At 53.8% G+C, this 70,276-nt stretch overlaps 2 protein-coding genes across 3 annotated transcripts in view; one reads left to right on the top strand and one right to left on the bottom strand.

Annotated features, from left to right (window-relative positions):
* Positions 1–1,758, top strand: part of TBATA (thymus, brain and testes associated) — an 11,471-nt gene extending 9,713 nt beyond the window's left edge. For both annotated transcript variants that reach the window (XM_040976084.1, XM_040976085.1), the window contains exons 8-9: positions 972–1,024; positions 1,673–1,758. In XM_040976084.1, the coding sequence (XP_040832018.1) occupies positions 972–1,024; positions 1,673–1,758 (139 nt within the window). The remainder of the gene's footprint in view (positions 1–971; positions 1,025–1,672) is intronic.
* Positions 1,759–12,128: 10,370 nt separating this feature from the next.
* Positions 12,129–67,515, bottom strand: ADAMTS14 (ADAM metallopeptidase with thrombospondin type 1 motif 14). Its single transcript, XM_040976046.1, has 22 exons — positions 67,434–67,515; positions 65,488–65,903; positions 46,358–46,517; positions 43,160–43,350; positions 33,982–34,065; positions 33,330–33,477; positions 31,821–31,926; positions 30,281–30,424; positions 29,258–29,390; positions 28,132–28,245; positions 27,132–27,280; positions 25,523–25,698; positions 23,322–23,455; positions 22,973–23,096; positions 22,014–22,094; positions 20,693–20,862; positions 19,317–19,485; positions 18,734–18,866; positions 17,316–17,523; positions 14,699–14,828; positions 14,105–14,215; positions 12,129–12,577 (listed from the first exon to the last, which is right to left on the bottom strand). The coding sequence occupies exons 1-22, from the start codon at positions 67,513–67,515 to the stop codon at positions 12,129–12,131; spliced, it is 3,612 nt and encodes a 1,203-aa protein (XP_040831980.1).
* Between the last annotated feature and the right edge of the window lie 2,761 nt (positions 67,516–70,276).

Genomic DNA, 70,276 nt, shown 5'->3' with positions numbered 1-70,276 from the left:
GCTTAGTTTTGCCAAAAGCACAGGCTCTCCCTCTGACCTTGCACTTGTCTGTCTGTCACTCTGAGTGACCAGAGGAAGAATGGCATGGAGAGAAAGGCAGCATCATTGTGACCCCAGCTAAGCCTCTGTTTTACCTTGCCTCAAATCCCCCTCTAAGAGACTTTGATGGGGAAAATGGCCTCTGAGAAGGGGGAGATGTAAAAGGGATAGAGGAGGGCTAAGGGTGATGGCCTAGCGGCTAAATCCTCTCCTTGCACTTGCTGGGATCCCATATGGGTGCCAGTTCATGTCCCAGTTGCTCCACTTCCCACCCAGCTCTCTGCTTTGACCTGGGAAAACAATCGAGGATGGTCCAAAGCCTTGGGACTGTGCACTCACGTGGGAGACCCAGAAGAAGCTCCTGGCTGCTGGCTTAGGATTGGCTCAGCTCCAGCCATTGCAGCTATTTAGGGAATGAACCAGCAGAGGGAAGATCTTCCTCCCTGTATCTCCTTCTCTCTGGAAATCTGACTTTCAGATAAAAATAAATCCTTTTTTTTTTAAAAAAAAAAAAAGGCATCGGGGAAATACAGAACCCAAATTCAACAGAGGGGAGCATTGCCCATGGCTGTGTAAGAGGTGGGCATGTTCTCCCCCTGTCTGCCAGAAGCCAGTGGGGTAAGCAAGAGGCTGTGGCTTTGGCCATTCTCTACAGCTGCGGGAACAGCTTAAGGACCTTACTTCCTGGGGAGAAGGGTGGGCGACAGCCAATGCAGTCCATAGGCTAGATCCTGTCAGGGTGACACAGGGAGGCCCCTAGCGTTCAACCATAGACAACAGCATGCTGGCTGTCCAGGGAGTAGGATGCAGGGAGCTCTTGCTTATGGACAGCACCTGCACCACCATCCCCATTCCCCTGCCACACACACACCCCCGGTGGCAGTGGCTTTCCAGCTTGACATTTCAGGCCTCCACTTTCTCTTTGGTTTTAGTCAGTCTTTAAAGAAGATGAAGACGCCACCTCTACCAAAAAGCGAAAAGCCAGGTAAGACTCCGCACAGGGGCTCACCCTTTGGGCTCCCTGAGGACTGTTGTAACTGGATTCCTTGGCCACTTGGCAATGGGCCCCTGCCCAAGGAGCCTACTCATTCCACTGAGTCTCACCCAACAAGGAGGGCTCCTGGACCCGGGGAGGGCCCACTAGCAAAGCTCCACCTGCTTGTGGGTGGACAGCAAACCGGCCAAGAGATGCATGGTAAGAGATGCCATGAGACAGGTGTGGTTTCAGGCAGAAAGTGTCTGGGGGTTAGAAGCAGGGCTGAGTACCCCCTCTGGTTGCTCTGTAAGCATGGACTGGAGGGCAGGGGCACAAAGGGGTGAGGGAGACCAGAGAGGGGCCGACTGCAATCTTCCTAGTGACTTAGGTTGAAGGCAGAGGCAGGGTGGGAGGGGAGGGAAGAGGACAGATGTCCCTGATGGAGCCTTGATTGGGTTCTGAGTACCCTGCCTTGGTTGGGGTGGGAGGATGATGAGGCTCTGAGGATGGAATCAACTTGTCCCAGGTCTCCAGAAGAGCTGAGAACAGAAACCCAGCTTGAGCCTCTGGTCCATTCTCACACATGGTGTGGGGGTCCCGCGGGAAGGAGTCTGCTTCCTGCTGCTCCTGTCCTGACTGCTCTCTCTCCTTCCCCAGAGTACATTGGGAAAGCCCAAGTCCTGCGGATGCACTCAAGCATGGGACCGGAAGAAAAGGTGGCAGAAGCAAAGGCAGGGAGCTGAGAAACACGGGGCAGAACAAGGCCCCGTGGCCTGCCTGGCACCAAGGCAGCTCCCAGGTTTGGGAGAACTTCACCCCCTACCACTTTAACAGCAGCTCCTAATTGCCTTAGCACAGTCTACCCAATAAAAGCTGGCCTTCCCCTGGGGAGGACGGCTTCACTCTCCCAGCAGTCAAAGCTCCCTGCTTGTGTGCAACTGCGCTGAACCACACCCCTCTCCCCAGGGGCTGCACTGCAGGGCTGTGGGTAGTGGGGGTGGCCTGAGAGAGGGACCCTGTGCCTCCTGCAGCTGTGTCAAAGCTAAGGGGAGGTTAGGACAGATGTCGGAGCAGGAACACACAGGGCAGGTGCCTTAGCGTGAGCATGTAAACCAGGTTTGACCACATGCCAGGGAAGGAGACAGTGACTTGGGCAAGTGATGTATTTAATACTCTGCATAAGCAATACCATGATGGGGTCTCCAAAAAACCCTAAAGGTGGAGGAGCATCAGCATCAGCCTCTCTATTTTGTGGATGAGAAAACTGGGGTTCAAGCAAAAGAACCTATTCCCTGAGAGGAGCAGGTGTCCCCCACTCAAAGACGTTGTCCTGTTTCTGGAGTAGGGAAGAGGCAGTGAGGATCTACTGTGACTCAGTGCACTGACCAAGAGGACTTAGTTGCACAAACCATGGTTCTGGCCTGTACTTGTAGCACATCCATTCAAATGGGTTTGGCATCCTAGGGTTTTCCCAAACAGCCCGTTCTCAAGAAACCTCCTTATAGATCAGGGGGTGGCAGACATGTGCTGTGGCTCCAGCCCCCAGCTTTATGTTTACCCTCACACTACCTTGTTTTAGAGGCCACAGCCTCTCTTTTGCCAAGGTTGGCTCCCCAGGTGCAGTACACAACACAGCTCCTTTCCTCACCAGCTCTCTGGCTGAGCTCTCCCCAAGCCAGCAATTTGCCCCCAGACAGCCCATGCTTGGTTATTTTTCCAGGTTCCAAGTTGTAGTAAGATGAACACAATGTAAACAGCATCACCATCAAGTGCACAGCTCACAACACAAATGATCACCACCACCTGCCTCCAGGCCTGCCCGTCTCACAAACCTGCATCCCCACTCCCTGCCTGACTCCAGCCAGGCTGCTGTGGCAAAGGCTTTAGGGTGGGGGGACTGACAACAGGACACGTGCAGCACTCCCCACCTGCAGACTCGGAAGGCCAAGATGCATGCACCAGCAGACTGGGGCTGTTGTGTGAGCCTGTTCTAGTATGCTGCTTGCTGTGTGTCCTCTGATGGGAGATGAAACAAACAGTCCCCCCCCCACAAACCCTATAATCACTAATTTCATTCATCAAGAGGATACCCTGCTAAACTAAAACCTCCCCTAGACCTCACCTCAGTGCCATCCCTGGGGGCCAGCTGGCTACATGGGAATTGTGCAAGATTCATGCATCCCCCATTTTCATCCCAGGGCAATTGCCCTTTTTAAGTTCTGTCTCTAGGGATTCCACCTCTCCAGGGACATCCTACTGGTGGGATCATGCAGTATCTGGCCTTTTCTGGCCAGTTTATTTCACTTTGCTTAATTTCAAGATTCATCCATGCTGTAGCATGTATCAGAATTTCCTCCCATGCTTTTTCCCTCCTTAACTCAGCAGTTCACCTTGCTTAGCATCAGATTCTTTGGTCCCAGCCTGACCTATTCAACCTCATCAGGGGCTGAGTCGAGCATAGGTCTGCTCAAGAAGCACAGGCCTTGTCAAAACCCACACAGGAAAAAAATTCCAGAGGACAGCTGCTTCTAAAATAAACCATACTGGCTGGCATGAAAATCCTGGCTCACAGAAAGTTTTCCTAACTCCCTTTTAACTTTCCAGAATACAATGCTGTGAGATGGGTTATTATCAGGGCCACGTCTCTTAATTCTCATATTCTGCAGAGTGCACCTCTTTCTAAGGTGCTGGTCTGTTCTGTTTCATGGTTGCTCCCTGCAAGATGTGTACATAACCCTAGTGCCCACATCAGAATGCCTGGGTTCAATTCCCAGAGCAGCTCCTAACTCCAGCTTCCTGCTATTGCAGACCCCAGGAGGCAATGGAGATGGCTCAGGTAAATGGGATCCTGCCATCCACATGGGAGACCTAGATTGCACTTCTGGCTCCCTCCTTCAACCTTTTGACAACTGTAGGCATTTGCAAAGTGAACCAGTGCATGGAAGAGCTCTGTGTGTGTGTGTGTGTGTGTACTTCTCAAACATACATTTTTTGGAAGACTCTCTGAGCCTGCTTCCAAAATAAACCTTATGCATACCTTTTAAGAGCAAACACTTTTCTCAGCAGCCCTGTAGTCTGCAGGGCAAAAGGGTAGCAGGTGGACAGAGGCGAGCTGTGTGCATGTAAGAACTGGCAGGAGTATGACTGCTAGGATGTAAATGCGCCACACTGCAAACCCTCAGTTTGCTGAGCTGCAGAGATGTAGGATGGATATAACCATCTTCAGTGCTCATGGAAACCCTGCAGGTAGGTATAGCACCCCCATTTTACAGGTGGAAAACCCGGGACTGAGAACTTAAGCCACAAGTAGCAGATTCGAGCTCGGGATGAGGGATCCCCTTGGTCAGCACCCTCTCCTCTTGTGAGCCACAGAGCACACCTGAGCCCTGCCTATCTCCAGAACAGAGGATCAACTCTCCTTCTCTGCATAGCCAGCCACCCTCTCTCCTCTCTGGTGCCTCCCCATACCTCTTGGCACTGTGATTGGCCCTTCACTCCTCTTCAGACAGGCCTGTGTTTCCTGTGTTCTAGGGAAGACTGTTAGTCCACAGGCACACACAAGCTGGGCCACAGGAGAGGTCTAGCCCTCCCTCAAGGCATGATCAGGACAGTCACTGGCCTTCCTGTGAATGGAAGGGGGTCATACCTGCCTTCCCCATTAGTACCCTTGACCCTGGGGTCTCTGTGCCCTGGGAGCCCATGCTAGCTCAAGGCCAGGCTGCTCACTGATTTGCAGTCACACACAGGCCTCTATGACCTGCTTTGCAGTGTGCCAGCCTCCAGCAGGACAACTTTTCCTGCCATGCCCCTGCCTGGTCACTCCTACATTTTCTCTGGCTCCCAGCCTGGGAAGGCTTTCCTCCCCTCCCCTTGCTCTCCAACCTGCAGCGTGAAGTTTCCTGTCTATCTTTTGCCCCAGGGCTCCAGGTCTTTCTGGAGGTTTGGTCTCATTAGCCATGGTGGTAGCCACTGAGGGTGACTGCCCAGGGTGTCCACCCCTTCTTCCAAGGTGGCATGAAATGCAGCCCTATTCAACCAGAACCCCTATCCCTTGGCACAGGTCAGATTCAAGGATGGCCAAGCATGTGACCCAAGCTGGGCTCATCACACTGTCCTCAGGAACTTTCTGGATAGGGAAGTAATTTGGAATTTCAGAGGTCATTGTTGGCCGTCACCCCTTTGCAGGTACACGGCCCTGAATTCAACACCCCCTCATGTCCCTGATCCCCTTAGCCTTATCAATATGTGAGACAGTAAGATATCTTCTTATCTAATAGTGGATTTCTGGCATTTCTAAAACAAAATATTTATTTGCAAGACAGGGTGAAAGAATGCGAGAGAACTTCCTTCCACTGGTTCACTCTCCAAATGGCTGCAACAGCCAGGGTTGGGCCAGCCAAAGCTGGGAACCTGCAACTCATCTGGGTATCTCACGTGGGTGGCAGGGACCCAAGCACTTGACCCATTTTCCACTGCCCTCCCAGGCACAATTAGCAGGTGTCACAAGCAACAGCTTAACCTGCTGTGTCACAAAACCAGGTTTGTTTTGTTTTTGTTTTATGTAAAACTTTCACCTGAAGTGCAGTAGTCCAGCAGCATTCGGCACATTCCTAGCATTGCATGATCATTGCCACCCCCTGTCTACAGACACGAAACTGCACCAGTGCACAAGGGCTCCCATGCAGGAGTTGGTGGAATACCTGAAGCCTTCTAGAGAAAAGAGGTTTATTTAGTTCTCAGTCCTGGAGGCTCAAGAACCCACATCCAGTGAAGCCCTTTCTGCTGCTGGCAAATCCTAAAGTTGAACAGAATATCACCTGGCAGGATGCAGGCATATGCTGTGTGTCTTCTGGCCTCTCTCCCTTTTTGTATGAAAGCACCTGGCTTCAATAGGGAGGGACTCTATCCTTATGATCCTACTTACCTGCCGACAGCCTCACCTTAGATCAAGTCCCTGCCTGTCAACCGCAATCCTTGAACCCTGGACCCCACATCGAAGCCACAGCGCCCGGCTTCCATCCCTCTCACTGTGCAAAACACAATGACTGCCTCCCTGGTGGTTCCAGAGCCCCCATCCCTCCCCAGCACTCATCCTAAAGGCCTGTCTCCACTGAGCCTCCAGGCCAACTCCTTGCAGGAAGTCTGGGGCAAGGTCACAGCTCCTTGGCCCCCATGTAATCAGCACAGCGTTGATAGCTCCATTCCCAGTTTCTCCAGTCTTCTCAGCCCTCTGCGGAGTCACCCTGAGCCCCCGGTCCGCTGCACACTAGGCCTTCTCCTGCTGCCTTCTCCCACATCTGCAATAACCCAGCTCCAATGCTACCTCCTGCACCACCACTTCCATAGCAGCATCTCTATTCCTTGGCAAGTTTCCTATAGTAGCCCACTTCTCATCAATCCAGTGACAGATCCGAAGCTGGGTAGCTTTACTAAAAAGGGGGCTTATGTAGCGTCCAGCTTCAGAGTTCAGGAGCCCACAGGGAGAGCTGACCTTGCTGACGGAGTCCTGAGACAGCACAGGACATGACAGGACAAGAATGGGAGCACACAGGTGCTCGTCTCTTCTGGTCTGCCACTTCTCATGATGCCCCAAGGACTCCATTAGGGAGGGCTCTCCTGGTAACCACCACCCAAAGGACCACCTCTAGCAGGAGGAAGTCTCCTGTCCCCTAACTCTGCACAATATATCACACTTCCATGCAGACTTCGGTTGGGGGCACGCTCACAACCCAGCAGGACCACAGCACTCCCTGCTGGTAACTACTGCTTTCCTCCGCCTGCACAGCTCTGACTCCTCAGGACCCCACGGACTCTCGAGATATTCTTTTGGAGACTGGATTATTTGATTTGCGACACTGCTCTCCGGGTTCCCGTATTGCAGGATGTGCTGGAATCCCCTTCTTTAAGCTGGTTACAATTGTATCAGGTGGCTATACTGTTCATCTGGTCACTCTGCTGGACATTGGGGTAGTTTCTGCGACTAATGCTGGAATGCACAAAGGTAGCTGTTTTTTTTTTTTTATGTCCCAGCATTACGTTATTATAGTAAATAATCCACAGCCTCCAAGGTAAAGTGAGGTTATGGACATAGTCAACAGGGGCTCCGGAGTCCTGGGTCTCAGTTGCTGTAACGGTTCCTGGGGGGCCAGTGCTGTTGCACAGAAGGCTAATCTTCAGCCTGTGCTGCCAGCGTCCCATATAGGCACCAGTCTGTGTCCTGGCTGCTCCACTTCCCATCCAGCTCCCTGCTGGGAAAGCAGTGGAGATCGATGCAAGTCCATAGAGTCAGCACCCATGTGGGAAACCCAAAAGAAGCTCCTGGTGGCTTCAGATCAGCTTAGCTCTGGCCGTTGCTGCCAAGTGGGGGAGTGAACTGACAGATGGAAGATCTTTCTGTCTCTCCCTTTCTCTGTAACTCTGTCTTTCCAATACAAATAAAATAAACCTTAAAAAAAAAAAGTCCTGTGTCTTAAGCCATCTCCTGTGGCTGTAACGAGGCGCCTGCGGCTGGGCCCTTCATTTGAAGAATAGAGGCTCCGGCAGCTCCAGGTTTCGGGGCTGAAGAGGCACAAAGCAACATCCCTGCCTGCTCAGCATCCAGTGAGAGCCTCAGGGCTGGAGCGTGTGTGTGAGGGGACGTGGACATGGCAAGACGCGAAGTAGGAGGCAGAGAGGAGCCAGGGTCCCGGTTTAAAAGAGCCTCTTCTCACAAGGACTCCCCCTTCCCAGGCGGTGGACCGACCCTCCTCCCACTCGGCCCTGCCTCACCAGGGTTCCGGAGCTCACAGCCAGCACCTGGGGCACAAAGCCTCCAGCATGAAGCCCTTTGAATGACAAGCCCTTGGTGCCTCAGTTTGAGCCATCCCCTTAAACCAGTGTGAGTTTGGCTGCAATCATTTATCGCCTGTGCTACTCCAAACACGCCTCTAAATTTATCTTTTTGTCTGACAGGTAAATTTGCTTTTGTCCCACAGTGATCATATCCATGATATTATAGTTTTGGTCTGTTACTTATAAAACTTTCATGTACACATAAATATATAAGATGGGTTGCAATTTAAGAGGTTTTTCCATATATCAATTTCCCTTATTGGACCATGAGGCCATACTTAACACGCCTTGGGAAATATTGATTAGAACTGATTGCAATTTGAAAATGAGAACACTGAACTTCATTTACATATCAAATATATGTAAATTGCTCATACATTTGCACCCAGCAGTTCCTTCCAATTTTTACATGTTTGAAGCTCAGAGGAATCTTAAAGGTAGGTCCCACTGTAGAATAATAATTTGACAGACAAGCAACTGCAAGGAAAAGTCACTTGATTCAGATCATGCAAGTAAACAGACTGATTTAGAATTCAAACCCTGGCAGTTGACTTTTTATTTTTTATTATTTTTTTAAGATTTACTTTTACTGGAAAGTCAGATATACAGAAAGAAGGAGAGATAGAGAGGAAGATCTTCTGTCCATTGATTCACTCCCCAAGAGGCCGCAACGGCTGGAACTAAGCCAATCTAAAGCCAGCAGCCCAGATCCTCTTCCTTCTGGGTCTCCCACCCGGGTGCAGGGGCCAAGGCTTTGGGCTGTCCTTGACTGCTTTCCCAGGCTACAAGCAGGGAGCTGGATGGGAAGCAGGGCTGCGGGATTAGAGCCGGCGCCCATATGGGATGCCAGTGCATTCAAGACAAGGACTTTAACCATTATGCTAGGCTACCGTGCCAGGCCCAGCAGTTGACTTTTGAAACATTTACTTGACTGTCATAGTTACAGAGAGAGAGAGAAGCAAAGAGGGAAGGAGATTTTCCATCTGCAGGTTCACTTTCCAGGGCCCCTGGGACTGCTACCCTGGGTCTCCCAGCCAGCCCAGTGTTTTCTAAGGTGCGTCCAGTGGACACCTGCCGGGACAAGCTCATGAGCAAGTATAGCCGCTCCTCGGATCACACTTAGCTTTAAACAATTCTACATTTCAGTTGTGTTCTCAGTTTTTATGATGGTTGCCTCCACCCACATGAGTCCTGTCTTTCCTGAGGGGAGGCAATCCTTCAGCAACACAATTCACCTGCTTGCCTTGCCACCTCAGCTCTGAGGCGCAATGGAGCCCGACTTTGCAGACTGTGGGGCCTCTGCCTGTTACAACACAGTGCTGTTTTCTTGTAGTGCCCCACATTCTGAGCATGGCTTGGGCTGCCAAGACCCAAAGCAACAGTTGGGCAGCAGAAGGAGACCCACAGGGACACTGGAGAAGAAGGGAGAGGATCCCACAGCCTGAGGTCTGGGGGCTTCGTGACATAGCCACACAGCTCACCTGTTTCCCCCCACAGGACTGGGTCTCCTATGCCTCACCCCAGGAATAACCCAGGGGCCAATGTCCCTTCTGGGCGGTCACAGGGACCACGGTGTTATCACAGTTGGTGAGGCACATCAATACTTGCTCATTGTTCAGGTGAGCAGATGGACCCTGGGACTCTCGGAATTCAGGGCTCCCTGGTGGTGTGTCAGCAGTTGGGGAGCAGGGACGCATAGGGGACCCCCCTCGAGGCTGGCTTCCCTGTCCCTCGCCTCAGCTCCAAGCCCTGCAGGCCTGCCTCCAGACATTACCCTGATGCTCGATGCACTGACTGAGCACTTTCCAACATCAGAACATGCAGCCAATGATTATCAGCCACAATGCAGAGCACCATGGGAAGATAGGAAGAGCCTGTCAGCTTCCTGGGGGAATCCAGGCTCAGTGAAGAAAGGTGTGGTAATGGATTGGCAGTGTCTGTCAGAGCACAAAATGGGGGGTGTGGGCATGTATTTTCCATGTGTGATCCCTCCCCCATGCAATGCACAGCTGGGATGCTGGAGTTCCTGGCAGGGGTTTCAGGGAGTGGGGGGCATTCTGCTCCATGACTCTCCACAGCCACAACTGGACTGAGCAAAGTGGAAACACTCTCCTAGGCCCAGAATCCTGCTCCTTGCAGGTCGTGTTCATTCAGGACCCTGGTTTATAATCCCACCCTACTTTGCCGGGATGGGAGGTGGCAGGGCTAACATCGCCCTAGGGCACTCCCCTTGAGTTGTCACTGGGTCACCGTGTGTACTCCTAGGTCCCAACAGCAGTTGCTTGCTGAGGGCTGCTGTCTCCAGGGGATTGTGCATGGCACTGCGCTGGTATGTGAGGTCCTGGGAGACAGCAGGAATGGGAAGAGAAGGGACAAGCCCTCTGGCAGCTTGAGGAGCATCTGTGCACTCATCCTGGGTCCCCCACTGTCAGGGAAGGGCTGAGATGTACACACAGGGTGAAGGTGGTGATGGGCAGGGGACGTCTGACAGGAACAAGGCAAGCAGCAGCAATCAGCAGGGTTAAAATTGCACGGCGTGGGTTTCATGTCGGTCTGCTCACCCCGCTCCCAGCCTCTCCTCCCTGGCATCTAGACATTGCTTGATGTCTCCCAGAGAGGGATCCTACCCTGCCTTCCCGTGAAAGCCCCCCGGCTAAACAGTTCTCACCACCGAGTCCTCTTCTCTTCCTAGCACCTCCTTCCCATGGCCCTAGTCTTGGTGGGGACTGGCCCCCAACCCCCACAAGCCCCTGGGCAGTGCAGCCCGTACGGGGACCCTCGGCCACAGCTGAGTCTGCCCTGCAGCCCTGACTCTGCTACCCAGGGCATCCCCTCAGAGCCAGTAGAGCCAGGCCAGGGAGGTAGAGGGTTAAGGCTGCATGCGATTCCAGCCCCTGCTTGCCTCCTGTCCCCAATCATTTTGTGACAATGCAGCCCAGGCCCCAAGAAACTTAGAGAGAAAGGAAAATGCAACACAACTTGTTGGGGTTCAAAACACAACACCAAGAGCAATGTTAATAAATACACATTGACAGGTCTGGATGTCCAAGGCACAAGTGCATGTGGGTCAGGCTGGCTCCCGCAGGGCTGAGGACACACTCCAGCATCCAGGGGCAGGGCAAGGGAGGAGACAGCACCTGAGGAGCCCCTAGCACCTTTGGGCTCCAAGGGGACTGCAGGCCAGGGGCCTACCGCTCCTTGGGCTCCGAGGCCCCTCCAGCACCCAGTAAGGAGTTGGGTGATCCCTCCATGCCCTGGGGGGGGCACCCTGGGATCTAGGTCACTTCCTGAGATCCCATAAATCTGTAGCTGTTACCTTTCCCTGGCAGGTAGGTAGGTGAGCCCCGCTGAGGCCCTAAGCACCAGGGGTCAGTAGGTCCTCCCTACTTTGGCCATAGAGCAGAGACTGGCATTGACCTTGAGCCCTCAGCCCTGGAGTACCACATGCCTGTGGCCTAGCTCAGGCTAGGTTGGGAGGAGGCCCTGACTCCAGCAAGAGTGGGGATTGGCAGGGAGCATGTCCCAAGAGGCCCTGCTTGAACCCACCATATCCTCAGTGCCCAGTCATACCCATTCACCTGCCAGACCTGTCCCTTTTGTTCCCTAGAGTAAGGAGCAAGTGGCTATCCTGGACCAGCCAGGGGCCCAGCACCAGTATGGAGCCCCCATTAGCACCCTTGGGGGGCAGGGTGTCCTGAACCTCTTCCTGTGGAACATCCCCTGACAGGCCTGCCTGCAAGTTGGAGTCACCAGAAGGATGTCAAGGAGCACCTACAGGGAGAACACAGCCACCAGGGCTGCCTTGTCCACCAAGAGCTGAGCCTGAGAGGAGCTTGCCTCTTACGCCACCCTGGTCTGGCAGCAAGGATGGCATTGGCCCCTAGCCTCAGCCTGTCCTGTGTGCAGGCCCTCCCCAACTCAGAGACCCCTACTTTACCTTCTTAGGGCCTCCACAGGGGTCCCTGCAAGCTCCAGAGAAGTGGTCAGCTTCAGCCATGACCTGGCCCAGCTCTGCAGAGGTCCAGCTGCTGGCCCTGCAAGGCCCCGCCCCCACCAGGCCACTTGTGAGGTATCTTGGGTTTGAACTTTCCCTGATCTTTCTCTCCCTCCCACCCCCGTCACCAGCAACCAGCATCATGGCCCCGCAGGACAAGAAAGTGGCAAATAACTTAGAAAGGAAAGTCTGTGCTTGCCCCACCCCACTGCATGTGCCCTGAGCCAGGGGTGTGAGGGGGGGTGGCACAGCATGTAAACATGACTGGCAGGCTGGGCGAGGCTGGGCTCAGGTCACCAAAGAGGTAGGAGGAAGGCTACCTTGTGTCGGCTCCTCCCCTGGCTGCCCGGTATCCTCAGAGGCTGGCAAAGGTGTCGGGGTCCAGCCCCAAGGCTGTCCCTGCATGGTGGTATGACTCAGTTTCTGGGGGACAGGGTGATGTTGGCTCACTGCAGAGCTCGTGTGCGGAGGTCCTGGGAGTTCTGCGGGTGGATCAAACTGATGGCTAGCTGCTCCCGCTGGGCCCCAAGTAGACACCACTGCAGCATCTGGGAAGGGGCTCCCAGGAGTGGAGAAGGAGGGCAGTGAGGCCAGGCTGGGGTCCGGGCTGGTGTCTTGGGCCGAGTCTTCTGTAGAACAGGTCTCACAGCACAAGCGGCGGTAGCCGGGGACGGAACAGTAGCGCTTGAGCACTTGCATCTGGCAGAAGATGGACCTGTCCCCCACGCAGGGCTCCGCTGCATGTAGCACAAGAACCATTAGTAGCCACACTTCCCTCTGACCTACCTTCCAGCATTCTCCCTGCAGCCCACGCCCACCTGTGCAGCAGCTTCACTCAGAGACTCGCTGCAAAACACATCTTGTACCTTCTTGGGCCTCAGAAGCAAAAGTACTGGCCTTGGGGCCCAAAACAGTATTTTAATAAAACCCGTTGGGTGATCCCAACAGGAAGTACCAAGGCCAGTGGTGGACCCTGGAACCCTCAGGGAGCTTTACAAACAGCCGATGCAGCCTCTGCCCTGAGAGACTAGGCCACCTATGGTCTCACCAGCACATGGAACGGTTGCAGTTTTGCAATTCAGCCTAAAGACTGGATGCAAGCAGGATCCTTCATCTCTCCCTGAGGGCCCTGAAGGCCTTGACCCAGCCCACAGAGCTGTTGCCACCCATGTGACAGCCGGTGGAATACCTGCCACCCGGTCAGCCCTGTGTGATCTGCAATCAGGCTCAAGGACTTACTGTACTAACTTGCATTACTTAAATAGCACCTACCAGTGCTTATGGGCTGAGTCCAGGCTGCTCTTTGCAGACTGAAAGTAAAGGCTAAAAGGCAGAGCCTTGCTTTCTATTCAGTTTTGAAAGAGAGGAAGGGAGAAAGGGAGTGAGGGAAAAGGGGCAGGTATATGTGGTTGCAGGTTTAGAACAGATCAGAGGAAAACAGAAGGCCAGTAGCCACCAGATGGCGCTAGAATTCTGTGTCCAGAATCTTTGCCTTGTAGCAGGTAAAGAACACATTGGGCTTGAGGCCCAGCACAGCCTCAGAGACTCAGACAGGCCAGAAGGGCCTTGGAACCTTTTACAGATGAAGTCACTAAGCTCCAAGAGGCTGGAATGATTACATTAGGGCCCCACAGCCCACGGGTCCTCTAACCAGAGGTCAGGATCTCTGATCTGTCCACTGCTCATCTTGCCAGACCCCAAGAGGGTGAGCAAGGGAAGGAAAGGCAGGACCTAGGGAAGGGACACAGAACACAGAGCACACACCCTGAGGTGCTCAGGAGGTCTCTGTCCAGGGCTGGACCAATGGAAGGCTGGGAGTGGGGGCTGACAGACATCTGCTCCCAAGGCACAGAGCCTGCAGCCTCTCAGCCACCTGGGGCCGCCTGGGCAGCCTGTGTCTGAGAATCTCGGGACCAGCTCTGCCTTACAATCCAGAACCATAGGGTCAGCAGAAACCACACTGTATGTTCCTGACAGCACACTTGCAGCAGCACCTGGGGCATCACTGTCACCACTCAGGGCGCTGTTTCTACAACAAACAAGAAATGCCTTCTTGTTGATTCAGGTCAGATGCAGCTACCCACTTGGGAAACACGCCATCAGCACCGTGGAGGCGCAGATATGGGGTCACAGATCAGAACAGCACGGTCCTTCCTTCTCATCCAGGGACTCCGAGGCTCAGCCGGGTCTGTCCTGCAGCATGGCCCTTGCCCAGGACCCCAGGGCTTGGGGCAGAGGTGGAGAGAGGCACAGTCTGCACTTACTTGCTGATATCTCATCCATGGGGAGTTGGGAACCCGTATGCGACATCCACTGTCCTTCTGCAGCCAGGGGCTCCTGGAGGTCAGCCCTCACCATGGAGTCCTGGAGAGTTCCTAAGAGTAGCCAGAAAATCAGCTGTAGCGCAGCCCAGCGCTCTGCCCCTGCAGGGTTCTGAACCCACAGATATAACCACCCATGCATCAGGAACGTTGGGGAAGAACCACGCCTGTGCTGAACTAATGCAGCCTGGTCTTTGTTCTCATTCCCACTGCAATGCTAAACAACTGCTCACACAGCACATACATTGGTCAGGAGTTACAGGGGACTGCAGATGACTTAGAGTTCCCCAGGAAAACACTGCATACAGCTTGTATGCAGACACAAGACTATGCTAAGATATGAGGGGCTGGCATGCCCACAGATTCAGGCAGCCACACAGGCAGCAAGCAGTCCTGGCACCAACCCCTGAGGACACCTGAGGGCTGCCTGGGTCTGACATTTCCAAGGGGGCAAGATGCAAGGCTGGGCTAAGTCTTGTGGGGTAGACCAGAAGAGCTGGGCGTGGCCTCCCGTCCCACCTGTCCATTGGGGCTCACCTTCGCAGGGGGGCAGGCTGCAGACTTGGACGGTGTCCGGCTTATCTGCCTCGCACTGTCCGACACTGTTGGCGCTGGCACGGCACACCACCTGCCGCTGTTGGATACCTTTCCCACAGGTGACGGAGCACTGCCAGGGTAGGGGGTAGGGTAAGGTTACGGTGGCCATGAGGGAGAGACAGAGTTCAGGCCAGTGAGCTCCCAGGCCAGCCCATGCAAAGGCAGAGCCTACACCAAGAATAAAACCACATCTCTACTGGCCCAGAGGGACACACAGGGACAGTCCTTAAGTAGCCCCAGCAGGACCCCATTCCAGGGCCAAGAGCTACCGCTTCTGCTCAGACTCCCTGGTTCGTAGTGGCTTCAGAAAGCAACCTCCTGAACCCCTCTGCAGCTGCCATGCCTGCATCCACAGTGTCTGTTCCATGCCTGTCTTCTTGGAGACGCCATGGTTCCCACGGGCCTAGTGCACCTGGTCTGAGGCACCACACAGCAAACCCGAACCAGGCCCTCTCCTTAACGACATCTCAACAGGTGCACAAGGCTGCCTCACTGCACACTAATTTTGGAGACCAGACAGCTGGACACGGGGCTTCTAGCTGGGACATTTAAGGGCCCCATATCAGCCTGCAGAGCAGGTTCCCTAGGGCCTTCTTCCCTGAGAAGGGAATGGAGTGGACTCTGCCACACACAGCCTGTCCCCTGGCCTGTGGCACACCTTATTCTAAGAAGGCTCCAGAGTGGAGACTGAAGGTCGCCCCACATGCCCAGTAGGTACTGTTAACTGCCTGTGTCAGAAGAACCTGGGACAGACAACATCCTGGGCACAGCAGCACGGCATCAGGCAGCCTGGTCTACCACGATCAGTCTTGACAGTGGAGACTGGCATTGGATGGCTCCGTTGCTCTCATGGGGGATACCCTTTCCATCCACCCCTTCATCTCACAGCGAAACGCTATTCCATTGGAAGTGCCCTTTTCGCACCTTGTGCTGTTTGCACCCCCAAGTCCTAGATGGTGTCTGCTGACAAGCATGGCTCAAGTGACTCCAGCTTCAAGCTAGCGGCAGGACACACACACCATGGCAGCCTCCAATCCCCAAGAGACAAACACCTCAGCTATTTCCTAATGGCTGCTAGAACAACTGGCAGCATCGTGCTTCCCTCCCTGAACAAATAAGGTTTTAAAAACTGGGATAAGTTCTCCCTCACCACATTGATTGTAACCACACATGCACGTTAGACTCAATGGGAAATGCAGGCCCATGTCCTCAGCCATCTCCACTGCCCTCATCTCTACAGCTTTCTCTTCATCTCAAAGAACTCCATACCCATCGGAGATGCCGCTCCCCAGGACTCCCTCTGGCCACCATTAATTTATTTTTTATTCCTGAATGCGACTCTTCCAGGGGCCTCATGTGCATGGAATCCTACACAAGGGGTAACACCATGGTATAGATTAATCCTCCACTTGCAGTACCAGCATCCCAAATGGACGCCAGTTCAAGTCCTGACTGTTCTACTTCCCATCAAACTCCCTGCTTATGACCTGAAAAAACAGTGGAGGGTGGATCCAACACTTTGGACCCTACACCCATGTGGGAGACCACAAAGAAGCTCCTGGCTCCCAGCTTTGGACCAGCTCAGCTCTGGCCATTGTGGCCATTTGGGGAGTGAATCAGTAGACAGAACATCTCTCTCTTTCTGTCTCTCTCCCTCTTTAATTCTTTCACATAAAAATTAACAAAATTTGGGGGAGGGGAAGGAATCCTACATGATCAGTCTGACTTATTCCACATCAGGTGAGTGGAACGACTTCCCCGGAGCCACCACCGGGGCCTGCCCTGCAAACACCTGCAAGTCCCAGCAACCTCAGCACCGGCTCCCCTTCTCCGTCATGGCCTCCTGGAAATGAACCTCCCACACAGCTGCCAAAGGATTTCCTAAACCCTGCAAAACCCTTCCATTGCTCTACAGACGGATTCAAACTCCTCACACAGCCCAGCCCCCCCGACCCCCTGCCTTGCAGTCTTGTAGCCCCTATCCATCCAGTCCCACTGGAGCTTCCTTTAGGTGTCTGGAATGTTTTAATCCTGCTGCTGCCTCCAACTCTTCCTTTGCTTTATTGCTCAATTGGAACATCACAACCTCTGAGAGGTCCTCCATGATCACATGCCCCTGACTGTTCCCTACCATCAGGAACTACCCCTGCAACTGGTTCACTTGTCTGCTAGTCTCTCTCGCTGGTCTGTGGGCTCCATAAGGATAGGAATCAGGTCTCTCTGTGCTCAAGGCCTGGCATGAACTAGCACTCAGCAAGCACTTCTTGAATGCAAGAAAGTGCATGAGCTTCCCCCTCTAGGAATGAGACAGTAGCACACCCCTCCTAGAGCTGTGTAAAGCTTCAGAGACAAAGCACAGAGCCACAGCCCAGCTGTCCGTGGAAGCACTTTGACTAGGTCTTGAGAAAAAGCAGAGTAGATGTGGGGAGAGAGATTAAGCCAGAAAGTCTGTGCCTGCAAGGAACATCACAGAACCTTGCAGATTCTACTCCCACCTCCCCTCTACAGTCTCACCTGCTCCCCGACCCCTCCTACTTTCAGAGAACAACTAACTCACCTGCGACCAGGCTCCTGTCCGCCACTGTGCTGGGCAGGGCACCCGCAGGCAGGGCCGCCGGGCCTCAGGCCGATCGCCAGAGCAGGCCTTGGCCAGCATGACCTCGTAGGTACCATTGGAGATCTCCAGCAGGCACTGCACCTTCCGAGCCTGCAGTCCCTGCTTCCCACAACTCCGGCTGCAGGCGCTCCACTCTCCTGTCACCCACCTGAAGGCACACAGCAGGGGAGCCAGGATGGAGGAGACACTTCCTCCCAGAGTCACTTCCCACCCCCCAGAACAGTTGCAGGCAACAGAGTGGGTAGTGGGTAGTCTTGGCCTTCAAGAGGGGCTTGAGGAGTCATGCTCTCACTCCCTGCCAGCCCTCATCTGAATGCAGGTGCAGGGTATGTGTGACCACCAGCAGGTTGCAGCCTCACTGCCTCAGCCATCAGGCCTGCGCAACAGGCTGCTCGTTGGAAGGGTCACAGGGCACAACTATTCACATAGGAGTCAGGACAGACACCCCCTCTCCCTGCCCACCCCCCAGCTTCCTGGGGGCATTTTCTAATTAAGCCGAATTTCCAACAGAATCAGCCTCTTTGTTTAAAAAACCCAAGTCACAAGCTTGGGTGACAGTGACCTGCCAGGACCTCAGGCAGAGCTACTAAGCCTGCATGCTCTGTGATCTGTGGGCGCCAAGCAGGCTGAGTGACAGCAAAGGAATGAGTGTAAGTTAAGCCGGAAAGGCTGTGGCATCGCTGCTGTCCTGGGCAGCACAGGGGCTGGGCACAGTGAGACCACAGCCAAGGCTGCTGTTGACCTAGCTGCCGCCCTAGCCCCTGACCTCATCTGACCCTAGGGCCCCACCAGCTGGAAGGAGCAGGAGCAGCTGTCCCTTAGGGGTCCCTGTCACACAGTAAGGATCCCAAGGGAAGCAGGAGGTTGGGCCAGTCACCATCAGCCCTGCCTGGGGTGCTGGGGATACTGGAAGGAGCTTCAGGAGGCCTTAGGGCTGGGTGACTGTGAATGCTCCACAAGTCACAGCTCTCTCCTCCCCTCGGAGTAATGCCAAGAACACAAATTAGTGTTCAAAAACACCATGTCTTTAGGCAAGGGAGGCCCACTCCATGGCTCTTAGACCAAGGCTAGAGCTGGCAGGTGGGCTGAGTCCCTGGACCCTGATGGTTGAGCAGAAGACCCAGAGTGAGGAAACATGGAATGTACTTCCCCTAGAGTACCTCCACCCCTTATATCACTCAGTGCTGAGTCCCCAGACTGGCCCTTGGTCTCCCAGGGAGGCCTGGAGGAGCAGATGAATGGAAGCTGCTTCCTTCTTCCAGGAGTGGGAGTAACTACTCCAGAGCTCCCCCACCCCGGAGAACAGGTGGGCAGGAAGGGCGGGCGCCGGCTGTGGGAGGCCCGGCAGGAGCACTCACGTGGGCTGCACACAGGGCTGCTGGTTGCAGCGTCGGCGGATGGGCTTGGGCTTCTTCCTGTGTTCACACAAGTGCTGCTGCACCATCTGGTGGTCCCGTCGGCGGCGACAGCCATACTTGGTGAACTGGATACCTGCAGCGTGAGGCAGGCTGCTGTGGGTCTGGGGTGGCCAGCACTACTGCCCTGCTCAGGGCCTTGGGGGATAACACCCAGGGGAGGGCTTTGAGAGCCAATCCCACTTCCATCTGCACCTTTGCACAGCCATCATCAAAGCACCTTCCTTTATCCGCCCCAGGTGCACCTGTCCTGGTTTCTCCCGCATTCAGTGTTCTTAGAGGAAGCAGCCTGGCCGGGACACTGCTCTAGCAGTCTCCCCTAGCCCCAAGCCACATCTCAAAGGCCCTGCTCAGAGTCGTCTTCCACTTCCCCAAATTCTCCATGAGAAGGCGGAGGCATGAATAGGACCACATCAAATGGGGACATCAGCCCCCTCCTATCGCTTCTGGCTCCTCTCCTTTTCACAGACCCTGGGGTGCTGCCCACCTCCCCCCTGGGGTGCTGGATGGTCAGGGGAGATGGTACCTCCTCCACAGGTCTTGGTGCAGGGGGACCAGCTCTTGAGTGCCCACTCGTAGGTGTCTGTCTCCTCCAGAAGCACATTGTTGCTCCCGATCTGGGGCAGCAGGTCCTCATGGATGACGTACTTGTAGGTCAGGCTGCTGCGGGGGCCACCCTCCACCAGGGGGAGCGCCTGAGAGGAGATGGGAAAGAGATGGGCATGTAGTCAGCAGAACAGGTAGCAGCCAGGATGCTCTGGGGCAGTGGAGGTGAGCATGTGAATTCAGCTTAAGCCCCCAAGGGGTGCCACACATGCATCTGAACAGACGGCAGCCTGTGCGTGGTAAAGCCTCAGCTCTGACCATGCGCCTCCATGCACTCACACTGCCCAGCCTCTAAAAGGTGGTCAGCAGGCAGGGACTGGATATAAGGTCCTCCTCACCAGATACGTGGTTTGCAATAGTTCCTCCCACTCTGCAAGTGGACTGCTCAGTTCCTTGATAATGACCTTGGATGCACAGGCATTGGCACTTTTGTTGGAGCCCATTTTTTTTCCTTTTCCTTTTGCTCATGCTTTTGGCGTTCTCTCTCTGAGTCCCAGGTCATACAAACTTATGCCCTCTGCTTTGTTTCTTCTAAGACATCTATGGTTTTAGCTTTGAGATTTAGATCTTCGCTCTATTATGAAATTGGTGCTGGGGGTGGTATACACCTTTATGCTCCTGCCTTTACTTCTATCCCAGCACCTTTGTTCATCTCCCAATTAAATCAGCAGGCCATGGACAGAAGGGTGGCCAATGAGCAAGTGAGTGGAAAACCCGTACAAGATTAAATAAATATGTTGTCACCAGTAGGCCAGAGAGCTTTGTCTTACAGATCCTGCCACACTGATGAATGTAACACCAGGAACACAGCAGGACTCCCTGCCACCAGCCAGAGCCAAGGGCTAGTGGATGGGGCACCTCATAATCTGGACTACTGCGAGCTGACAATCCCTGCTCCCTGGCCCACAGAGATGGGTCTCCCCCCGGGCCACTGCCCTGGGCCCCTCAGGGAGGCAGCACTCCATGGGTCAGCTGTAATAAAGAGCCCTGGACTTGCTGCTGATCATGCATGGTGCAGCTTGATGCTGGCTGGCGACAGGGGTGGCAGGGTGGCAGGCCACCATCTCCCACCCCATAGGGAGGTGCACAAATTTCTTGGGGGGCAGCAAGCAGACTGCCTTTCCTCCCCCACCAGCTTCGAAGCACACATGGGGAGCTAAACCCTGGTCTTAGCTGCTGCAGACCTGCGGAGAGCATATTGCACTAGGCCTGTGTTGGCTCAGCACAGAGACAGTTGAGGGATTCAGGGAAGGGAACAGGAGGACAGCTGGAGGCACCACATGCAGCAGGACTCACCAGGACAGCGATGGCTTCAGGCAGGGGCCCGCTGGTCTTGAGGCTTTCCTTGGCATCTTGCACTGAGTGTTCCCATTCCAGGCCCAGTGCGGTGAAAGTCCGATTTGGGTTTGGGGTCGTTTTGTCCTTGGGGTTGAGGATGAAGTTTCCTGTCACCTGGTTCTTTATCGCTGGCCAAGAGAGGCAGGGGAGAGATCATGAGATTCCTACTTGTCTCCACAGGCGGTCAGTGAATGTACCGCTTAAGGCCTTCACAGTGAGCCCCTTGGGGTTCCCTGTCTATCTCCAGGGTCCTGTTTAGGCAGACTGCTAACACGCCGCCCTACCACCATCAAGCGCGCACACACACACACACACACACACACACACACACACACACACACACACCACTCCCTGACTCCACAGCCCTTCCCTTCCTCTGACCACAGCTATTGCTCAGCACAATCCCACCCACCCCCACTCCAAGAAGCTTTAGGGACACAACAGGCTAGCAGGGCCTCTGTGACATATCAAGGTGACATTGTAGCTCACCTGCCACCAGCTGTGAGGATTTGAACACAGACGCTTGTGGGAGAACCTAGCCACAACCTGATGTATAAGGAGCTACCTGCTCTCCACTGCCAGCCAGCATCCTGCTCCCACCCATACCCATAGCTTGGTAATTAAGGCTTCACAGGTCATAGGGCAGTGCCATGGGTTTTCAGCATCTCCCACCATCACTAGAAGACGCTCATTACCCCCAAAGGAAAGCCAGCCATTACTCGTTGGAAGTCCTGCCTACCTCCTCCCGCAGCCCTTCTCCCTCCATGGAGCTAGTTTCTCCTCTCTGCCCAAACTGGCCTTTGCCATGCATTTTCACTGTTTGGACTGCCCACTTAGTGTCATCAGAGATAAAACACACAAAACCAGCTCCCACATGACTGTTCTTCATTCAAATTTGTGACTGGCTTGGAGACCAACTTTGCGATCTGCCCACCCTTCTCAGTTGTGTAACTGCTATCTATCAAGGGTAGCTAACTCATGATAACTCTATCCATATATCACCGTAATGCAAAAATGGCCCTCCTCTGCCTGCACCTGTACTCCTCTGCACCAGGACCACCCTTTCTCCCACCAAGAAGTCGTCTGTTTTCTATCCCTTGAGTCTGGACAGGGCCATGTGACTTGAGCCAATAGGACCTTAGCAGACATATTGCAAGACACCTTAGAATCCTGGTCCTCTGCTCAAGAATCAAACTTGTGAGTTTCTCTTGCCCTCTCCTCCCCAAGTCCGGGGGCAGAGCTGGGGCCTGGCCACACCTCCTCACCTCCTAGCACTCACCAATGCATTGTGGGGGGGCCTTCTCCAGCCCTTCAATCAGGATGTGCCTGGCGCCCGCCGGGATCTGCACTAGCTTGAGAGCTGCCGTGGCAAGGAAGACCCAAAAGAGCAGTGAGTGCCATAGGCTGTGGTCCCACCTCCCCTACCCTGGAACCCAGAAAACCCCATCTGATCCCCACACTCTCCAGACCTCTGTGTACACGTCTGCGACTGGGGAGGCAGCCTTCCCGACTAGGGTCCCAATCGAAGGAGCCCCTACAGCTTCAAGGGCCCCCGAAATCCCCAACGGCCACTGCGGGTGTGGGAGCTATACTGTGGCTGGCTTTCTAGACCTCACCCTTTCTCTCCTTTGCTCTTCTGACTGTCTCTCCCCCTCCTTCCATGTCCTTCAGCCACCAGAGGCATTTAGCTGGGCTGGTCCATGAGGACCCCACATGGCTGTCCTGAGCCAGGGCCTGGAAACAAACCTTACTCAGGGTCACCAAGCCTCCCCCATCTCAATGAAAGGCAAGGCCAAGCTGTCATGCCCCCCCAAAGAGACACAGTTCATACTAAAGTGTGAAGGGCTGATATCTGTTCTGTCCCAAAGTAAGTCTGGTCAGACTAGAGAAGGGGAGGCTTTCAAAATAGAGCTGCTGCAGACTTAAAGAGAAAAATGGTGAGAAAGCAGAGAGGGACAGTCCAGCCTTGGCCACAACTTCCGGCCTGTCTGACCCTTGACTCCCAACCACGACCCCAAGACACAAAAAATGACTGAGTTCTTGGCATCACACACTGCCTGGCAGAAAAATGCTTCTCAAGCAGCTGCAAGGCCTCACACTGGACAGCAGTGTGCCCGGAAGCTGGGGTGGCCCTCATGTAGCTTCCAGCTCAGCAGCTCCAGGGGCTTTGGAGGGCATCTCCTGGCTCCCAACCTGCACCAGGCTGCACATACCAGCCCCTGTGCCGTCTCCACTCACCTGCCTGCTTGGAGGCCTTGCCCAGTGTTCCCTTCACAGTCTTGCAATGGGAGTTGTCACCACCACAGACTCCACACTTATCATCTGTTTTCATGGACCCCACCTCCTTGTCACAGCCGACAGGCTAAGGTGAAGAAGAGAGTTCACCAGGAGAAGGCTCCTTTCAATTCACCAGCCCTCCAGCCCCCAGGCCAGTAGCCCCTGGCTGCAGACCCCAGGCACACATCCCTGGGCTAGTGTAGATGCAATGTAGATCCCCCTGTGTGCAGGGAATGGGTGGAGGGGTGTGGGTGAGGTGATGTTGATCTTTCCAAGGAGAAGGAGGGCCTGCAGTGGGGGAGACACTCACCACACACTCGCCGCGGGCACAGACACTGTACGGGTCCCGGTAGCTGCAGCGAGTGCCATCATGTACCACCTGGTTCATGAACACCACGTCCCCCGTGTCCTCTGACTGGCAGATCAGCTCACACTTCTGGTCATCTGTGGGGAGACAGGCTGTGCTGAGCCCCCAGCTAGCTCAAAGTGGGCTGGCTCTGGAGTGACACTGGCACCAGGGCCAGCTGGGATCTCTGGAGGCAGTCTAGGTGTGGGGCTTAACATTCTTGCTGAGCAAGGGCAGGCCTTTGGGACAGCAGTAAAGTGCAAGCCCTCCTTATTCCATGTCTGAATCCTAGCTCTACTTCCAATCCAGGCTTCCTGCCGGTGTAGATAGCTGACTGCGGTGCAAGTTCTTGGGTCCCTGCTACCCACACAGGAGATCCAGACTGGGTTCTGTGCTCCTGGCTTTGACCTGACCTAGCCCTGGCTATTGTGGCATGAACCAACAGACACAAAATTGGTCGATCCCCTTCTTCTCTTTGCTTTTCAAATAAGTCATCAATAAAAATTTTTTGAAAAAAACAAAATTTCTGCTGTCCAGTTACAGATCAGCCCTGGGACCTTGGGCAAATTTATGTGGCCACTTGGAGCCTCAGTTCCCCACTTTTACCATACAAAATTGGGAAAATGGCACTTCCATTATTAAAACCAAGTAATGAAATACTAACAATAGTAAGCTGACACTTTGTGAATGCTTACCACACCAGGTATTTCTGAAACCTTTACAAACTTTGCTATACAGGTTTAAATACATTGCATGCATGAATTCATTTCACCATCTTAATATCCCAAGGAGGTAGGCTCTTTTAGCATAAGAGAGGATAAAACAGAGGACCAGAGAGGTTAGGGAACTTTCTCAGGGCCACACAGCCACATGGTGAGAGGCTCGGGCATGATGCTAACCCAAGCAAGGGCTGAAGTCCATGCTAACCTCCATAACACTTTCCCCAGCAGGTGCATGTGAACACCAGAGGCTGCATGACAGCTGAGCAAAATAGTCCAGCGGTTTGTATATGCATTTGTTTAGGGGAGGGGAAGACATCCTTGCTGGCTCTAACAGCAAAATGTTCCCTATCTGGGCTGTGGATGTCCTAAAAAGGAGACTCCAGACAACGCATAAACTTTGCTGTACTGCTTAGAAAAAGTGAGGTTGGGGGCTTGGCTAATTTCCTGGAATTTATCTCAAAGTCCTTGGAAAAACCTCAAGTCCAGCTGCCCATGGCTGTGCTACGGCTGCTGGTTGGGCTTCTGAATGGAACTGAAAGTACACCCCACCCACACTCGACTCCTAAGGAACCTGCTTGGCTCCCAGGACAATCTGGCAACGTCTTGCCTCCAGCACCCACCCAAGTGCCTCCAGAAGTTACATGCACAGGAGCCACATTGCCCATGGTACATGGGCCTAACCCTCTAGAATACAGTGACATCAGGACTGGGGCCCCAGGGACCTCGGCAGCCATGTTGGAGGCATGGTGAGGAAGTACTTAGCTGCCAGGAGTGGGAGGAAAGGACAACCCTAGCACCAGCAGGCTTCAGGTCCCTTCCAGTGTAAAAAATGCAGGTATTTCAGACACAAGCTGGGGAGTCAGGTCCTGTGAGCATCCCAGGCTTGGCGGAAGAAATGGGAGGAGCTGCTGCCTTTGAGGTCTGCCCCTGAGCTGGGCGGGAGGCAAGAAGACTACACCCATACGTCAAAGGACCCAAGAGGGCTGCAGGCAGCTGGGCTTTGGGCTTTTCCCAGGACTTTCAGATTAATTCCAGGAAGTGGATGAAATCCCCAGCCTTGCATTTTCTAAGAAGCCTGGCCAGTATTTATATGTGGTCTGGAACCTCCTTTTTAGGACATCAGTGTTTTCCCAGGACAGATGTCTGAAAGGCACTCAACTCCAACAGCTAGCATGCCTGCCAGCCTCCATTGCACCTATGGGGGAAGGACTTTGCCCCAAGATACTTTCCTTGCACCGGCCAGAAAACTGTTCTGTAAGTGGACATATCACAGGAGACCTTGATGGGGCAGTGATCTCAGGGATCAGCAAGCCAGCTGATGGTAATGCCCCTTGTTGCACCTCTACTGTCCCTGTGGGTTCCCTGTCAGGTTTAAGACTGAGAGCACACAGCGTTGGCAGACATCCAGAAACATGAAAGGGGTGGGTAGTGAGGTCCACTCACCGTCTTCAGGCTCATAGGGGATCCAGCTGTGCTTGGTGTTCTTGTGGATGTAGTAGGAGTTGCGTTTGGCACACTGCTGGGCCCGGAAGTCTTCGTAGGGCCCTGGACACTCCTCACTGTTGCAGATCTGGTACTCGAACATGGGCCCTGGGCATGAGTGGCCTTCATGGGCTGGACTGGGAAGGCACAGAGAGAGCCAGTGACCTTGCTGGGTGAGAAAGCCAGTGAGGGCCAGGTTTTCCACACAACCACCACAAGCAGCTCAGCATCACAGGGGGCTCGCTAACTCTTAAGCTACAGAGTGACCCACAGTGTGTCAGGGGATGGAGAGCTGCTAAGCTCAGAGCCCCATGGGTCCTGCTTCCTCTCTGACTGCTACAACCTCCAGGCACAGGTGCCATTGCAAGAAACAGACAGACAGACCAACCTGGGGCTCACTAATCCCCCACAGCTGGCTGGAAACCTAACCACACTCATCTTGGCACATTCCCGCATTTCCTACACAGGGCTGGCATGTAGCACGTGGTCCACAAATAACCCCAACACTCATAGTCAACCCCTGCCACTAATGTCATCATCACCCATTTAGTACAAGAAACTTGGATTTGAAATCCAAAGTGCTGACTTCCAAGCTCTGATCATGCAACTTCAGCCAAGCCCCTGCTTTAATTTCCCCTGGAAAAAGGGATCACATTATACACTTCCTATTGTGCCTGTGAAAAACACAAAAAGATAGTTTAAAGCAATCTTCATTCCCTTTCCTTGAAGCCAAGAGGATTGGGTGCATAAGGGCCAGCACCTTGTTCATAGATGAGCAACCACATAGGCTTTTTTAGGCACCCAAGGGTTCGCTTACCTAGCCAGGGACAATGCCAAATGTGTTGAATCAGTGCTGAAAGCACACACTGTACTGACTTCAGCCTCATAAATCAAGGGCTACAACTGCAAAGCCTAGTATGTGGTAGCTTCGCTCCAGGGTATAACTCTTGGCTGTGACTATGTGGTGGTTTATCAAGGTGAGCACCAATGGGCCTTGCATCACTCTGGCTCTTGTACCCCCAACAGCTGGAAGTCACAGGGTCACCAGTCCCTTTGGGCTCCCATGTGTAAAAGTCAATACAGACCGCTTCAGCGGGGAGGGGGCTTCTCACCCTGGAGGTGAGAGAGAAGCTTAGGAGTGACCACCCCCAAAGATGCTGATCAGCACGGTCCTGCAGCCTGCCTTTCTGCAGCACCCCTCAGACTGCCTGCTGTCGGCAGACTTGGGTGAGACCCTCTTCCCCAGAGGGTCCCAGGGCCAGCTGACTCACATAGCAGCCTCAGCCAGTTCCTATCTCTTCGGAGGCCATCCTTAGCAGGCTGCACCAACTTGGGAGATAGCGTGGGGAATTCTGGGGCTCAGAAGTTCCAGAACCATGGAGTAGAGGAGGGGGGTAAAAGGGAAGACAAGGGATGCCTCCCCTGGAATGCCCCTGGGGAATTCAGGATCCACATTCCTTTAGAATTCATCTCCTTGTCTGGGGGAAAATGCAGCACCCTGCCTCCACTGTGTCCTCAGCTCTCAGCACAAGGGTCCTCTGCCCTGCCCACCACAGCCAGGCACACTCACGGGGGGTTGTCACAGCTCCGGCTGCGGGATCGCACCCCGCCCCCGCACGACCGCGAGCAGGACCCGAAGCTGGTCCAGGAACTCCAGCCTCCATCCTCACTGTACATCAGCTCCTGTGTCTTCCAGACACAGTAACCTTTGAAGCACCACTGTGAGGAAGGAAAAGGCATGAGATCACCCCAAGCCATGGCAGCAGGGGCCACTGCAGCAGAGCCTGCCACAGAGGCTGCTGCAGCAGGTACACTGTGCAGGCAGAGAGCACCACAGGGGAGCCTGGAAAAGGGGATGGTATCAGCCTGAGCCTGGAATGATACCTCTACCAAGAGCACACTGCCCCATTGGGGTGGGAGGGCAGTGCCTTGGAGCTGGGCTCACAGCAGAAGATACAATCATCTCCCTCATTTTCTGGAGTCTCCCCAGCACTGCCCCTGACTCTGACCTGACTCTAGCTCCAGACTAGCACAGGTCAGGGGTGAGGTGGGATGGAGGATGCTTGGTCAGGACTCAGCAGGATCAGAAAAGTTCCACCAATGACTCAAGGTCACCAAACAGTGACCAAGCATGACACAGAAGCAGCTGTGACACCTGCCAGAAGGAGGTCAGACACCCACACGTGCCTGAGGAGCAAACACACCAGGAAAGAGATAAAAGGGCAGTTTGGGGTTTGGGAAGAAAATATCTGTGAAACAGCATGGCATGGGCAGGGAGGGAGGAAGACCCTAGTATCTGCCCTTCATCTCCTCTCCCTGTGAGACCCCATCAAGGCTCTTAAGCTGTTTGAGCTTGAGCCCCTCCATTCATCTGTAAAGTGTGTGTGGACATCATGCTAACAGGCTGCCAGCCTTCAAGGCCAAGTGGAGAGAGTTGCCAGGAAGACTCCATGCATGTCCACTAGAACCCTGGCTGCCCTCCCCAGTGCCTCCCACCCCTCATCTTTATATTCACCTATGGTGGGAAGGAGGTAGGGGTCCCCAGAACTGCACCCCAGAAACTACAGTACCTTTCCTGGGGCACACTGGGTGCCATCCAGTGGGGGCCCCTTCTTGGTCTTGCAGAAGTGTGGGTTGTCGGGGTGGGAACACCACAGCTGCTTGCAGGGATCCAAGAGCATAAACTGTGTGGTGAGGGGACAGAATCACTAGGCGGGACTGGCTCAGTTCTACCCATCTGTCCATGGGGCCAAGGGGCAAGGAAGGGGGTGCTGTGTTTCAGGAGCCGGGGTGCAGAAGGCAAGCAGAAGCTCACACAGCCTCAGGCTCAACACCACCCAAACCACCAGAGACCTCTGGGGTCCTGCTGCCTCCCCAGAGAAGAAAGCCCACACACAGGACATATCTCTCATCCCCAACCTCTCCCTGGCTCTCCTTCCCTGCCCTCCAGAACCCACTTTGTCATTGGACTGGGATCAGGATTTGAGGTTCCACAGAGGACTGGGCCCCATGCACATGGGAGCACTGCAGGGCCCCCAACAAGGCTGAGGCTCCCACCTCCTTGTGACCTGGACATGTTAGTGGCAGTGTTCCCCAGGCTGTCCAAGAATGCCTTAGTGGGACTTTGTTGGAGCAGGCACTCCAATGAGGCCTGAACCCCACCTACAGGAGCCTCTCATGGTTCCCAGCAGGATAGGGTGGGGTGGAGGTGAAGCACGGAGCACCAGACACTTGCCCCTGCCCTGAGAAATCCTTTCCCTGCGCCTCCAGCAGATACCAGGTTCTCTCCTGGGCAGCTGGAGCTGACACTGAAGGGCTATATTCACTCAGGTATGGAATTGAACCCCTTGAGAGAGGCCATGTTTTACATGATACCATAGGTGAGGAGCTAGACTAGAATATTCTGCCAAAGTACCATGCCTGATCTGACTCCAGGACTGAGTCATGGATAAGCTCCCAGGTGGCCAGCCCAGCCACAATCCCCTTACCACCTTCCCCAGGGCAAAATCACTCTCAGGCCATTGTACATACCTGTCCCCACCCAGAAGGACTTCGCAGCACCCTGCTCACCCTGCACGCCCACACCATGGCTAGCTCCAAGTCTGCAAGTCCATCCCCAATCCCACTTGCTGGCAGGTATCCTGCAACTGAACAGCCTGGCGGGCATGGCCAGATCAAGGCTAGTGGCATACTCACCTGGATGCACTTTCGGTAGCCAGTGCCAAAGTCGAGGCGGCACTGCTCATCCATTGAGTAGTTAATTCCAGGCAGCACCGGGGGTTCAGGCCAGTTGGGCTTGAAGGGGTTGTCAAGGAGGCAGGTGTAATAGCTGGCCAGCACAGACCAAGAAAATGAGGCTGAGGGCAGGAAGTCCCAAGGTTTCCCTGCCCAGGAGCTGGACCTCCAAATGAGGACAGAAAGCTAACAAGAATCTGACCCCCCTAACCCTATCCTTGGAGCTGTCTTCCTAACCTCACTTCTACCAGTGACTGTGTGTCAGGAAGGGCCCTACACACAGGAGAGGATAAGGGGAACAGCCAGGACTGGGCATAAGTACTCAGCTGACAGCTGGCTGAGATCTCCATTGTACCTATGATAGAGGGTGAACCTGAGGCCAAGAGTTGACTTGTGGACAGCATGAACACAGGAAAGTCCACTCACCAGGCAGAACACTGGGCAGGCACCTTGGCCAGCTGCTGCAAAGGTTAGTGACTCCCTCTGCCTCCACCCAAGGCCACCCCAGCCCCCACTCTCGGACCTTGAGTGCCAGACTGAAACACTTATCCTAGATGTAACCCAACATCCCTGGAGATCTAGGAGATGACTGGCCAAGCCAGGAATTGAATGTGTATGGCTGGAGCCAGGGCTGGGTGCAGAGAAGGGAAGTGAGCACCCTCCCTGGGCACCCCTTCCCAGCAGGCTTGGGGGAGGAGAGTGGAGACAGGGACACTCCAGTCCCAGGCCTGAGGCTCATAACCTTCAGCAAACGTGAATAGCACCCACAATGCTTGATGAAGGCACATTCCCAGGCCCTACTCTGGCAGATTCTAAGTCAGTACCTTAGGTGGGACTGGGACATCTGTGCTTTTACCAAGACTTTTATGCCAGTGATCACCTGCATACACTTTGAAACATGAGACCCACTCCCCTGGTGGTGCTTGGGGACAAAGGGGAAGAAGCATCAAGCAGCTGGGTGGGGGAGGCGGGAGGGTGACATACGAGAGGTAACGCCTGAGCTCCAGCCTGCTGCAGTGGGACCAGTGGAAGCGGTGGAAGGAGGACTGCACCAGTGGCGCCATGACACTGCCCAGGCTGACGTCATCGGCACAGGTGTTCATCTGCCCATCATGCTGCAAGCCCAGCCTGGAAGGTGGCAGGTAGGGTAAAGGGGACAGAGGGAGCCTTGAGTCACATAGCCCATGCTGGGAGACCCTGCCCTGACCAGAAATCCAGATCATGCCTCCCCGGCCTTGGTGTTTCCACTATGTGGTGGGGAGGACTCCCTCCTCTCTGCCAGGCTGTCAGGTGGAAGCAGCCCCTTGGAGATCACATTCATGCCAACCCTTAAGGTTTTGTCCCACTGTTCTCTGTTCTGGGATGCCTGCCTCCTCCTCAAACTCCATTTGTGTCCTCACAGCTCCCCAGGCCAGCCCAAGCCTCACTTGTACTACAAGACGCCAAACCCAGCTTTTGCCTGGGCTCACCACAGTGGAGCCACTTGCCCTGTGCATTAACACGCACACCACTGTCTCCCATGATACCCATGGCCTTTGAGAGCAGGAGACAGGTCTCACTCAAAACTCAGTTTAATTCAATCTCATACTGAGCCAGCCCCAGAAGCTGCTCCAAGATCCCGTGGGACTATCACTGAGCTATGCAAGGGGTGGGCTCCTGCCAGGATGGTTAGCATGCAACAGCCAGCTCTGCACCATTGGCCTTGAATGCCAAAGCCCAGTGTTTCATGTTCTTAAATACCAGACAGACACAGGAGCCATGGGCTTGGTCTTATCTCTGCCTTCGTGGGTTCCCCTGGGGTTGGTCTCCATGATGCAGATGGGGAAAAACAAGACCCCAAGAGAGGAGGCACCACCTGGCAAGGGGCAGAGCTGGGAGAGAATGGGCTGATAGTGCCCCTTAGCCCCACAGCCCCTGTGGACAGACAAGGCCAGACAACACGGCCATGGCCTGTCCCTGGACAGTGGCTCATGAGTTTCTGTCCAGCACGTGGCTTAAGGGCTCCTCTACCCACTCCCTCACTACAGCCCCAGCCTTAGAACAGGGCCAGGCACCTGGTGGGTGCTCAGCAAATGTGACTGAATGGGCAAGCGTGCTCTAAAGCCAAGTCCAAGTGCCAGGAGATGACATACCAGCTGCTGTCTGAGCCCCAAGTGCACCTGTTTACAATGGGCTCTAGCCAGCTCTTCAGTGAGCACCAAGCACCAGCACAGGTTGGATTGGGTCTCACAAAGGCCTTGAGCTATGGATAAGATGAAGACAACCCAGCGGGCAGGCTCTGTCCCATGACAGGGCCAGTGTCACTGCCCTGTTAATGTGCTGCTCCCCACAGCTCTGGGACTGGGAGGCAGTACCCAATGCAAAGTCTCCCTTCAGGTGCAGTTCTGGGATGCTGTGCAACCAGAACACCAGGACCATAGCCTGGTCCTGGGTATGGCTTCCCACATGCAGACTTTGCCAGAGCTCACAGCACAGCCCACAGCACAGAACTGTCAGCCTTACCCACCCACTTGGTGCCACTTACACATGGCCAGTCTCGTGGGCCACCACAAAGGTGGAGGAGAAACCATCCTCAAGGTCAAGGGTACAGCTTCTTAGGGGATGGCACATGCCAGCAGTAGGTGCATACCCTGCCAGGGAGAATGAAAGAGAGCAGGTGAGGTGGTCTTGGCTTGCTCAGTGCTGGGGAAAAAGGCCCACCAAGCTCCACCCACAGCCCAGCACACCTGGGCCCAGCAGGTTCACAGGTAAGGCTTGGCAGCCTCCCTCCCGGCTCATGGCTTTCCCAGCCTCCCCCTAGACAAGGCAGCAGGATTTCCAGACAAGACCCGAGTCTGTGCACCCTTGATCTCAGGCTGCCTCCTGCAGTCTTGCCCTTCGTCTGTCAGTCAGCAAACTCATCAGCAGTGCTTTCCATGTGTTTGGGATAGCAGAGGGAGTCAGGGGTGGCACCATTTCAGAAATCATGGGGAAGATAGCAAGACTTAGACCCAAGCCCCTGACCCACAACCCTGACATGCCCCACCCATAGTAATGGCAAGAGATCTGATCAAACAACCAGACCTGGTGATAAGCTGAGGTGGGGTGGGCCTGAAGGGCCAGAGTTCAGGGAGCAGGTGGGGGTCCAGGGGAGATCTGGAGGTTATAGTTGAGAGGGCCCAGGAAGTGCTTTGTGGGAAGCAGCAGAGCTGGGTGGGAGAACAGGGCTCATGGGCCAGGTACACAGGTGAAGCACAGGTGAGCCACATGGGAGTAGGCGGGGTGGCTGGGCTGGCACGCAGAGGCAAGGACAGCAGCCTCTCTGCACACAGCACTATGAGGTATAAGGCCTGGATGCTGGGGAACCTGGTACAGGCAAGGAGTGCCCAAGCTGGACAAGACCTCAGAGGCAAGGCTGACAATGGACAGGGCTAAACAGCTACTAGCATTGCTGAAATAGTCTTTATTCTACAGCAGGTGGAGATGTCCTGGAGGTTTGAGGATTTGTTCTAAATGTGATGAAATTACACATAGGAGCATGTGCATGTGTGTTGTATCTGGGATGCCTAGACACAAAGGTGCATGTTATTGTGTGCATGTGCCTGTTCAGATACAAGGGTGCATTTGTGTGTGCAATGCCTGGGCACTTGAGTATGGATGCGAGCATTGTCTGTGTGTACAAAAACCACACCTGGGACTTGAATGTCTCGGCCCTCTGGATAGCCAGGGCTGGCTGACTCATTTCCAGCATGAATGCAAAAACAAATAGCAAGCTTCCAAACAGGCAGGGGTTGGGGCAGTTAAATACAGGTTCCAGGGTTTGCCCACACACTGCCCCCTGCAGGCTCAATGGAGACAACAGACATGCACTGGGGTCCCTTTCCATGTGTCCCACAACACTGTTCATTTGTCCATTCATATCCTGTCTTGCGCCATCTTCCTGGGGAAAGCCCATCCATTTCCAGACCCAGCCCTAGACTTCTGCCTCTATCTTAACAGGCTACACACACATGCACACACACCCAGCCCGAAGTAAGCACAGTACCTTGCATACCTGCAGGTCCAAACTTCTGCCGAGTGAGGAAGATCACGTGGTCGTGGTGCTCAGGATGGTTGGGGTCCTGGCGCTGCTGAGACTGAGCCCAGCGACATACCTGGTCCAGGCTACGGGCAGGATTCCCAAGCTCGATCAGGCTCAGGGACTAGGGCAGGGCCACAAGAACAGGGACAGCACAACAACTGGGTCAGAGTCCAGGATGCAGTACACATGGAAGTGAGGGCCAAGGCCAGAGGACCATGCCAGTGTCCCTACTCCTTCATGCCAGGTCATGCATCACAGGCAGCTTCAAGGACAGCAGCCCCTCTGCACACAGCACTACGAGGTATGAGGCCTGGGTGCTGGGGAACCTGGTACCTGTTACTTCCCCATCTTGGAGAGTAATAAGTGAGTGAGCTGAGATGGCAGAGCCCCAGAGCCAGCAGGCTCAAGCACAAGAGCACATGTTTCAGCACTGCCCCTCCTGAAGCCCCAGTCACTCATCTGTCCTTCAAGGACATGGGGCTGTCAGCTTCTCCTGCTCACGCCCTCCAAATATCCAAGTCACAGCAACCAGGAGGGATGCCATGGCCTCAGGGTCACAATTCTGCAGACATTGTGGCCTGCACGCTGGTCCCTCCACCCCAGGCAAGAAGAGTGGGGGACACACCTGGTAGTAGCCAACCATGATCAGGCGAACAATGACAAGGTTCAGATGGGTGCCCAGGGAGTCGTCGTGGTAGATCTCATCCACCTGCAAGAGGAGCAGAGTGCACAGACTGAGAGCCTGCTACACACAGGCAGGTGCTATGCTAAGCACCCACCACATGGTTTCCTTCTTAGACAGGAAGTCATATCCCAGCTGCGCGGAAGGTGAGACAAGCTTTGGAGAGGCCCAAGACTCCCCTGAGGACACACAGCTAACAAGCAACAGAGCTGGGGTTCAGTCAGATCCTGGGTGGTAGCTCATGCCCAGCCTCAGCTCTTCCCTGAAGCTGCGGTACAGAGGAGTCCATTTTTAGGGTCACTAGTCTAAGGCTCACCTTTGCACATTTCCCACGAGCATCCTTCAAAAATGTCACCTGGTTTAGGGAAGCCTGCTTGTCCTAACACCCGTGTGCCTTTCCACACATCACTGCACTATTGTCAGTCCAGGTCCAGGGAGGCAGCGCGGGTCTCCTCTCCGGGGCAAAGAGCTCAGTAGGTGTGGACCAGTAGCTTCTGCATGGCTAGGGAGCCAGTAGGAAATGCCCCTTTCCCTGGGGCCAGGAGCTTATGCATGGAGCCTCACACTGTTCAAAGAGACCTCAAGCTGCTCCAGGCCTCTGCACGTCCACTTGGAGGCCAGAGAGCTGCTCTCCGCCTGGGAGGTCCCAGGCTCCTGCACTGTCCCATGGTGCACTCCAGCTTGTTTCCCTCTGCCCACCCACTCCAGCTTGTTTTAAATAACTTTCCCCACACCCTAAGTATCAAATATGTCACTGTAAAACAAAATTGAAAAATACCCCAAAAAGGAACAAAATTAGTCCCTTACACTAGGCATCAGATTTATAATTCCCACAACTATCACACTCCCTGGTGTGTGTGTGTGTGTGTGTGTGTCCCATTCTACAAAACCACGTTCCTACTGGAGACACACTGTTCTGATTCTGCCCATTCTGTGGGACACAATTCTGTGTGATGTTCAAGATTTATCAGAAAGAGAGAGTTATTAGGGGACGGGGATAGATAGAAAGATCTGGTTTGGGCCCAGCATGGTAGCCTAGTGGCTAAAGTCCTTGCCTTGACTGCACCAGGATCCCATATGGGCGCTGGTTCTAATCCTGGCAGCCCTGCTTCCCATCCAGCTCCCTGCTTGTGGCCTGGGAAAGCAGGCAAGGATGGCCTAAAGCCTTGGGACCCTTCACCTGTGTGGGAGACCCAGAAGAAGTTCCTGGCTCCTGGTTTTGGATTGGCTCAGCTCCAGCTGTCATGGCCACTTGGGGAGTTAGTCAGTAGACAGAAGATCTTTCTGTATTTCCTTCTCTCTGTAAATCTGACTTTCCAACAAAAAATAAATAAATCTTGAAAGAAAAAAGGAAAAAGAAAAAAGATGTGGTTTACTCAAAATGACCACACAACAGCCAGGGTTGGGCTATGAACCTGGAACTCCACCAGGAATTCCCACAAGTGGCAAGTAACTGGGCCATCCTGTGACATTTACAGCAGGGAGTGCATCAGCTCCATAAGCAGTGAGCTGAACGGGAAGGGAAGCAGAGCAGCCAGGACTCAAACCAGTGCTCATATGGGATGCCAGTGCTACAGGCAGTGGCTTAACCCTGCTGTGTCACATCTCTGTGTATTTAAGTGTCCCATCTAGCACCCACATATGAGATGCTGTCACTCGTGTACCTGGTGCCCTAGTTGTACCTTGAGACACTCAGGAAAAAGTAATTTGCTCAAGAAGGGAAATGCAACCTGCTCTGGGAGCCCTTGCTAGGACTCAACCATGGATAAGCAGCTGTGGGGAATCCTGGGTTCAAACCCCAGCTCTGCTTCTTATAAGCACAGAGGGTGGCTTGGGGCATAGCAGGGAACCCCTTGGACCCTCTGACAGCAAGCCTGGCACTGGTGTGTGCAAATGGCCAGGAGCTGCGAGCTAGCCCCACAGAGCACAGGGTCCTCAGGTACTGTCAGTGGCCAGTCAGCACAGCAAGCAGAGTGGAACCTGCCTGGCCCCTGGCCACCACCGTGCAGGGAGCTGGCAGGGAGCCTCATGCAGGGGCCTGTTCTCCCCATGCCTTCCAGTTACCATTTCTTTTCTACTTCTAAGCAAAGCAACTGACCAGCAACCCACAAAGGGACTGCTGACAACCCAACAGGAAGCAGCAGAGCTCCACAGCATACATGTGTGAGTGTTCCACGGGGAGCGAGGGTCGACAGGGTACTGAAGATCTGCTCTCATGCTCACATAGCCCTCTGGGGCCAGCCAAGCACTGAGCTAGGCTGTGGGGACACAGTCTCATGGTCAGCGGAAGCCCAGCCCCAGCCCACCCGTCTCAGGGCCCAGGGCTGGAAGCGGCCCCAGTACATGAACATGTAGGCTGTGCAGCAGCCAGTGGCAGACTTTCAGGCACCCGTGGCAGCATCCAGCTGTGAAGATCATAGCCCAGCTCCCTGCTGTGGGAAAGCAGTTCCCCACCCCACACCCCTGCATACACAAAAGGAATGATGAAAAGGCTAAGAGGGTAGGGTTTCCTTCCCGCCTTCCTCCTGCCATCTCCAGTGGGAGCCAAGACATTATGGGAGCAGAGCACTCCAGTGTGCAGCAACCCTGTCCTTCTAACCCACACACTCCAGACTAGTCCCGGAAGGGACTGATGACAAGGGGCGGGGCCTGTCAGCCACACACAAACTCCCTAGTGGGACTCCCACTGCAGCATCTTTGGCACTTGCTGATGCATCTGTGATAGCATGGCTCTTAAACTGCTGGCCTCCTCAGTTCACCAGTGCCACAACATGCCTTTCTTCCATGCAGGGGTGTGGTCAGTGTGGACCTCTCTGACGTGCTCTGTGAGCAAACCAAGGCAAGACATGTTCTACACAGGCAGGTTGTCTGTGCATCACACACCCACCAAGGAGCCGGCAGTCATCACAAGCCAGAAGGCAGGAAGGCCCTAGGCATTGTTTGGGGCATTAAGTGCTTCTGCAGGACCTCTGGGTAACTTCCTCAGGAGAACACTGTCCTCCACGTGTCCATCTCACAGAGTGGACCATATATATAGTAACTCCAAAACATCCGACCCCACTATTCATCCCAGGTCCCCATCCATCCACCCCACCACCAGCAGGCCCAATCCAATAATTAAGTTACCCCAGCAGCTGCCACTTGCAGCTAGGCATACAGTAGGACTGTGGCTCTGAGCAGTAGGGAGAATCAGAGGTCAACTTTGCCATGCCAGAAGGAAGCTGGGTGGGGCCCCCAGAGGCCCTTGTACTCCCAACACTGAGCAAACAGAGAGGACCAACTCCCCAGAAAGGACCACTGAGCAGGGGGAAGTAGCCTGGTGACTAAGGGCATCAGGGGTGCTAGCTCCACAGCACAGACTCCACCTGCCATGGCCTAGGGGATACAGAAAAGGGAGACTTGGGGGAGGGTAAGAGGGACCTGGAGCTGTCACTCCTGAAGGGATGGCATGATCCCTGGGTGAGGCCCTACAGGAGGAGGAGAAGCACAGAGGACAGTGGCAGAGAAGAAGCAGGCAGGAACCAAACGAAGCCATCAAGAAAACCCCATGCTCATTGGCAATCAAGGGAACAGGATGGATGGCTATTCCTCCTAAATTTCACACTGAAATTCCAACCTTGAAGTGATGACATGGGATGGTAGTGTCCTGGGGGGGCTGTGAGGTCAGAAGAGGGGAGACTTGATTCATAAGGTTCATGTCTTTACACAAGTGGCCTTCCGCGGAGGGCCCAGCAGCAGGGGCTACTTGGCAACCAGACACCCACGGGGCCCTCCATCACAGACTTGCAGCATGCAAAACTCTAGGCAACAAAGTTGTTTGTGAGCAGTCCGGTGCATATTGTTTTCTTGCAGTGATTCAACTGGACTGCAGCAATGGTGTCCCATGGCACAAAGTATTTCTTCCCAGCCAGGACTCACATGGATCCAGCAGTGAAAAACTCAAAGCCTCTGCCGAGTTCTCTGCATCCAAAGTCACCTCTGGCCTCCTCTTCCACCTCCTGTACTGGCCTCAAGTCAACCCCCCACGGAGTACACCTGCTCCCTTCCTGGCCACAGAAGGTGACAGTCTCCCAGCGATATCTCCCTAAGCGTGCTTCATTCAGAGAGATCTAACAGACTGCATGACAGGGCCTGACCGCAGTGTTTGTAGAAGACACTGAATGAATGCCATCAAGCACCCGGACAAAAAACCACCAACAACCTAGAATCCCACACTCAGCAAAACTGGTTTCACTTATTTATTTGAAAGGCAGAGTTACAGAGAGATTTTCCATCTGTTAGTTTACTCCCCAAGTGACTGCAAAAGCCAGGCATGAACCAGGCCAAAGCCAGAAGCTCCATTTGGGTCTCCCACATGAGTTTAGGGGTCCAAGGATTGGGAGGGTCATCCTCTGATACTCTCCTGTCATCAGCAGGGAGCTGAGCCAGAAGTGAAGCAGCTGGGACTCAAACCAGAACCCGTATGGGATGCTAGCACTGCAGGAAGCAACTTAAAATACTGAGCCACAATGCTGGTTCCAGCAGCCCTGTTTAAGAATCATGATGAAATGAAGACAGTATCAGTGACTGGTGGGCTCAGCAAGTTAAACCACCACTTGTGATGCCAGTATTCCATATCAGAATGCCAGTTTGAGTTCCAGTTGCTCTGTTTCCAATCCAGCATCTGCTAATGTGCCTGGAAGGTTGCAAAAAAAAATGGCTCAAGAATTTGAGCCCTTAACACTCCACAGGAGACCAGGATGGCTCCTGTCTGAGACCTGGCCCGACCCCAACTGTTGAGACCATATGGGGAGTGAACCAGCAGATGAAAAACCAATCTCTCTCAATCTCTCCCCATCACTCTGCATTTCAAATGATTAAATTTTCTTAAAAAGAAATGAAGGCAGCACCAGATAAACAAAAACTGACAGAGTCACACAGATCTCCCTCAGCACTGTGTGAAGGAAAAGGACTCAGAAACAAGCCCGACAAGTCAGATAGATACCTGGAAGGTTAGAGTGGAGTTCAGCAACGAGGGACAGTCTGGTCTACTTCACACTCCACAGGATATTATGAATGAAGAACCATTCCGCTCTCTTCCCCCTCCATTCAAAACCAACAGCAGTGGGGCTGGTGCTGCCATTCCAAGTCCCCTGGTTCAGCCTCATGGGCCTCAGCACTCTCACCTGCACCAGTCCCACCAGCTTAGCCCCTAGGGAGAAACTCAGCGGCTGTGACTCCAGCCAGAGCTGTCTTTACACCTTGTATGGGCCAAGGAGGTAACTGGACAGCCGGAACTGGAGTAGTGGCATGGAGCCACAGCCAGAAGTGTGGCTCTGAGGTGCTGAGGCTCTGGAGAGACCCTCCTGGAACATATACAGGTACTCTCTGCCTGGCTACAGCCTGGCTCCGTCAGCCTCACCACCCCCTCCTCTCAGCTACCTTCCAAGTGCTAGCAGTGAGGTCACAGCCTGCTCAAGGCTGCTCAGAAACTGCTTCCCATGATGGGACACAGGGCAGGACAGCCACTATCCTGTGGGGGCAAACAGAACAGTGAATGTCTGGTTTTCTTTCTGTGTCTAATCCTGCCTTTCTGTTAAATCAATATATCTTAAAAATAAGAAAAAGACTAAAAGTACTCTTCTAATAAACATAAATGTGGGAATGTAGGAATTTGTGTGTGTATACTTTACTTGGCATAGTACACACACGTTTCACACATGAGTGCCCAGACAGGAGCCTGTGTAATGTATGCCTATGAGCATATGTGGGGACATAAAAATGACCAAGATCTTGCTGCCTGAGACCCTTGCTTTCTCTGGCACTCAGGAGACTGACACACAGAAGTCGGGGCTATGATTGGTTCTCCCCACCCCAACGTGCCACACTCACTCACTGATGTCATCCCCAGGATCCTGGAGTCCAAGCAAGATCACTCTCAGAGCAGTGGAAGGAAGTGGCTGAGCCTATTTCCCAGTTGGCTTGGGTCCCTGGCCCCAAGTTCATGATCACAACTCTGATGCCAGCTACAAGTGAGAAGTTTTCTGTGCCTTTAACCAGCCCATCTCTTGAAGGTGTGGCTGCCTCCAGGACTCCCTGGAGTCTTTAGGCCAGCCTGGGCCTGGGACTAGACCTGGGCCTGGCATCTGGCTTCTCCTGGCATCTGGTTGCTCAGCCCACCTCGCAGCCAGGCTGTTTGAGACAGAATGGCTCCAGAGCGCACAGGCCTGGACTCACCCAGTCCAACGGAGTCTCTTCCATGAGGCCACAATGCTCAGCATTGATATCTGCAAAATGTAGCAGCTCTTCTGTCACGAGCTGGCCTGGCTGTGCAGAAACAGAGGCAGGGAGTGGCCTGGGCAGACCCCTGCTGCTGACTGCTATGTCAGCTCAGCCCCCTGAGTCCAGCTCCTATGATGGGGGTGCACGCTCACCAATCATGGAGATGGGAGGTGTGGGTGATGGCCAGGTACACAAAGCAGGGCCTGGCACCCAACACAGGCTGGCTCAGCGGTATGTTGGTTTTAGAAAGCTTGCTTTCCTTCTCTGGAGGTTGCTAAGATTACCAAGAAACAAGTTTTGGGGAATCTCACCACCAGCAGGTGGAGTGAGATGCCGGATTCAGAAGTGCTTTATGTATTGGAGCCCTGCATGCAGGATCCCTCATTATAACCACATCTCTCATGCCAGGGACTGCAGTCTCCAAACTTTTGTGATCAGCCCTGTTCTCTGCCCAGTGGGTTTCCTCTGAGAATATAGCTCCCTGGGTACTGCATGATGTGTCACAGCATCCTTGACCTCTGTCTGCCAGATGTGTCACAGGACCCCACCTCCTCCAGCTGCCACAACCCACAGATGTCTCTAGGTACAGCCAATGTTGCCAGGTAAGAATCACTGCCTGGGGCTGGCATTGTGGCACAGTGAGCGGAGCATATAGCATCCCACATCAGAGTACTGGTTTGAGTCCTAGCTACTCCACTTTTGACCTAGCTCCCTGCTAGTGTGCCTGGGAAAGTCTCTGGCACCCAAACGCTTATGACTCTGTGCCCAGATGGGGGTCCTGCCTTCTACCTAGCCCAGCCATTGTAGCCATTTGAGCAGATGAGCCAGCAGATGGGAGATCTCTGTTTCTGTGTTGTTCTGCCTCTCAAATAAATAAATCTTTGGGCCTGGCACTGTGGCATAGCGGCTAAAGTCCTCGCCTTGAACGCACCAGGATCCCATATGGGCACCGGTTCTAATCCCGGCAGCTCCACTTCCCATCCAGTTCCCTGCTTGTGGCCTGGGAAAGCAGTTGAGGACGGCCCAACGCCTTGGGACCCTGCACCCGCATGGGAGACATGAAGGAAATTCCTGGAGGAAGTTTCTGGCTCCTAGCTTCAAATTGGCACAGCACTGGCCGTTGCGGCCACTTTGGGAGTGAATCATTGGACGGAAGATCTTCCTCTCTGTTTCTCCTCCTTTCTGTATATCTGACTTTGTAATAAAAATAAATAAATCTTAAAAACATGAAATCTTGGGTCCCTGACACCTATGTGGGAGATACGGATTGGTATCCCAGGTCCCCGCTTATCTTGGCTCAGCCCTAGCTGTTGGAGGTATTTGGGAAGTGAGCCAGAAGATGAGCAAGCTTGCTCATTCTCTTTTTCTCTCTCTGTTTTATAAATTTAAAAAAAAAGGAAATTTTAAAAAGAAGAAAAAAGAGATGTTTTACAAAGCCCTACACAATGCAGGCAGAGGCCCTTGCCAAGGTCACCCAGTTGGCTAGGTAAGGGGCTACCCTCCCAGCAGCCACCTCACCTAAGGTACAAATGCAGTCATGCTATGACCCAGATAACACAGACAACACCAGCTGTGTGCCACCCTACAGTTTCTTTCAGGGACATGAGAATGGCCATGGGATAGTTCCCAAAAGTATATTACCACTCACTTCATTTGCAGTCCCCAGAACCTCGCGTAGTCAGTATCATCAATGCTGTTTTAGAAGTGTGGCAGTATCTCAACTGAACTTGAACTATCTCAACTGAACTTGAACTATGGTTATGCAACAAGGTGGAGGAATCCACCATGGGGGGAGGGGTATGGGAGGGGTGGGGGGAATCCCCAGCGCCTATAAAACTGTACCACATAACACAATGTAAACAACAATAAAATTTAAAAAAAAAAAAAAAGAAGTGTGGCAGTGGAAACACAAGAGGATCGGGCACCGGCCCCAAGGTCTTGGAGGGGGAGGAATGGGTGGGGGCTCTGCAGTCTTTGCATGTGCTTCAGAGGTTCAAACTCTTTTCCATGGACGGAAGAAAAGCTGGCACTGTCCCTCTCTGGGCCACATAATGCAGCCTGCCAACTTCTCTGTCCTCTCCGAACAGATCCGAGAAGCCTAGCCTAAGGCCACTGAAGGCCTGTGTGGAACCAGAACCTCCAGCCTCTGAGACAGGTGTCATATCAGCTCGTCAGGGGTTATCAGGTTCACTCTGGCCTCTTTCGTGGCGTAGCTGAACGTTGCTGATGATCCGTTCACCCGGCCACCAGGAGAGACTCAGAGCTCAGAGGGACCTGCCATGCTGCCTCCCACTTTTTTTGATTTTGACACTTAGAAATTCAGCATCTTCACAGGGACTTAACGTTTGTAACTTCTCTGCAAGGTTTTCAACCTGAAAGGCCTGGGTTCCTGCAGGGAGACACAGTACTGCTGGCCAGGCAAGCACTTTCTACTTCTGCTTGAACATCTGCCCCAGTCACATTCTTCTTACCAATCTGGCCTCTGGGAACAGTCAAGGCCCAGGCCAGGGCTCTGGAAAGCCCCACAGAGACAGCCAGCCTGCAGGCGCTCTGCCAGGCCAGTCCAAGAGGCCTGGGAACCAGCATTTAGCTCTGAATGCTGAGTCTTGGGAAAAAGATCCCAGGCCACCCCTGAGCCAGACTCTGAGTGTATCCACAGCCAGCAGCCACCATGCACAGGCCCTGGGCCTGATGGCCAACAGCCAGCCAAGCCCAGGCATGCACATGCCACCAGGGATTAATAGCAGGCCAGTTAACTGGGGCTCATGTCCCCAGAGTCCAGCTGCCAAGAAATAAGTTTTGCCAGCTCTCGGTCCTCTGTGGTTCACAACAGGCCCCAGAGTCAGGCCTGGGCACTTACGATGTTCATGTAGGTGAGGATGTAGTTCTGCACATGTTCCCTGCCATGGAAGCGCACCACTGAGTCATCCACTGCCAGCAGCACCTCCATGTTGTAGCTGCCGGGGCTGGCATGTCGCCGTTTCCGCTCCGCCTGGTGCAGCTGCTCTTTCACCTGGCCCAGCACGTTGGGAAGGTTGCCTGGGCCAAAGGCTGGAACAAAACGGGAAGAGAGTGAGGTGGTGATAGCCTTGTGAGAGGCTATCACTATGCCACACCCCACCCCACCCCACCCCACATGCATATCCCATCGTGCCTGTGCAGGCCAGGCCAGGCCAGGCCAGTGCAGGACCTGGGGCGAGGCCGCAAGCAGCACAGGAGTGAGAAGCAGCCCTGAGCAGGGAGCCTGGGTTCCCATCTTCCTGTGTGTCCCAGCCTCGACTTCCCCTCCTACAAAGTGGGGATGAAGACTCCTCCATCTCTTACCCCACAGGGACGTGTTAGGATTAGATGTGGCAGTGGCAGAAGCATCCTCATAAAGGAAGAAAACCGGGGCCCCCATGGAGCATTTTAGAGACCCGTGTGGGAGACTCCAGGCCTCTCGACACTTCCCTGTCACTACTTGCCTTCCAGTCTTCACCGTTTCAGCCTGGCTCTTGCAGGGAAAGTGAAACATTTACTTGCTTTGCTGGCATGTTCTGATTGGCGTTATATACATAATCTGAGCATCATCAAACCTTTTCTGTAGGCACCAGGTAGTCACAGACTAGGTTTTGCAAGTCACATGGTCTGGGTCACTGTTTTAATTGTGCCATTGAAAGACCCAAACAGCCTCAGATGTAAACTCACATGTGGACAAACTTGGTGTCTATGACCCAATAAAACAGCATTTGCAGAAACAGGTGGCAGACTGGAGACTTCATTTTCCAGCCCCCTGCTCTAATCTAATCCCTTACAATAACTCCAGCAGGTTCCTGTCCCCATCAGACACTGAAGCAGGGGCTTAGAGGCAGGAGTGGCCCCATGCCTGGAACATGAATGGACCATGGGTGAACAATAAGGTAAACCCTTGCCCTTGAGTCCACCATTAAGTGGAGGTTCCTGGTCAGAAACCTGACAGTAACTGCATGGCAATGCCCGAGGGCCATCAGAGGACCACGTGGTTCCATTCCATCTGGAGGAGACTTCCACGGGAAGAAAGGAGGATGTCTCTACCGGACGTTGGAGCTGAACAGGGAGTTCAGGGTGCCCTGCTTGGGCATGGGGAGAGGAGCAGAGGAAAGTCTTGGTTAGCCCCAAGGCAGATTGTAATGAGGTTGGGGGTTCTGACAAGAGCATCTGCAGAGAGCCCAACTCTGCCACGTCCAGAGCTGCCCACCCTCATGGCACTGGGGTGCTCTGAGGACAGAGCAACAGGCAGCCATAGGGCCTGGCGGGCTTTTCTTTTCATTTCCTCTTTGGCTGGCGGTGCTGCAGTGCAAAGGAAAAAAAAAAAAACTGAACTCCAGGGCTGGAAGAATGTGAGGCAGCTGGCCTGGGAGGGAGTATGCGGGGTGGCCAGTCCCTGGGGAATGCACAGTCTAGAGGTCCTGAGGCCAGCACCGATATCTTGATATTGATACCCAAGGGTGAGCACAGCCCAAAGGTTCCCAAGAAAAGGCAGAAAGAGCTGAGTGGTGACAGATCTTCCATCTGCTGGTTCACTTCCCTAAGCTGGACCTTAGCCTGGAGCCAAGAACTTCATCCAGGTTCCCATGTAGATGGCTGGAACTCCTTGACTTGTGCCATCTTCCATTGCTTTCCCAGTGCATTAGCAGGGGACTGGATGAGAAGCACTGAGTGACCGTGACTTGAGCCTGAACTCTGGCATGGGATGTAGTAGTTGGAAGCAGCAGCTTACTCCACAGTACCATACCACTTCCACCTAGGCTATGTGTTTTATTCATTTGTTCAACCTGACCCTGCACAGAACCCTCTCTCAGATGGAACCTAGGGTTTGGAGGGACAGTGGCAAGAAGCACCCCAGCAGTCACAGCTTGGCTAGAAAGCCAGCCTGATTGAGCCCCCTAATCATTCTGGAAGGCCAGGCATCCTTCCCAGAGGAGATGAGTCATGGGCTTCACAGAAAACCTCTGAAGTTGGCCATGGGCCTGGAAGCAGAACCCACTCCCATCATACCCACCGCTGCATGTGCAGAGTTGCACATCCTAAGAACCACCTCCCTCTGGGAGGGGCAGGGAATCCCATGCCATAGTGAGCTCCCATCCTAGCAGGTAAATACTGCAACAGAAACTGTCACTCATCAACTAGCCATGTGCTTGAGACATTCTGTACACTGGGATTTTGACACACAGACACACACTAGCAGGTTCACACAGATCATCTCCATTTGGGACTGAGGCTTGGAGACATCCAGGAGCTTGCCTAGAGTCACCCAGCAGACACAGCTAGAAGCAAGACCATTAACATGGTCTGTTGGGGGCTGGTGCTGTGGTATAATAGATTAAGCTGCTGCCTGTGACACCAACATTTCATAGGAACACAGGTGCAAGTCCCGGCAATTACACTTTCCATCCAGCTCCCTGCTGATGCACCAGGAAAAGCAATGGGAGATTGCTCAAGTGCTTGGATCCTTGTTACCTGGAGTCCCTGGCTCCTGGCTTCAGCCATACCCTAACTATTACAGCCATTGCAGCCATTTGGGGAATAAACTAGCAATGAAAGATTCTCTCTCCTCCTCTGTTTCTCTCTCATAAATATATAATCCTTCAAATAAAAAACAGTACACTGCTCTGTTGGACACAAGGTTGACCCTGTTACCCGAACTCCAAGCATTCTCCCTCCCAGTCTTAATAGTGAACTTTCTGGGGCTCCCCCAGGCTGGGGTGACCTTTAGGGAGGCACTCGCTGCAGCTTTTCCACCTTGGAATCCAGGTTCATGGAATAGTCTGGAGCAGCAATGCTGAGCCCCTCCAACAGCCCTGGGGTCCCAAGGCCACAGACCACAACACAAAAGGCCACTCTTGCCCCTAATGCCAGCCCCTTGGGGGCAGGCAGCTCCTCCAACTCTTCAGGGTTTCTCTTCTGGTGCAGCAGGTGAGCATGCCCAGTCCCATTTTGCAGAGGAAAAGACTGGGTTCAGACACTGACAGTTTAAGGCCAGAAGTCACCCCAGAGGTATGGATGGAGACAGCGCCCAGCACCCTTGCCCACAGCCTACCTTCATCGTGCATGTCCTTGTGCGGCTCCGCCCCTTCATGCTGCACAGCTTCCCAGCGGTACACCACGTGTTTCCTCCCACCAGCCTCTTCTTCCTCTTGTCGGCCCCATTCCAGAGGCTCAATGAAGTAGTCAGTGTTCTGTGTGCGGATGAGGCCGGCCTGGCAGGAATGCAGCAAACAGGAGGAAAGAGAGGAGAGGTATGAATACATGATACAGGTGAATAATTACCCGTGCAAACAGGTGTAGCCATAATGCATGCCAACTCCTCTTTCAGGGCCTTGGGAGACCTGAGCTTGCAAGGAGCTCTGTGGAGGCTCTGGCAGAGGAGTGAGGGTGGGGAGGAAAGAAGGCAGAGCCAAGGGCACACACCCCCATTTCAGGCCACGCAGACCCACTTTCCCCGTGCTGTGCACCTATGGAGCTCCAGCTAAAGTTGCGTGTAAACAAGGATGTCTAGTAATTGAAAATGGAACAGATGTGGAAGCCACTGCCACCAGGGTCATGGACACCACCAAAGGCACTCCATTCCAATCCCAGGCACAGCAGACTGGCCCTACTCACAGCAGATAAGAATCCCAGCAGCCAAGGTTAATGACCCCGAAGGTGGTGCAGCCCACTCCTACCACCGAAAGTGTTATTATTTCAGATTTCAAGCATGTGTGGGTACACGGGGGTGGTGGAGGAACACCTAGCCAGGACTCACTGCGGAGAAAGGAGCCAGTGATATGCACCAGGAAGCCATGCTTTGCTTTACATCTAATTTTTACCTGCACCAAAATAGTTCCTTAAAAAGAAGTCAGGCCTTGGCCTTAGACATAGAAACATAAAAAGTACTTAAGCATGGCCAAGCCCAGTAAATATGTTATTAGTCCCTGATGAGAGCAGGTCCAAACAAATCATTAAAACACATAGCCTAGGTGGAAGTGGTATGGTGCTGTGGAGTAAGCTGCTGCTTCCAACTTCTACATCCCATGCCAGAGTTCAGGCTCAAGTCACGGTCACTCAGTGCTTCTCATCCAGTCCCCTGCTAATGCACTGGGAAAGCAATGGAAGATGGCACAAGTCAAGGAGTTCCAGCCATCTACATGGGAACCTGGATGAAGTTCTTGGCTCCAGGCTAAGGCCCAACCCAGGCCTGGCCATTGAGAGCATTTAGGGATGTGAACCAGCAGATGAAAGATCTCTCTCACTCTCATTGTCAATCTCTCTCACTTTCTCTCTCTCTCTCTCTCTCTCTCTCTCTCTCTCTCTCTCTCGCATGCCCTTGTGCACTCTTCTCTGTCACTCTGATTTCAGATAAACAAATATTTTAAAAATATATTTATTTCTTCAATTTTAAAGGCAGATTTACAGAGAGGAGAGATAAATACAGCGAGAATTCCCATCCACTGGTCCACTCTACGGATGGTTGCAATGGCCAGAATAGGGCAAATTCAAAGTCAGGAGCCAGGAGCATTTTCTGGGTACAGGGATCCAAGGCTTTGTGCCATCCACTGCTTTCTGGGTCATTAACTGGAAGCTGGATCAGAAGTGGAGCAGCTGAGACATGACCCAGTGCCCACAAGGGGTGCCGGAGCTGCAGATGAAGGTTTATACTGATATGCCACCATATGTTCCCCCCATCAAAAAAAAATTTTAAAGGACACAAAACTACATGTGGGATAATCTATACATGTCTGTGTGCAAGTACACACACAGATCACTATGACAGAATGCATGGAAAACAGCAGGTAGTATGTAATAAATATTTGCTAAATCTGTTTCATCTATTCAACCAACACCAGCACCCCAGGCCCAGAGGTGGGAACAGCAGCAAACACAGCAGAGCAGACACTGGGTAAGCTGACAGCACCGTCCCTGTGGAACCCCTGGGCCATTACTTTTTCTAAAGCTGCTGCATCATGCTCCTCCGCCCCTCCCTAGTGCCCACCTGCATCATTCTGTGGGTATACCTGGGGGAAGCTCCCTTAATACCTCCTGAGCATCCTCAGCAGCAGCAGCCAGCTCTTTCTTGCTCCTTCCTATCCTTCAATCAAACTGAAAACAGCATTTTGGCCGAGAGTCAAGAAGGCTGCCTTCTGTACCTCATAAACAGCCCAAGGCAGCAGCCAAGGAGGGCGAGGAGCCAACTGAGCAACAGTATAACGAGCCTGTGGCTTCCGCAGTAAACACCTTGCTGGTGGTGAGGACAGCGGGCAGGCGGTCTGGGGTGCTCATTAAAATATCAGCATGGTGGACTCTGAGCTCACATCCACTGGTTTAGAGCACACTGGCTTTGCACCTGCCATGTGCCCTGCACAGCGGGAACAGACCAACAAAGCCCAGATCCTCATTGGCATGCCATGCTGAGGCTGCATACACACCTCCACCACACCCCTGATCCTCGCTGGGATGCCTCCAGGGACAGAGCTTCTCCCTGTAGATATTAAAACCTAGACAAGTACTGGGCCCAGATGATGCAGCACTCACATCCACCTCACAGCACCAGGACTCCAGATACAAACCCTGGGAGGCAGCAGTGATGACTCAGGGCTATCTGTGTCAAGAGCTGCATGGAGTTCTTTGCTCCTGGTTTGGCCTGGCCCAGCCTTAGCCAGGGCAAGCCATTTGGGGAGTGAACCAACAGATGGAAAATTTCTGCATGTGCTGTCTGACAGCACAGAAATAATTTTTTAAAAAAAATACAGATGCATAAGAGACTGATAGAATTGATTCCTTATGAAGGACTACACTATTGTAACAAAATGGGGAAAATCTGATAAGGGGGTGGGATTTGGGGGGGGGGGGAAATCCCAGCCTATACAAAATTGTACCACATAATTCAAAATTCAAAATAAAAATATATTTATAAATGAATAAATATAGATGCAACAAACTGTTATAGTTTTATTGCACAGAACACACTTACCTTTCACTCCTTATAAGAAGTCCTCTCTTTTTTTATTATTAAAAACTTATTTATTTGAAAGGCAGAGTTAGAAAGAAAGATCTTCCATTCGATGGTTCACTTTCCAATAGGTCACAATGGCCAGTACTGGTCCACGCCAAAGTCAGCAAGCAGCATGGAACTCTTGGGCAAATGGCAGGTGCCTTAGCACTTTGGGCATCTTCTATTGCTTTCCCAGGTGCACTATCAGGGAGTTGTATCAGAAGTAGAGTAGCCAGGATTTGAACCTGCGCCCATATGGGATGCTGGTGTTGCAGACGGCAGCTTAACTTGTTATGCCATAACACTGCTTCCAGTCTTATCACTATTCCAGGTATTAACAGGTAGGTCATGTCCTGGGCTGCACTGGGTCTTGGGAATTGACAGTCCTTTGGGACAGAGGAGGGTATGGCAAGCCTCGCCACCACTCAAGAGGTAGCAAGGGCCCAGGCCCCTGCCCTGCAGCCCCAGTGTGGCCATCCACCCAGCAACAGGCCTGGCCTAAGTTCTCCTAACCCCATGCCCCAGCCGGTTCACCAAGCGGCAGCCCACAGGGCAGGCAGACTGGCAGAGAGAACGCCCTGGCTCTCTGCCTCCTCCCCAAATGACTCTCATTTCTCAATTTATGAGATGTTTATATTTCTAAAAAGTGGTGGCTAATTTTAAAGCACTAAAGCCGAAGCAAAAATTCTGCCTTTAAAAAATAATTCAAGGGAAAGGGGAAGAAGGAAATCCTAGCATTAGCCCTATCCCCTTTTACCCCTACATTGTGCTCTGTAAATAGCACAGAAGGTGGGCATCAAAACTAGAAGGGCCCTACACAGGGGGCATCCAGTGCAGCCATGAGTCCCCAGGGCCCTCAGCCAAGTCCTCCAGGCAGGGCAAGCCCGTGGCCTCAGCCTGGCTCCCAGCTCTCTTTGGTGCAGCTGCTTCCGAGATGTCTCCCTTGGGAGGTTGTATCATCAGGCTGTGGATGGGGAGGACCGACTGAATTTTTCAGTGGGGCTGCAGATACCATTGTGGTGACCTAAGGAACATCTTCTGCTGCCTTTTTATCCAGAGGCCTCCAGGGTCTGCTGATGGAGCTTGTGCAGACTCAGGGATCAGCTCTGAAGAAGGCATGGCCACATGGCAACTAGGGGGAACTTGGGAAGGGGGCGAGTTCTGGCTCAGAAATCCACCATAGGTCCTGCAGTGGCAGCCAGCCACCTACCACGAGGGGACTGTCTCAAATATCTGAGCAAATCACTGAAATCAAGTTATTTGGAAATTCCTACATATAGGTAGCTGTGTACATGTGAGAGAGACCTGGGCCTCCACTGTAAATCTTAAATCTTCAGCAGGGCCCTGGGCTTCAGTTGCAAGCCAGAAACAGAGGCAAGAGGGTTTAGGGACCTGGGTCTCCTCAAATCCCACAAGTCCTATCTGGAACAGAGGGCAAAGTCAGCTGAGCAGAAAGCAGCACCCAATGTGACCTGCAGAATCCCAACCCTTAAATAGGTATCCTGGACCATCATCCCTGATTGGTGACAAGTGAACACATATATCCCCACGCACTTGGGACAGAGGCTCCTGCCAGGTCTCTTCCAGGTGGCCAGGACGCCCTCTCCTTCCCAGAGCTGTCATTTGGTCTGAATGAGGCTCCTGCTGAAAGCTACACTTTCGGGAGTGGGGTGGGAGTTACAAAATGACACACAAGAGAAGTATGAGTTTTAGTAGCCAAAAGGTAGAAATAACCCAGATGCCCATCATCTGTGGGAGAACGGATTAAAAAAAAATGGACTATCCATTCAAGGGAATACTACTCAGCCGTCAAAAGCAATGTGATTCTGACATGTGCTACAGAGAGTTGAACCTAGAAAGCATCACATTAGATGAAAGGAGCCGCACAAAAGTCCACACACGGTCTGAGAGCACTGATGTGAAATCCTGGGCCAGGGCGAAACCACCTGCTGCCAGGGCTTGCAGGTCTGAGGGCTCAGGAGGTGACAACAGAAGGGTACGCGTTTCTTTCCTGCACGACAAAGATATCACAAGATGGACAGTGGAGCTGGATGCACAAATCTGTGAATATAATAAAGGCCCACTGGCTCGTATGCTTTGATGAGTGAATTCCATTTCCATAAAGCAGTTAACTCAGAGGATGGGGGGATGGGCGGTAACACACGAAAGTGACGCAAGGGCGTACAGCTGCCAGAGACCACGGAGCGGTGAGTCAGCGCCGCTCGCTCGGATGAAAGCCTGTGGACACTCGGATGCCATCTAATGCAAACCTGATGTGGAAGCCCAACCCCAGGGGCTCTGCTGGGAGCTGGGGCAGCTCAGGCCCCGGCAAGTATAAAAGCTGATCCAGAGTGAGCCACCGTCTAGAGCTAGGCAGGAGGAAGAAGGAGTCCACAACAAGCCCACTGCACTGAGCCATGTGGGAACCCAGGAGAGGCCCAGGTGTGGACAAGACTACAGGCATTTAGCGACTACCCCAGCTCGGCTCTGGGACAGCACAGCTGCAGGCCACACCCCCTGGGAGGGGCTGGCTGAGAGGCTCCACAGAACTTGCTGGGCCTAGCCCATCCACAGCAAGCAATATAGTGGGTGTAGTGCGTGTAAGTGGAAATGCTAGACCCAGCTCCGCCATGGCCAAAACCTGTGATCTTGGCCTGGACTCAACATCTCTGCTGGAGAATTAGGGCAGCACCTGTTTTAAGAAGTTACCTAGACAAAGTAACACCTCCAGGGCCCCCCCAGTTAGTCCTAAGGTCTGTGCAACTGGTGGCACTTGCCACCCTGCTTGTCATCAAAGGGTGCCTGGGCTCCTCAGGGGCTCCGGGGCTGCCAGCCATACCTCCTGGCTACAGGTTTGTCTCTGCACTTGGCTATGCTGTGGCCCAGCTTTGATCCCTTGTTCCTAAATGTGAAGCCCTCAAAGTAAACAACAAGGGGACAAGTCCTTGTCAAGGAAAAGAGATGGGAAGAAGATTGCTGCTGCTTATTATTATTATTATTATCATTATCATTATCAATGACACAGTTTTGCAGGTTTAGGGAGTCTTCCCTCCCCTCCCCAAGAAGATGGTTTGAAAAATGAAAAAGATACATGGAGACAACAGGTCTCTCAGAAACGTGCCCAACCGTTAGGAAGGTGGCAGGCATGGACAGAACTCTCTCCTCCTCACCCTTGTAGACATTCCTCTAACTCCTTTGATTTCCTTCTGTCTAAAGAGAAGCCCCCTACAAGGGCAGACAGTGAATAGGAAACTGCAGTCCCCTCCTGCAGAGCTTTTACCAGGAAATGAACAAGGTTGCTCTCTTTCTGCATCCCCCAGCTTCCCTGTTAAGTCACAGAGTTGCTAAGACACTAGGGTTCTGTCCCAGCTGGGGCCCTTCCCTGCTGGGCTACACAGGCTGGCTTCAAGCCTCAGGCACCACTGCTGGGGTCAAAGGGTTAGGAGGATGGAATGAAGTAAGCAGTGGCTCAACACTCAAGGACCACACGTGAGCTGAGCCTTAGGTGCTTTCTCAGAACCTAGCCCCCTCTCCTACCACAAGGTCCAACATTTGCCAAAATGGGAGGGAGCTTGCTGGACGGAGGGAAGGGAAGGGTGAGAAGTTGGCGGGGGCCTATGATCTACTCAGCAGCCCGTGGCAGGTCAGTGATGTCATGGCGACCCAAGCCGGAAGTTCCCAGGACAATGAGGTCAGTTAGCAGGAATACCTCTACACTGCTGTTGATAATGATGATGATGAAGAACAAAGTTTCCCAGGTCATCAAAAGCTTGGTAAATGGGACTGAAGGAGGGTTGGTCATTTTGCATCTCTCTCTCCAGCCACTATGCCCCCCGCCCCCAGCAAGGAGGCAGGGTAAGGTTCCTGCCTGTAAGTGCTGAGAGACGTGCCTGCTGCCACAAGCCTTGCCCCAGAGTCTAGCCAGAGTCAGACTGTTAGCCAGACAGACCTTGCCAGACTGGTAGCCACCCCCAGTTTCCATTCTCCAGGGCCCAGGAGCCATGTGGCCTGAGGTTTCCCCACCCCTCACTCCTCATCCCCACCCCGTCACTGCCACAGCCCACCCTGCTCAAGCCGGGAGCTCCGCCTGACCCTCTACTTTGGCCCCAAGTCCCAGCAGTGACTGCGGATTCAGGAAGAGGAGACAGGAAGCCGCCCTTGACTGCCAGGAGGCAGAGCAGCTGCCAGGCTCTGGGCTGAGGACCAGCTCCTTGCATCCAAGGTCCTGCAGTCTGCATCCTATGGCTCAGAAACAAGCCAGCAGGCAGTGGCATGGCACCAGGGAGGAGTGGCAGCCCGTGCCTTCCCAGCCACACCTCCTCACAGGCCCGGCCCCATAGTAGCAGCCTGGCTCAGAGGGGTGCTAACTTGGCCTGGAACCACATGACATCACACATGTAAATGTTTAGCACTGAATCTGACACCCATCTGGGTCTGCAGTGAGCAACAGAGAGGGACGTGGTGGTGGCCAGGGCAGAGGTTTCCTGTGGGGGCAGCTGGGCAAGGATGCAAGCTGAGACACATGAATTACCATGCCAGTGGCCCTAATAATGCCCTGACCCTGGGCATCTCCGCTGTCCCTGACAGAGTTTGGGAGGGCAGATGAATCCCCGCTATCCAGATAACAAGCCAATATGGTATGTTGAGTGTCCTAGCACAGGTTCTAGATTTCCTAGAACGCTGACACCACAACAGGATGCAACAGCAGCTAATTATAGCAAGCTCACTGTTCATTTCCCATGTTCACCAACACCTCCGCGTACAGCTTCACCCTAAGCCTTTTCCTTCAAGAACCCACAGGCATGCATTCACTCAATCATTCGTTCCTCAGAAAATGGCCGAGCAAGCTCTGGTCTAAGCAGTGGGGGGCGTGGCCAAAGCTTCCCCTTCACAGGAAGACAACAGCTCTCGGAAGGATGAGACGGGCATGAACAAGCAGGGCCTGTGTCATGCCAAGTGGAAATTGTCACGGCAACACAGGAAGCAGAACAGAGAGAACTGGAGGAGAGTTTAAATGAGATCATCAAAAAAGCTGTCACCACGAAGGTGATGTGTGAGCCGGGGTGAGCTGGGGTCGGCGTTACAGCACCACAGGTTAAGCCATGGCCCGCAACAGCAGCATCCAACTTCAAAGCAACAGTTCAAGTCTCAGATGCTCTGTAACCAATCTAGCTAAAGCAGCTGGGAGGTAGTGGAAGATGGGAGAGAGAGTTGGAGGGAGCTGAGGACAGACCCTGGCGATAGCCAGGGAGAACTGTCTCCTGTCAGGAAGATAGGAAGGAGGCTCAAGACCACGGATAATGAACTGCCCAGCATCTGGATGCTCTCCTCCCACCCCACTTCCAGGAGGATGTGGACAGGAACAGGCCTCCTCCGGCTGCCAGTGGCCGAGACTACCGAGGAAGAGAGCAATCTGCTGGGGAAGCCCCTCCCTCAGTGTCATGCCAGGCTGTGCCCTTCTGGTTCCTCTTTCAGAGTCACCAGCCCCAACCTCACACACCAGAGTCACCTGGGATTTGTCCAGTCTCACACATCTTTCCTTGGAACTTCTACGTCCTGCCCTTGCACAAGGTCCCCCAGCAATGTCCTCCTAGCCTCACTCAATGTCAATGCACCCCTGCTGCTCCCAGCAGCTCCTGGTGGCTCCATCCCTGCCCTGGCATCTCTGTGTCCCTCTGCTAGTCAGGCACAAAAACTGATCCCTGCCCCAGCTGATCTACTCCAGAAAGTGTGTTAAACAAGCATCCAGCAGGCTCAGGTCTTCAAAGCCCACTGCCATGGACAGAGCCATACCAGAGAACTTCCTCTCACAGCTGTCCTCACCCATGGACTATGCACAACCAGATGATAGTAACAGGGACCCAGGGTAACCCAGCCAGCAGTTTCAGTCTGCAGACCAGAACTGCTGGAACACATCACAGGGATGACAACCTTGTATCATTGTTCACACCCACACACACAGTTCTTTCTCACTGACTCTGGGTAAGCTGCTGGCATGCTGAGGGCAGGGAGCCAGGGATCCTGGACCCATGGGCCCTGACACTCCACACCCATCTGCTGCTGTGTGACCCCAGATAAGTCTTCGCCCTTGACTAAGCCTCAATTGCTCAGTCTGGGAAATGGGAGGGAAACCTTGAGGCTCTCCAGAGCTCCTTCCAGGTCACAGTGGTTAGCAACTCAGGCCAAAGTCAAGGAGAACTGGAGCTCCCTGAACTGACACTGACCCCAGGCGGCAGCAGGGCAGTATCACGCCACCTAAGGTCATAGGAGGTTCTGCTGTGAGGGCGCCCTGTGGCGCTGTCATCAGTGTTTTTGGGACTCCTAGAGCTCAGAAGACACAGCCCAGCTCTGATGGTAACCCCCCCCCACTCTAACACACACACACACACACACACACACACACACACACACACACACACACACACACACACACACACACACACACATATGCACTCTCTCTCCAGGCCTGGCAGACGCCTCAGGAACTTTCCACAGCAGGGCCTGGAGAACACGGAAATTCCTGGGCCCTACCACGTGAGGCCAGGAGGCAGCAAAGGCAAGCACAGCCTCAGAGGAGGGTACACACACACACACACACACACACACAGCTCACACACCCTGGGCCACCCGCCTGCAGCCAGGGCTGGAAGACCCAGGGCAGTACCTTGCCTAAATGGAAGGCAGGCCTGTTCCCAAGGGCAGTAAGGTGATATCTGGTTTCCCTTCCATAGCATAAATAAATTATGAATCCAGAGTAACGGCAGACACAACTGTGAGGGGACAACCCTGGGAATGGCAACTTTGGAGGGGATGGGAATTCTGGGGAGCATGGGGACAGGGCTGTAATGGTGTCCAGGGCTTGGGGACAAGCCTGCTGGGTTCCATCCCCATGTCCTTACTCCAAGATGCCATCAATACCACTGTGCAGTATTCCAGGTGCATGATTTCCAATTAGGGGCCCATTTTACAGATGTAAGAACTGAGGCCCAGAGATGCCTGAGAACACTTGCCTAGAATCAGCAAGGAAAAATGCTGGCCAAACTGGCTGCACCTGCTCCTCCAGGTCCTGTGCTCAGCCTCTCTATGGGCCTCTCCTCAGGAGGTGGTCCAGGGGCAGGCACTGGGCCCAGCAGTTGACACCCATGTCCCACATCAGAGGACCTGGGTTCCACACTACCTCCGGCTCCTGACTGTAGCTTGCTGCTGACGCACACACACATCCTGGCAAGGAGCAGCACTGGCTCTCTGGCAGTAATCGGGTTCCTACTACGTGGGAGATCTGAGGCTCCTGGTTTGGGCCTCAGGCCAGTCCTTGGCCATGGCAGGCATTTAGAGAGTGAACTGATGTGTGGGCTGTTTTGTTCTCTCATTCTATCAATCTTTCTGTCTCTGAAATTAATTAATTTACTTTTAAAAGAGGTGGAATTCATTTCTACTCTTGGAAAAGCCCGCCAGGACCCATGGCATTGGCCAACTCACATAAATTTTAAGTGTTAAAGATAAAACACACTGAAAAAATCCATCCCACACTGCAAATACAAATTTCAACAGGAGACATAGCACTTCTCTGGGTCTGAAGTTATCAAAGAAGCTAACCTAACCAGCCAGCCCCAGTGCCAGCCAGGGGCCAAGCCCAGAAGTAGAGGCTTACTGGGGGAGGCTGGAGGCAAGCAGCTTCCCCTAGCCCAACACACATCCATTGGGAGTGGCTGCACAGAACCTGCATTGGGTGGGCTCCAGGCTCCCAGGCCACTGCTGACCGGCAGTGTCTGCCAGCAAGCAGGAGGGCAGGTGGTAGTGGGTGTACCACACCTGTCCATTTCTGGGTCAGGGGCACATGGACAGTCAGCCACGGAGAAGGCAGCTAGGCGGTCATCTCTGAAACTAGGCCCTTTGTCCTGGCCTGACCTGGCCTGTGCTCCCAGCATTCACCTGAAGAAGGCTCGACCCTGCAGCTGCAGGGACACACAGCTAACCACTGCCCCCTGGGCACCACCAGAGGGAAGATTCCAGACGAGAGCACAAACCGGATCAAGGAGCACACAGTCCTCTGGGGAAAACCAGCAGACCTCGGGGAGGCTGGGCCAGCCTGAGCTCCTCTAGGAGTGGCAGTTGGAGAACTGGGGGATCCTCTGGGCTGCCTCTTCTTTCCCATCACTGCCCCTTAGGCACAGCGGACGCAATGTGCAAGGCCACACACAGCCCAAGTGTCCTGAATACAGGACAGCATTTTGGAGGGAGGCCTGTGGAAACCTGTGCTGCACAGGTGAGACTCAGAGAGGGCAAGGAGTTGCTCCAAGCTGCACAGAACAAAAAGCCAAGCTGAAACGTGGGCACTCACACCCAGGGGCCAGGGACCAGCATGGACTGCCTCACTGCTGGGGCCTCAGCACCAACAGGAGAGTACTCGGAGGTGTGACCCTTGGAAGGTGACCTGCAGGTGGCAGAGACCAGGCCGCCCCAACCAACACACCTGCTGGCACCCTTGCCTTATCAGCCTCCTGAACTGTGAGAGGCTTGGCATTGTTAGTTTATAACAATGGTCTCAGCTACTCCAGCTGTACTCTCGGATTGTGACACTCCCTAGCAGTCCAAGGACCCTGGCACACACACCCTGCTACCCTCGGTTCATCCACTACTTTAAAATTCAGAACCTTCTAGGTAGAGATCTATCTTCCTGACTTCCCCTACAAAACCTCAGAGCTATCACAACACACTGGCACTGGATGGGGCCATTCTCTTCCTTACATGACCACCCCCTTTCCAAGATATCCCTGGGCTACCTTGTCTTTCTCCTGCAGGAATCTGAAACCCCCTTGGCCCATCCCCCTCATACTAGGTACCCAGCCCTGTGCTCCATGCACAGATCTCAGTCCCATCTCCAATCTATAGAAACTTGTGATTGAGTTGGTAAGGAGAGGGGAAGTCACCGTAGCTGATGCGGTCCGCAGGTGCAAAAGCCAGGGGGTTGCAAAGTGAAGCTGGAAGAATGAGAGGGAGGGGTCAGCAGGAAAGCAAAGTGGGGTAAGACACAAGGCCCTGCCCCTTCCACGGTCTCTCAACACAGATGCATGGGGGCCGCTGAATGTGGGCCAAGATGTAAAGTGACAGGCCCCTGGACATGCAAAGCATCAATGGAGACTTCAGGGCCCCACACTCCTCCACCTCCTACAGGGCAGACCTGGGGGCTTCCCAAAGTGCTGCTGGGACAGTGTACTCACCCAGGAGGCCAGAACTGGGGCAAAGCCAGGTGCCTGGCACCAGAGTATCAACGATCCATAGGCAAATCCACCCTCACCAGGACTAATCAGGGTTTTAGAAACTATCTTGGCTACCCACGCCCACAAGAACAAATTTGGGCTCTGTGGTTAAGGAAGAGATTTTTCCAAACTGCATGCTCACCATTCCTTGCTCCTGGAGAGAACTGGGGAGACCTTCCCATCTCGAAATCCTGTGAAGATACAAGACTTCCTTGCCTGCAGAATGCCAACCATTCCTGCTCTGTGGCTTTAAAAGTTCCTCCTGATCCTTTAAAACTCATCCCAGTGACCAGCTCCATGGAGCAGCAGACTCAGCTACTGGAATAATGCTGTGAGCCCTGGCTGCTCTGAGTCTGACCCAACTCCTTGCTAATGTACTAAGGAAGGTAGCAGAATACGACCCAAGGACTTGGGAGTCCAGGATGGGGCTCCTTACTCCTGGCTTCAGCCTGGCCCAGCCTTGGCTGTTGTGGCCATTTGAAGAGAGAGTCAGTAGACGGATGATCTGTCTACAGCCTCTCCCTCTGTCACTCTGCTTTTCAAATAAATAAATGAATCTCCAAAACGAAGAAAGAGAGAAAAAAAAACAAACCCAGCCCTTCCCCTAAGATACCTTCCCTGAGCACCCCTCCTTCTCAGGACCTCTTCAAGCCACCCATGGGCGCATGACACTTCCTCAAGTCCCCATGGCCACTGAAACTTGGTGCCCACAGCTGAGGGCTTCCAGTGCACAGTGACAGAGAGCACAAGCTGCCTCCACTGTATTCCCAGGACTGGATAGGAAGGGGCCCTGAACCAGGACCATACATTGTTAAAGGAGCAACCCACTCAGTCCCTCTCAGCACCTCTCTGTCCTGGTAGGGGTGGGGTTAGCATGGACCCACGTGATACATTCCCACACCCAGGGCTGAGCAGGTGCCCACCAACCCCTTCTGTGGGGAACCATGTCACAGTATGGCTTGGCCTTGGATTCCTTCTGGTGACCTGCACAGTACTGCAATACAGAGATCTCTAATACTGTGCGTAATACATACATCACCTTTAATTGCTGGAATAATTAATACAAAAAGTAATAAATAAAAATAAGCAGCTCACTTGGCTTGGATGATAACACACTAGGGTCCCACACTGGGGTGCATGGGTTTGAATCTCAGCCCCCGCTTATGTGCCCCCAGGAGGCAGCAGGTGATGGCTCAAGTCTTTGGGTCCCTGCCACCCATGTGGGAGACGTAGGCTGAGTTATAGGCTCCTAGCTTCAGTCTGGCCCAACCCCGTCTGTTGCAGACATTTGCAGAATGAGCCAGAGGATGGTAAGCTCACTCACTCACTTGCTTGCTCTCAATTTGACTCTCTCTTTCTGACTCTTAAATAAAATTTAAAAAAAAAAAAGTAACTTGGGCCCGGCGCGGTGGCTCAAGTGGTTAAAGGTCCTCGCCTAGCACGCCTGGGATCCCATATGGGCGCAGGTTCTAATCCCGGCAGCCCCGCTTCCCTTCCAGCTCCCTGCCTGTGGCCTGGGAAAGCAGTCGAGGACGGCCCAAAAGCCTTGGGAACCTGCACCCGCGTGGGAGACCCGCAAGAGGCTCCTGGCTTCGGATCGGCATAGTATCGGCCGTTGCGCTCACTTGGGGAGTGACTCATCGGACGGAAGATCTTCCTCTCTGTCTCTCCTCTCTGTATATCCGTCTTTCCAATAAAAAAAAAAAACTAATAAAAAAAAAGTAACTCAAATATGCTTCCATTAATATACACTGACACAATCCCCATTTTTAAGGCCTGACTATAAACCAAAGGCTGCACTTGACCTAATCTCATTGGAGCTTCTAGCTCCCCTCCTGAGTGCCAAGGCCTCCAGGCCCACAGATCCAAAAACTTCCTCAAGGTCACAAGCCTGTGCTTCCCTACTCAAGGCTGTCTTCCTAATGAAGATTAGGATCAGCAATACTTGTTACTGGTCCAGGTCAGTTACTTGTTAGTTGTTCCCAGGCCATTTCTGGAGCAGCTCTGCAGAGTCCACAAGGCACCCAGTTCCCCCGGTCAATGTATGCAATGGTTTACAGCATAAGGATGGAGTTGCACCACCACCATAATTAGTTCTAGAACATTGTCAGATTCCCACAAAGAGCTTCTTACTCTAGCTATTAGCTTCTCATTCTCTTTCTAGTTCCATTTTTAAAATTTTTTTCAAAAATAAAAGAGAACAAAATATCTCAAATCACTGCAACAGCAAGAGCTGGATCAATTCAAAGCCAAGAACTCCAGCTCATCTCTCCACATGGGTACAGCAGTCCAAGCAACTTGGGCCATCTTTTGCTTTCCCAGACACATTAATAGGGAGCTGGATTGCAGTGGCATCTTAACCCACTGCACCACAGTATGGGTCCCTGAAGTCCTACTTTAAAGGCACAAAGACTGAGGACAGAGGCTCGGGAGCTTCGCTGTGGCCACTGCTGTGCGAAGCAGCAGGGCTGGGATCCAGCCTCCCTGCCTCCTCCCCACACACTGCCTGCCCGGGGTTTACTTCATGTAACCCATCAGAAATGCAGGCTCTTGGAGTGAAAGACGGAACCAGATGTGACCTTACACGTGCAGCTGCTTCTCTGCCAGACTCTGACTCACAGAGACGCTGAAGGCAAAGGGAGGAGGCCTGACAGTCTAGCGCAGGACCCCGAGGCGCAGGATCCGGGCAGACAATGGGGGGACAGCCCTCAGGAAGCTGGTGGCTTGGGGTCTAGAGGAACATGGTGGAGGCAGGGCACCATGAGAACTAGAAACCCCACTCTGCGAACTCCCAACCTGCTCCCCACAACTCCTGTAGGACCCACAAAGAGCTGCCCCCAGTCCAGGTTCTCAGGCCCCTCCCAAGCACAGAGTAGCAGCAGCTCTGATGCACGGCCCATCAGGTCGCTGCTGTTCCCCAGGGACATTCCCTCTGGGACTCTCAGCCCAACAGCATCCTAATCCCAGAGGACTGGGCCTCCCCAGAGCCCTTATTTCCTGCCTCTGAACAGCCTCAGAACCGCCTGGGTCAGTCATTCTTCCAACACTTTATTCCATGTGTATGCCTGAAAAGGCCTGAGCTGATGCCACTTCCACCAGGGAGCCTACATAGATGTTCCAAACAAAATCAAAGGGTCCTTTAGCTGTTCTCACATAAGTCTGCAACTGGCCCATAGGTGAGCAGCCTAGGATGATGACTGCTGCCCACGCTGAAGCATCCAGCTGCTGCCAGCGAGGATGAGCCACCAGCACACGTGACAGACAGCTGCAAATCTCTGCCCACTTGGGGGTTTCATCCAAAATCCACAGCAGGGACCACCAAGAAGTTCATCCAGCCATGGAGGCCAACAGCAGGGACCAATGTTGCTCTTCCCTAAACCTGTAGCCCAGCCCAGGCCCAACCTGGTCCAGCACTGGCACCAGGAATAACCAAGGAGACAGGATTGACAGGGGTCTGGTTTCAAACTGCCTCAAGACCAGAGCCAGCAGCAGCCTCTGCAATGCTCCCAGGAGGCCTTAGGGGCCAGAGCAGGAGGGCGCTGGCACAGAGGGGTGTTCCCAGTCTTCAGGATTCCAGCCAAGCCTCTTGCAGGAAGCAGGCTGCCCTGTCCCCACTCCATGTCCCTTGAATCCTGCTTTCCTTCTAGGTCTGCCCTGCATGTCCCACAAGATCATCTCTCCAGCACCTGTGGCTTGGTATCACCTCCTCCCTCCATCATGTGCTTACTCAAGTTCTTCCCTCCATCCAGAGCTTCTTCCCCACAGACTGGCTCCAGCCAACTTCTATTCAAACTGCAGGGCCCAGTTCTGATGTCACTTCTGACCCGTAAGAGGATCACCACTTCCTTTTCCTGAGCACCAGGCACCCTGTGCCCTGGAATATCAACAAGTGCAAACTGCTGGAAAGCAAACTGCTACTAAGGCATCCAATTCCTCAAGACCAGGGCTGACTTCCTACAAAACAAGTAGCTGGACAATTGCTGTGTGGGCAGCAGGGCACTGCACAACACCAAGACCCAGTTCCAAGAAGCCACCTGTGTCATCTTCACCTCACCTCCCTCTGACTCAGGGTCCACATCTACAAAATAGGCACCATGAACGAATGTATTTAATAGGATACCTGCCTGCCTGCCTGGGCTATGGCCAGAGCTCAGTCCTTGCTGCCACCTGTGTTTCTTCCATTTGCTTCTGTTCTGATGCCCGGGGCCAGCATCCAGGACCTTCTCCTTGGAAAGAATGAACATCTGAGAGGTGAGAGGAATGAGGCTGAGGCCCAGGGACCATGTTTAGGTGTTGAGAGTTAAAGCTTCTTATCAGATGTGACTGCACGTGACCCCTGAGGGCAACGGTCAGCTGAGCTGGGACACTGCAAAACAGCCTTGCTGGACACAGGCAGCTTCCAGGAGTGGACTGGGAAGAAGGAAGTTCTTGGCCTGCTCTGTCGGAGAGCTCAGGCCTGGCCTGAGGCAAGGCTCAGTCCAAGAGGGGCCAGGGTAAGCCCATCCACAGCCTACCCCTGGGCCTAACCCGGCGCTTGACCCAGCTACTGCACACATCACAGCCTCAGGCCCCATCTGTCAGGGAGTAGACAATATAAGTAACACCTCTGGGGAGAGAATGGGTGACTTACCCAAGGCCACCTAGGCAAGGGATACATTCACCCAGAGACCACCCAGTGGCAGCACAGGCATATGAGCAATGCTCAGTCCCAGGCCCAGCCAACAGCCCCCACTCGGCCAGCTGCCAGCCTTAAGCCCAGAGCATGAGTTGTCCTCACACACACTGAAACTATATAGTTGCCGGGTGGCTGTGTCGGGGTCCTAGGCACCCTGGTCCCTGCAGTCAGTCATTGCTTCTCAATAGATGGACGGTGACTAGGGGCTGACGAGGACCCCCCTCATCCCAAGCTCGAGTATGCATGTCCTAAGTAGCTCCCCATCACAGGGGCAGCCCAAACCCTGGCACCCAAAGACTTGTTTCCACCTGTGCAACAACTTCAGAAAGAACTCATGGGGTCACCATTTAGCAAAGCTTCCAGCCTCTATTAGCTCTTCCCAGCTCTCTCGCATGGATACCACATCCCTGCATGACTTCTTGGAACACCTACATTTTCACTGAGGCTCCAGTGAAGGGTTCCTGTGCTCAGCATGGCACAGCTAGGCTGGCAATGGGTGCTCTACCTAGAAGTCAGGCAAGACCTTGGGCTCCCCTGCTCATGTTACAACCTTTTTTTCTCAAAGACAGCTCTGTGAAACCCTTGCTCCACTTACCTACAAATTTCCAAAAGACACATCCTGAGTTTTCTCCCCTAGGACATAGATTATACATCCCTGACAGGTGCTGCAGGGATTCTGGCACCCCTGTTCTGCTTTGAACCCAACCAGTGCCAAGTCAAGCCTCTCAGTGGGAGGGCTAATCACATCCAAGGGAGTACAAGCTGATGTTGGAGTAGGCAAAGGTAACTAGCTCCTTCATAGACAAAACACAGACATACACACAGGATCTGAGTCATTGGAGCATCTCAGGTGGGGACATTTGACAAGGGGGAAGTGATCAGGGCAAAACAGTCTGCAGTGTCTCCCTAGGGCTAACACTGAATATACGGTGAAGAGGCACTAGCTTAGACAAAGACGGTGCGTCCAGGGCAAGGACTTGTTTCATGTGAATGGGGAGGTAGAAGGAACGCTCCCCTTGAACCACTCTTTCTCTCTCAGGACAGGTCAGTTTCTTTTGGAGTCCATCAGCTCACACCTAATGTCCCCAACTAAGTAGAAACCTGTAAAGAGCCACCTACCAGGTCTCGAGGCTGCCATATAAGCTCATAAGGGACTCCCAGGCCAAGGAGGGAACCATGAAGGGAGTGAGAGCAGCTGCAGTGGAGAATGAGAGAAAGAGACCAACCTACACTATTACCATCTTATCTGAGAGTGCCAATTCCTTCCCTGTTGCTGTAGTTCTGATCCAGCTCCCTGTTCATGCACCTGGGAAGGCAGTTAAAGATGGTTCAAGTGCTTGGGTCCCTACATCCACATGGGAGACCTGGAAGAAGCTCCTGGCTTTGTTCTGAACCAGCCCAGTCATTGTGATGACCATCTGTGGAGTGAATCAGTCGACAAAAGACCTTTTTATCTGTCTCTCCCTGTCTCATACTCTCTCTGTGTATCCAACAAATACATAAATTGAAAGGAAGAAACAAAAAAGTCAGCCAGCAAGCAAGCCATTGTGGCTTTCTGGTTTGCAATATGGAGCCAACTAGCTGGGACATGGCCATTGCCTGAGGGAGGAGAGTTCTCAGGGGCCCAGGCAGAGCAGGCCAGCTTTGAGAAGAGTAGGGCAAGGAAACACAACAGCAGCCATACGAATACCTATGAGAGGACTGAGCCCTGGCCATGCTCCTGGCATGTGTCAACCCCAATTGCAGTATTGCCATCAGCAAGTGAGTGATATGAAGGCAGGGGCTGAGTCTGTTCCAGGCACTGCTAGCTCCCTAGTATCTGGAACTGTACACACATGCAGCATGAAGGAGCCCCCATATTCCACACTAGACAAAGAGCCACAGGAAGTTGACACATCCACAATCCCACAGCTACCTCATAGTGCAACTACGATTCAAAGCCTGGCAGCTGCCAGAGCCTGCCCCTTCTTTCTCATCCTCCTTTTCCTCTTCATTCTCCTCTATCTTCTCCTTCCCAACTGGCTGTGTCAGGGCATAAGCCCGTGGTGGCTGAAGGATTGGCCTCATCCCAGCTTGGCCCCCAATTAGGCCTGATAGAGCATACTCCTGGTAGCTTGCAGAGGCACACAGTTCCCTCTATGGAAGACAGCAAAGCCCCTGACTTGGGTCACACTGCGCCACATGCCTTGGGGGAGCCAAGAAGGAAGCTGTGTGAGCTGGGACTGGGGACAGGTACAGAATGGGGTGAGAGGCGTATCCCTTACCAGTCCATCACAGTTGCTAATGGCCACAGTTGCCCCAGGCATGCCGGTGACATTGCCTGTGTACACACAGTCCTGGTGCAAGGGCTGCCGGAACAGCTCCTGAAAATCCTCCTGCCATTCCACCATGGCTCCTGGCACCACCAGCCTCTGGTTGGGCCGCAGGCCTAAGTGCAGTTGTTCCCCAAACACAGTCACGTTGAAGTAGAGCGAGAAGGGCTCCTCTGTGGTGGTCCCCAGGGGGCTGCGAGCCACCCGTAGGTGTGGTCCGTCCGCATGCTCAGTCATCGTGGAGGTGGTGGCAGTGGCTGCTGCTGCTGCTGGGCCTGATACCACATGGGAGAGGAAGCGTCCCCGAAAATCTGTGCTGAAGGGCACTGTGACACCATAGTCGCTAAGCTTCTCAGAAAGCCGCAGCTCTGTTGGAAGCAAACAGAGGAGTCACTTCAAGGTGGCAGTCATCCCACAGACACAACCCTGACAAGGACCCCTTAGCCCGAGTGCATCCGCTGTCCCATGTGGCTTCCACACCTGGATCAATGACGTTGACATACTCAGAGAACCAATTTGCTCCCTGAAGCCCCCAAGGCCCTTCTGAAACTTGGGAGAAGAAAACAAACCAGGCCAAACAAAGACTCTTAGCAACAAGGATTCCAACCTTGGGTACTGCCTAAAAAGACTGAAATTCCACAAAAGCCCTAGGGTAGAGATAGACAGAGAGAGAACATCTATCTGCCCAAGCTGCCTAAAGGCGCTGAAGTACCAACCCAGCCTGGGCCAAGGCCCTCCTCGCCAAGCTCCCAAGAACACAGCTGGCAAAACAAACACACCTAGAAACCCAGGGGTTCGTGGGCACGCTCATGGAGAGAGGCGGGGTGGCAGGGAACATGCCAGCTCTCTAAGTTCTCCAAGGTTAAAAAACTTTTTCAAGCACTACTGCTGTGGTGGCTGCTGCAAGTTCTGCATGGTCCAGCCCCAGGCTGGATAAATATAGATCTTCAAAAATAAAAGGAGACACAGGGGGTGACCTGCCCACTTGGGCTTGAATTAAGGGTGAGGTCATGGCCCTAAGCTCCAGGCCCCCAGCCAGTGGGCCCCATCCTTACACGGCTCTCCCTGAACCCAGCCAGGCCGGGCAGGGATGACAGCTCCCTGGCTTCTGAGCCTGGTGATTCATAGAGACAAGTTTGGGAGGAATTCTCCTTTCCACAAACTCCATCATTTGCCTCCTGCATGATAAAACCTAGAAGATGCTGTGTTCTGAAGCGTCCCCTCCTCCTCCGCCAAACTGGAGTAGTAATAGGAATGCTAACTCGCCCAGAGCTATTCCCTTTTTTGCACAAGACCCCAAGGCAGCTGGAAGAAGCGGCCTGTGGCGGCATGGGAAAAAGACTGACAGAACAACATACACGGTGCCTACAATGTCCCTCTTGAAGCTCAGAGCACATGGAGGGCACGGGAGCTAGAAGGTAAGAGCAGCAGGTGGCAGGTGGTGGATACCATTTTCCACGCACGAAGATAATCTAGAGTCTCAGAACAATCTGTTGGGCCAAGGCCAGGACCCGTACCTCTCTGCTAGAGAACAGGTGTCCCGTGTTCTTGCAGCAATCACCTGCTAGCCTGCTTCTGTATGTGTGACAGCTGAACACATGCAACACAAATTGGACATAGAGCAACTAGTGGGGGCAAAAAAAAAAAAAGACCCACAGAGCAGAGCCAGAGACAAGTTACCAGCCCCTAGGAAGATAGTCGGTGTCCCCAGATTCTGTCCTAAAGAGAAACAGTAGGACAGTGCCAGGGGCACACGGAGAACAGAAGAAAACAGCTACATCCCCAGTGTGCGCACTATCTCCCACCTGCCTCCCACCCACTGGAGTCCTGTGCGGCTGTCTCACGCACCTTAGCACCCCTGACTTCACAGGACCCTGCACGCCCGCCCCGCAACGCACCTGGGGTCCCGCTGCCTGGGGCGGCACAGAGCGCGCAATGTAAGGGCAGCAGGCAGGACAGCAGCGCGCCGAGCCGAGCCATGTGGCCGCGCGCGGGGAGACGCGGGCCCGGCAGGCGCCCAAGACCCGAGCAGCGCAGGCTTGGGACGAAACCGGGACGCGCCCTGGGGCTGCCCAGTGGCGCTGGAGGCCCTCTGCTGCTTGCTCACTCCCGGTCCGCACCGGGCGACGCCGCTGCCTGGACCGTTGGCTCCGGAAGCCTGAAGTGGTCGATTGGAGAGCAGAGGCAGCTGTCGACCTGGCCGGTCGGCTCGCTCGAGCTGGGACTGTGCGGGCCGCGGCGGGAGCAGACTAGGACGGCGGGGCGGGCCGGGGGGTGGGCAAACCGGGCGGGGCGGGGCCGGGCGCGGGTCGGGGTGGGGGGCGCCATGCGCCCGGGGGCGGGGCGCGAGGCTGGGCGAGCGGGCGGCCGGGATCGGAAGTGCCACGCGGAGCCGGAGCAGGGGCTCCTGGCGCTCGGGGCAGTTGTCCCCTCGGTCGTCAGGCTCTTTGGACGGATGGCCCAAATCTGCTTTCCATAGCTGCTCTGCCCCCTGCCTCAGCCGCAAGACCCGCTGCTGCAGCTGCGGCTTCAGAGGCTGGGTGCCAAACTGCTTTTGGGGGGAAAGGGTGGCTGAGCGTCCCTAGGACGGACATCTCGTTCTTTCTCTTCTAGTAATCATGGTGTCCCCACTAACTATGCACCCCCTTTAACCTACCCATTCTGCAGACTGTGGCTCCCTGGGCCAGGGGCTGGCTTGTGTCCTGACCAAGAACAGAGCTGTACCAGGTGAGGGAGCAACCTTCTCGTCCCGACCCCCGGCTTCACAGAAGGCCCTGTGAATCAGCCCTAGCTCTGTGCCTATTCATGAACAATGCTCAACAAGCAGCCACCCTCTCCCAGGCCTCCCCTGGCTCCAGCACCTGCTGTGGCCTAAGGAGGTAAGCAAGCAGGAGTCTGGTCTGAGACTCGGGGAGCAGGGCCCACAGCTCCCCAGGTTGCACTTAAACCCTGTTCCCTGCCCTCCCAAGGCTGGAGAAAGAAGGTCCTGGTTTGTTCTGGGAACTGCGGCGTAAAGACTTCAGGGCCAGCACACTGTGCAGCAGGTCCAAGAACAGAAGGCTGGTACCAGGCAGCGTCAGGGCGTCCGGTTATTAGCAAATGCACAACCAAGCCACTGCACATTACAGAGTTCTTCCTTCTGCTTTTGAGAAGCCCAAGGCCAATGGTGTTTTCTGGGTGAGGACAGATGGAGCAAGAATGTGGGAAACTAAGACACTGGGATTTGACCAGGCTGGAGTCATCCAGTCTTGGACTTTCCTATCCCAAAGTATCAGTTTTCCAAGCTGTAGAGTGGGATAGAGGCGAAGCACTGGGTTGGTTTCTCCCACTCGAGAGAATCCCAGGGAAAGCCCAGGTCCACTCCACCCCCTTCTTCCTGCCTCTAGAGGAACAGAGGACAGCTGGCCCCCAGGAGGCCTGACCCAGGAACTGAGAGCCAGAGGCCTTCCCTGGAGCAGTCTTGGCCAACAGCAGGCCAAAACTCACCCAGGTTCTCGGCTCCACCCCCTTGCCTGGGGCCACAGTGGTCACTTTGTTGACAGGCAGTTGTGTGTGGACACTCTTTTCCATTGAGTAGGGCTTTGTTAGTACAGGGGTTAAGGGCCCTAACTTGGAGTCTGGGACAGATACGGGGAAATGGCTGGATGGTCCTATTCCTGTGGCTGAACCAGGCCACAACAAAGAACTCGAAGGAGTCAGCTGGGTCACTCCCTGGGAAGTGAGTTCTGGGTTTCCCAGTCTTCTGCCATGGGATGGTGCACCGAGAACAGCTTGGTGTCCCTCCCACTGGTAGTCTCCCAACACCTACCCAGGGCTCCTTCTCAGGACCTGGACAAAAGGATGCATATAGTAGGTGTTTCAGAGAGCCAGCAACTTAGAAGACATGGCCACTGTGAGAGAAAGCCTGGAAGCCAGGGAAGGCAGCGAGGGACAATGCCTAGGGTGAGGAAACAGTGTCACCGGTCCTCACAGGAGGCTATAGGGAAGGGTTCACAAGAGACAAGGATGGGAGCTAAGGCATCCCAGGAGAGGTGGGGTCCCTGGGACCCCACAGAGCATCCAGGCATGGGCAGCAACCAGTGGGCTCTCCAACACCCTGGAGGACAGACAGCACCCAGCTCAGGAAAGCCATCACCACCACCCACCTTACCTGCCCAGCTGGGAATCAAGATGGCCAGGACCATCCAAGCCCCTCCCACCTGCCACATGTACCACCTTCAAGCTCAGCAGGTTCTTCCAAACACAGCCATTCCCGACTGTCTCAAAAGCATGCCTGCCCTGCCCAGCCACCAGCACCACTGTCCAGACATTGCCGCAGTTGTATCCTAATAGTTCTCCCCTTTCCCCTCTGGCTTCAAGAGCACTTTTGCAGCTATATCCAGAGGAGGGATCTGAGACCCCTCCCACAGCCAACTCCCTGCATGCAAATGTCCAGAGCTCTGTGGTTTTTGAGGAAGACTGGACTCCCAGGTGCCCATCCTCCTCATCCCTCCTAGGCTCCCTGCCTCAGGGCCTTTGCACAGGCACTTCCCTCAGCCCTGGAGACTCTGTATTCCCTCCTCAACGCAAGACCCTGCTACCTTCAGACTCTAGCCTCCAGTGGCTGATTCCTGGAGTCCTTCCTGGCCTTCCCTTCTGCCTCCCCACTAGGCCAGGTGCCCCTGCCCACCTGCAGTCTCCTTTGGAGCAAACCTCACAGCTGACACTCACCTACTTCCACATGAGCCACAAATGAGCATCT

Source organism: Ochotona curzoniae, unplaced genomic scaffold (assembly GCF_017591425.1).
Source record: "Ochotona curzoniae isolate NIBS_2020 unplaced genomic scaffold, NIBS_Ocur_1.0 contig_2692, whole genome shotgun sequence".
NCBI classification, from domain to species: domain Eukaryota; kingdom Metazoa; phylum Chordata; class Mammalia; order Lagomorpha; family Ochotonidae; genus Ochotona; species Ochotona curzoniae.
The sequence above is the reverse complement of the archived record's forward strand: the minus strand, read 5'-3'. Positions and strand labels throughout refer to the sequence as shown.

Coding starts and splice junctions, on each gene's coding strand:
- ADAMTS14 (XM_040976046.1), bottom strand. CDS start 67,515: ATGGCTCGGCTCGGCGCGCTGCTGTCCTGCCTGCTGCCCTTACATTGC. Junction 46,518..65,487: donor TTAGCAACTGTGATGGACTG/GTAAGGGATACG, acceptor CATTCCTGCCAG/GCCGGCCTCATCCGCACACA. Junction 22,095..22,972: donor CAAGGCCTCCAAGCAGGCAG/GTGAGTGGAGAC, acceptor TTGCCACGGCAG/CTCTCAAGCTAGTGCAGATC.